Raw genomic sequence first — 72,089 nt, forward strand, 5'->3', positions numbered from 1 at the left:
TTATTATTAATAAAAATATATCAAAAAATATATATATGATAAAATTATTTATTAACTAAAATATATAAAACGATTATTACAATTACACTGTAATTCATAAATGTGATTTTAATACCATATAAAACTTCTGGGTGATTGAAAATCATCGATTTCTTCCTCATTTTGATTTTAAGATGTGAAATGTGAGAAGTAGTTATGAAAAAATATATTTTTCTGATAATTTTGCATATAATTATTAATATTCCAACCATATGTATCTTGCATTATTGGTTGACTATGTGCATAACTACTACTCTTTAATGGTTGAGTTTGAAATGCTACCCATGAATTGCTACTTGATGACATTGCACAAATATCCATTGAATAAGAGTTATGAAAATGACTTTCAACCCTCATAGATCCAAAATTTATAGAAATCGAATCTTCTTTTTATTGTGACATTTCCATTATAGATTTCTCTTTACATATATAGTTTTTTCCAACAGCACCGAATTGTTGATCTGCATCTTTACTCTCATGATCTTCATCTTGTGTTGCATGTGTGTAATATTGTTTACCAGTAAATGGGCTTAATCCAACTTTTCGACTTGGTGATTTTCTTTGGCCACTACCTTTTTTAAATATCAATAATATTTATGAATTTAAAAAAAAAATTAAAAAATTCCATGGATATTTTCAAAATTTCAGTGGAAATTTCATGGAAATTTCGGAAATTTCCATGCAAATTATAGATTTTTAACTAAATTTTTAAGAATTTGATGTAGATATTTTATGGAAATTTCTATAGAAATTTTGGTGAAATTTCTGAAATTTCAATAGATATTATGGAAGTTCTTTCCATTTCCATTTTGAACCTAAATTTTATATCGATCTTTTCAAAAAATGGAAATTTTATGGAAATTTCGATGAAATATCGGATATTTTAAACCTTGGATGTAGATTGTAGCATTAATGACCTAACTATGTAAATTTCTTCGTGTTCTTATTCTTTTTTAGTTATTGTTCATCTTTAGTTTATGCTTTTTTCTTGGTTTGATCCTTGGATTATTGGTGGTGCTGGTGTTGCCTTTATTTTGCTCCATATTATTTTCTTGAGACTTATATTGAAATTTTTAGTTTGCCCAATATCTATTGGTGTTTCTTCATCAATATAGGTAAGGAAAAAAAAAAAAAAAACCAACCATATTACTACTAAACAACATTTAAAAATTTGGTTTAATAGATTTTCATGTTAATACTTTCATGTCCACATGATAAAATCCTATTTTGACACTGTGACATTGGATGGGTGATCATTAATTATGTATTGCGGCTAATTTCCTTGATTGTGTATCATCTCATATTTCATGTATGAATTTTGAAGTGGCAGTGTAATGATTTGTGGACCCGATTGACGCGTACTAAAACATTAATTCAGTGGAAAATCAATGAAATGAGGAAATTAATGTGATGCATAGTCGTGATTGGGAAAAAACCTTTCCGACCGAAAGAGAAGAGTACAATTATTTCCCTCTTCTTTTTCCCTGAAAACTGCAGACATTGATTATACTTTTCATAATTCATTCTTATCAACACTTATCATTTGCATGTTTCCCACATGCATTGCATAGTTTCACAATTATTCTTGTTTAGTTAAATCATTACATGTTGTTTCTCATTCTTCAGATAATATGATTCGATTCAACATCAATATTACTATTCAACATTATTCAATGTCAAAATTGCTGTATAATCGATCTTCTTCTTTCCCCTCTTGAATGTGTCTTATTCATTGATTGCTTCTTGGATCAGCACTTCTTTGATGTATATGTATAGATTACTCATTCTCTTATAAGAATTTCTCATGTAGTTAAATTAGAGATGATTATCTTGAAAATATTTATCTATGGAATGCATTGATACACTTGTTATCCTAAATAAAATCATGAAAACAACCCTAAGGATTTGTCACCTAACCATCCATCATTTAATAAAGTTCAAGAAATTCCCTCGTTTCTTACACACACACACACACACACACACACACACATATATATAGATATATGAAGTCGCTTATCAAGTTTACCTCATTATATTATTTTAAAGTTTTTTGATCATAGCAGTTGAATTTGCTAGAGGAGTTTGTTTAATTAGGCTAAACCTATTTTTAAAAAATTAAATTAAAAGATAGATGTTTTAGTATATAGCTTTAATTTATTAGAAACATAAAGTATTAAAAGTTATTATTTATCCAATTAAAATTTTAATATTAAATCATTAATTAACATAGTCTTTTATGTATTTGATATGTTATCATGTTTTTATCATATATTAAAAATATATTTCTAATAAAACATTATTTTTTTAGTATACATATATATATATATATTTATTACTTTAATAGGTATTTTAAGATAAAATTATCATGTCGTTATGATAACAAGCTAACTTTATATAACTTTCAGAACAATAACAAAGGTTTTATTTTCGTATACAATGGATGGATATATAATCTATGTACAGGGAATAAGAACAAGACGAAGATAGAGCTAGCATGCTATGTCCTTTGAAAGAATTAAATAGGTCATGATGAAACGATATCTCATGTCAGCTTCAATATATTTTGCATGTGCATGAAATATTGAAATATTTCAACTGAAATTTAGGGGAGAAAAAGGTATGAGGAAAAAGAGCACGCAGCAACTGGCACGGCCAAGAGAGTTTGATAAGTTTGAAGCTTTAACTCTGTTAACAATGATATAATAATTGATGAAATTACATAACAACATATCATTTATATTAATTAGAGGCATTGATAATCTTATGCATAATCAACGTTGGATGTTGTATGGAGTAAACGAGGACTTGGTCAAAACTTTCTTGGGTTTGATAGGTACAGATTTTGCTGTTCGGCAGAGGTAATTCTTCTGCTGCTTTCCTTTTCATTTCTGCAACATTAATAAATTAAATATCATAGCAGCTAATCAATTTTGAATTACTGAGGACACTGTTCTTCTTTTTTTCATTTTTATTATTATTATTTTTGGGCTGAAGTACCGAGGGTAGTTGAAAAACATACGAACATCCTCATGCATATTGCAAATTCACATAAATGATATTCAGTGGACTGTATAGTTTATTTTTATCATTAACTATTGAAGGAAAAGATCAAGAACCTATATATTCCAATTATAATTTAACGTATTTTTATAATTTTTTTAATACTAAAAAATAAATGAGAGAAAATAAATTTTTTAATGAAAATCAATTAAGTTTTTACATATTGTGTAAATAAGATTAATTTTTTTTTAAAATTAAAAATTTTATATATTTTCTTTTTTACCCATTTACTTTTATACTATATTAATATCTTTTGTCATCTACATTTTGGCATTTAATTCAGACGCAAAAGAGAGAAATTAGTGAAGTACGACTTTGACGACCTTCGTGCATCCATATGAATGTACCAATATTGTTCGCATGCGCGTGCTTTATAATTAAGAAAATACTATACAAGGTTGTGAATGCCAGATTATCCTTTTTGGTTAAATTTTAAGAGTAAACGAATCGTGTCCAATAAAAAATTATGAAAATTATTAAGTAATTATGAAATTGTAATATAGCAGCTTTTGTGGCCTATGAGCCCGTAGAGATTAATTATTATTATTATTTGTTGGAAACTTAAAAAGTATAATTTTTTTATTAATTTATCATGAATAGAATTTTGCTAATTTTGTATTAAAAACTTGCAATATACAAAATATAAAATCTTCCTGAATAGATGTTTGTTAATACTTGCATGTTTTATGGTAATATAAACTATATATATTTTTTATATAATTTTAAAAAATAATAAAAATAACAAAACACCTTTAGCAAGGCTTGAGGCTTGACCTCCCAGACTTGCCAAGCTTTTATTTTTTCTCATATCTTAAGCAACATTTGGTTAGGCTACTTGAATGGAGTATTGGCATTACTGTTGTTTTCTAAAATACAATTCAAAACTCTAGCATTAATATTCTCGTTAAGGGGCAAAAAATTAAATGTCATTTGGATTTTTTTTTTTTTTTTTAATCTCTTCCGTATAATAAGCAAATAATCTATTCGTAATTGAATGGAGGATACGTTTTTCACTTATAATATCAATTTTTGGAAGGGAAAAAAATGAAGTCGAGTACACGAGATCATAGAAGTTTTTGCCCAAAAATGGAGATGAAGCCACCATATAAGGCATTTCATATTAAACATTATAAAGACGACACTATCAAAAGACACCTTATCATGACACCGTGTGATAGGATAATCTGGGATAGACAGTAAATCATGGTCATTACATATTCTAACATAATTCCACATTCCAAAAGCAGAGGAGTAAATCATGCTAGTTGAGAGTGTTCAGCCGAATGTCGCAATGAGGAAAGCCTTATAAATGCTCATGAACTTGGCCACAAATGCTGCAAAAGAAAAATTCAATCCCATAAGTATCAGAGGGCCAGACACCATCGCAGAAAGACAGTTTATATAATTGGTTTCTCTTTTAATTTTACACAAAAATTAACAAAATTACCAGAAACAAAAAATCTTGGATGATTATGAATAAAAATGTATACTACTGAAGCATGCAGCCAATGCCATGTATTTAATAATCTTTCAAAATGCTTATACTGCTAGAAGTGAGAGGTTAAAGTTTAATTTGTATTACTGAAAGAATGCTGATGATGGCAAGCAACAAATACTAGAACATTATATCACACGACTTATTATAAGCATAGCAACTGCACCAATGAGCCAACGGATAATACTAAACTTAAAGTATATGCCAGTAATCATTTTAAGGGATTGCATCTGATCGAGGGGAAAGACTTTGGTACAAAGGTTGCACCATGTGAACCATAAAATAAACCACCAATCACCAGACAATTATTTTTAATGATATCATCACTTTTAGAAGCATACGCGACCTAAAAAATTATTATTATTATAGGTTCAGTAATAAAGCATGCTTTAGGACAATTCAACATCCTATCGTAGTTATCAGAAATATCATAATACCTTCTAGGTGAAATATTGCTTTTTGTCCAAGACGCAACCTGTCTTCCCATAAAATTCAAAAAAAAAAAAAAAAAAAAAAAAAAAAAAAAATACCAAAAAAAAAAAAAGCGCTGACAACCGAAAAATCATCACAAAAAGCTGAGATATAGGCTCCATGTCTACTGAACAATCAACCAAACCTACCTTGTGATTTTTATTTTTTTTATTATTTTTTTGATTTTTGATTTTTTACAAAAGAAACAGTTGCTAATGCCATCACCTTCCTCAGGATAGATTTGAGTTATTCACCAACATAATAGCCCCTTTATTAACAATTTCTTTGTTTTACTTAAAATCAAAAGTTCTTTGTGTGTGCTTGTGTGAAGGAGTTCGGAATAATATGATTCACACGGATAAATTCCATTGATCATTGTGGAGGTATTTTATACAAGAATGTAAAGCATTGATAAGTCTCCTAACTATGTGATAACAAACTGATAATGATTTTCTCTAAGATACATCTCTATCTGTTACAGGATTATAAGTGTCATTAACCGACTTTAGTTGCTGTTGGTTATTCCCCCCTCAAGTGAAACGATGTAGGTGTGGATTGAGCTTGGACTGTAGATGCAGAAATCGAGCAGTAGGAAGCACCTTAGTTAAGATGTCAGCTAGTTGCTGTGAGTTAGGAACATAACGAATACATAGTTGCTTCTGGATAACACAATCCCGTACAAAATGAATGTCAATCTCAATGTGGTTAGTTCTTTGATGTTGGAGGGAATTGGAAGCTAAATAATCAGCTCCATTGTTGTCACACCATAAAACTGGTATGCCTGGTATTTGAACATTCAAATCTTCTAACAAATGTTGTAACCATAAGCTCAGCTGCTCCATTACCAAGTGATCGTAACAAATGTTGTAACCATAAGCTCAGCTGCTCCATTACCAAGTGATCGATACTCAGACTCGGTGCTTGATTGCGCCACAACATTTTGTTTTTTTAAAGACCAAGAAACAAGGTTGTGGTCAAGAAAAATGCAGTAGCTCCCTGTGAAATGACGATCATCGACATTAGAAGCACACTCGGCATCTATAAACCCATATAATGTGGGTTGATTAGAGACATGCAGTTGTAACCCCAATGTTTTAGTCCTTTGCAAGTATCGAAGCACTTTTTTACAAGCTGCCCAGTGTACATCAGTGGGCTGATGCATGAATTGGCTTAGTTTATTAACAATGAAACTAATTTCTGGTCGAGTGATAGTGAGATATTGAAGCATCCCAATAGTGCTACGATAGAGGTGGACATTTTTAAATAGGCCACCAACAGACTTACTTAAATGAGTGCCAAAACTTGCTAGAGTTGGACTTGTGTTGCAGGTAGACATGTCGGCTGTATGAAGAGGATCTTTCATGTCCTTTGTTTGTGATAAGTGGTGTAGTCAAACTCATTTAAAATAACATTTGGTGTGGTGTAGTCAAACTCATACAATTGTAACATTTGGTGTGGTGTAGTCAAACTCATACAATTGTAACCTTTATGGGTTGAATTGTACCCCATAAAAACACATGGTTCTTAATGGTAGGAGAATTTATTTGTTTGTATGGTCTAATGAAACGAAAACACTCACATCTAAAAACTTTTAAAAAATTAAAATCAAATTTTTTTTTTTTTTTAATAATTTTTGCAAAGGTGAAAGTTTAAAATTTTTGTTGGTAATTTATTTATTAAAAATGTAGCTGTAGGATAGGCATGCCACCAATGTGAGAATGGCATGGAACTATGAGCTAGTAAAGAAAAAGCTGTTTTTGTGATATGATGATGTTTCCTTTCAATTCAACTGTTTTGATTATGGGTATGAGGACAAGGATGTTGAAAATTAATTCCAAATTGTGCAAAAAAGTTTTTAAAGGTCTAAATCCTCCTCCCCAATCAGAATGGAAAGTTTTTATTGTTGTTTGAAAAATATTTTCAACCATTTTCTTAACTTGTAAAAATAAATTTGTTATGTCAGAGTTTAACCGTGTGGGATAAATCCAAGAAAAATGAGAAAAATCATCTACAAATAAGACATAATATCTTTAACCTTCTGTGGATAAAGTAGGAGCAATACCCCACACATCAGAATGAATTAGATCAAAAGGAGCTTGACTTATGGAAGTAGATAAGGAACTAGGTAATCGATGCATTTTTCCTAATTGACATGATTGACAATAATCATTATTATTTGAAAAAGAAATAGTTTTATATTGAGAAGCAATCTTTTTAACAATAGATAAAGCAGGGTGTTCTAGACGATAATGCCAAAGATTATTATTTGATAAATTTGAAAAGTTATAACTTGGAAAAGAAATATAAAATTTGACCTTATTTCCTAAATGAGCCAGAGATGCCGATTTATGAGAGCCAATTCCAAGTAACATGACTTGATACAATCCATCCTTAAGTACTTCTTGCAAAAGAACCCTCTTCGTAACCTGATCTTTGACAAAAACAAAACGAGAATTAAACTCCACTATCAATTTATTATCAGAGCTCAACCTTGCAATACTGATCAAATTTTTTTTTTTAAAAATTTTTGGAACATATAAATTTTTTTTGAGGATTAAATTATCAGGAACATTAACAAGAGAGGATCTAGTATGTTTAATTTGCGAACCTTTTCCATTGCCAACTACCAGCTTCTCCATCCCTTCATATTCTGACTTGTTCTGAATATTGGAAGGATCAGCAGTGACATGGTTGGTGGCACCACTATCCAACAACCAATCTCCAGTTCCTACAAAATCATTGGAAGCATAATATGCGACATTATTATTGTTCTTATGAGTAATAGGAACAAAATCCTTGTCAAAACTATGCCTATATTCAGCAACGACATGGCCACCTCGACCACATAATTGACAAAAAACATGTCCACAGCCACTTGAATTACCGCATTCTGTTCCATGTCCTCCTTGGCCCCCGCATGTTCCACCACCACGATTTATGGTGTTTTCAATCCATTTGATTTTGTTGCCCTATTTAAATGGTCAGCATCATGTGCTGCGGGCATGAATTCAAGTCCATTTTGTTGAGAAATCTGAATCTCTTGGCTAAGTAACATTGCTTGCACATCTTCAATTTGAATAGGTTCACAATTATAATTTACATTTTCAATCACAGCATCATATTCCATAGGTAGTCCTTGGAAACTATACATTATGAAATCATCATCTGTGACTGTATAACCTGCCAATGATAAGTTCTCTGCAATTTCTTTCATTTTAGATAAATAAGAAGTCAAGGTGAGTGATCCCTTCTTAGTCGTTTGAAGCTGTAATTTTAACTGCATTAATTTTGCTCTGGACTGATTTCTGAAGAGCTTTTCTAATGATTTCTAGAGTTGTAAACAAGTTTTTGGCTTAGTAATTTGAGTATGTACCTCTTTGGAAATTGATGAGAGCATCCAGCCTGGGAGAGCAGAGTCCAGTCGTCTCCATAGTGGATAATCAAGATTAATTGTTGATTGACTACTGCTACCTTCCTTTGTTGTAACCTCCATGGGTGGCTCAATAAAAACACCATTGATAAAGCGTCCAAGGTTACTTCTGATACTGGGAAGTAAGATCTATGTTCTCCATAGAATATAGTTATCAGTTTGTAGTTAAAAAGGAAAATTATAATTTGGTAATGTCACTTCATTCAATGAAGGAAGTTTTTAAGAAGAAACAACAATCTGAGACATGGATAGAATTTTGAGAAGCTCTGATACCATGAAGGAGTTTGGAATAATATGATTCACACGGATGAATTCCATTGATCGTTGTGGAGGTATTTATACAAGAATGTAAAACATTGATGAGTCTTCTAACTATATGATAACAAACTGATTATGATTGTCTCTAAGATACATCTCTATCTGTTATAGGATTACAAGTATCATTAACTAACTTCAGTTGCTGTTGGTTATCACTGTGTTACTACATTGTTAAGTTTGTTTCCCATTTTTTCTAGGTAAGTTACAAAGTTAAGGTGAATTTGCTTGATTTCTAGATCAAAGTAAGCATTTCTATATGATAATGAAATCAAATAATTTCTCCGCACCAATTTAGTGAGGGAAAATGAAAAAATTTCTTGCAATCATGGATCCTGAAAACACTACTAGTTTTTCAAAAAGAGACTATTGTGCAAAACAAGGTAATAAATTGAACTTACAAAATATGCTACCCAGTGGCAAACCTCATGCTTCAATTCTATATCCAATTTCTTCAATAATTCGTAAAGCAGCTTTTGAGCTAACAATAACAATATACTTCAACCGAAGTGAGAAAAAACAATAAAATAATTGTAAAGAACGTGAAAGGAAAATTTTACCTTCAAGATGATTTCTGGAGGCATACAAATTACAAGTAATTCATACAACTTAAGTCGAACCTGATAATGCCTAGTGCATAGAGAAAACTGTTTGATTAGAAATTATGAAGTAAAACATCAAAAGAAAATGTAGATCATCCCAAACTATCAAAGTAAAAAATATAACTAAATATTTGCAAGAGAATAAGAAACTGTCCAAATTTCCCCTGCTGTTTTATATGATTCATCGCTAGAATACAAACTACTGCACATTACGGAAAAAAAAAAAAAAAAAAGATAGAGAAGGGAAAACTATAGAACGACAAAGAAAGACAAACAGAATATTTAAATGTTATAGCAAAAAGTTTGGTTCCCAAAATCTCGTACATGGATAGCACATTTATAATAAAATTGATAGTTTCTGTTATATTGTATATGTTTGAAAACTTGGTTTATTTAATAATAATAATAATAATAATAATAAAAGCACCTAGTGGATGCTAAAGTAGCTAGACTCAATTATCCATAGAATGCCATATTATAAAATGCTTAAAAATAGACATCTTTTTATGCTCCGCTCCTTCATTATGTCAAATGCAAATTCAAAGATTATTCCTCCCAATCAATTGGTGGTATTGATTGGTTTCTTGTGAAAAGATACCTATAACCATATGCACAATACATAAAAGTTGCACAGTTGAAAGAGCATAGATATAAAGAACTGCTCGATATCTAAGTAAAAAGAATCGTGACGCAACTACTGATTACTAAGGCAAGAGATGGAGCATTACTGCCGCAAGTCCACATGGAATTTGGAGTCTTTCTTTCTTCCCAATGGACTCCAGTACAATAATAATCTGCCATTTTGAATTCGAAACAAACCCTCTATGAAGCACCATAGTAGTGACAATAACAGTCTCATTGAGAAAATCAACATTGTCAGATTTCACCTTAACTATTAGGAAGCCAGTGAGTTTGCAGGATCACTAATCTAAAAGACAGTTTGCCATGGACCACGATAAAGGAATTCATCAAATATTTATTGTGTTAGACAAGAGATATGTGAACTTATTTTTTGATATTATAAAATTTATATGTACATGCATGCCATAAAAACAAAAAGGCACCAATGATGTATGAATTCCCATTTTATGCAATAAAAGAGAAAATTCCTTCTTGACATCATGATTCATGAAGTTAATTACTCAATACCAATAAATAATGAAAGACATTAGTCATACCTTAAAAAAAAAAAAAATGAAAAGAACATTAGTTGATCAGTAAACCTATAACCTATCAGAATTCAACATCCTCCACAGTGAGGAGATCACAGTTTAATGTTTAAAACAAGCATATTGTCAATTAGAATACATATACTAATATTCTGTTCGCATATTATATAATGCTAGAATGTTGTCTATAATTGCAAAATTTGACTAATCTTGAGTAATAAACTTAGGCTCAAATTATGTCAAAAATATTTTTGAAATTGAAATGAAATCTAATCAAGTTGTCTAAAGAGGGCTATGCACTTTTGGACAACAAGTAATTAATCCTGACAACATATCAAATGAGAAACTTATCCACCTATTCTTCTGTTGGTGCTTTGATTCTGACATTTAGACATCTGACCTAATGGCTTCAGTAACCTTTGAAGAACTGTTACAGCATAATATTAGTAGGCAATAAGCACTATACTTCTCCATTGTTCTCCAAAGAGAATGTTGTGCTTCTCTTGATAGTTTGTCGACCTCATTGAGAACCAAAACTAGCATAAAGAAGAGTCATCAGATTAGATAAAATTTTTTAGGTCCAGGTGTGGAAGTTAAAAGAGATCTTGTGTGTTTATTAATAAACAAAATGACTATTTAAAAAGAAGTAGGGAAGGAGAAAGGAGGAGGAATGAAATAATTCCTGTGATGTAGTAAATTAGCAAACAGAAGTAGAAAATTCCAAACAACCAACTCGTAGATATATGTGAGGGTCGGTGGAGGCAAAATATACTTAAATTTGCAGTTCCTCAGTAGATTCAGAAAATGACCAGCAAAAGACCTCCTTCTATCAAAAAAGGATGAGCCGTTTATATAGAAAAAAACAAAGCTAAACAAATCCATGGGATCATGTTTATTACTTAAACGTAATTTACCAACTAATGGCCACAAAAACAAAATAAGTTGTTTCAATAAAATAGTGTGGATTGATAGAGATTTTTCAAGAGGGCTGTGAAGGAAGCTACTTTAAAATTAATGCAACGGTAGTAAAGTTTTCTTTTTAAGTCTACTGCTCCATCAGTTTTTCCCCTCCCTGAGAGAACTCCTCCTCAAGTTTAGTGCTGATTGTTGGAGCTGAATCTAGTGGATAATATGGGTAGAGGTTTGCAACGTTCAAAGTAGAAGAGATTTTGAGTTTTGGAGGTAAATTAATTATATAAGTATTTTCATCAATCCGCTTGAGCAAGCAAAAATTGATGAGAATCCACCCGTACCCATACAATTGACTACTCATTGGGGTGTTGATCCTTTATAAACGAAGACTGGACCAATCACTAGGCACAAGCTAGGAAATTCATGGACAATTTGGTTAGCTTCATCCAAGGAGTTATTCAATCTCGAAAGGGCATGACAATACCCAAAGATCCAAAGCCTGTCTTGTGTATCTAGGTTATGAAGGCGAAAATAGATCAGCAAGTTGTTTTGGTATATTTTTAGACCTCGGGTAGCAAGGCATGGATTCAACACTTTATGAACTCAATTGATATCACCAAAAGGCTATGAAATCATGTTAAGGCAGAAGCAAAAGTATTTAAATTCCACTTGTGTGCATAACTCATCTTTTTGGCTGAAAATGCTTATTTTGGTATTGGCTTTGACTTCTTTTGTTGATAAAGCAAGTTTGACTTATTCCAATCAAGGGACAATGTATGAAAATCAATATTAAACCTATTTGGCATTGTACATGGCATATGGGAGTTGATTTGGAGCCTAATCTAGCTAATTGGTCAAAGACAACTTGTTTGACAAAGTAGTTAACTAGTTTCCTAATTTGAGCATTTGATTTTTGTTTTAGAAAATAGTCTTTATTTTGGTTTTTACTTATTTATTTGCTGGAAAAATTAGTTTAGGAAAGTTTATATTTTATTATTTTAATTGTAAAATTAATTTATTCCTATTTCAAATAAAGGAATTAATTAATCCAAATTAGATTAGAAAATGATTGAAATTCGGCCAACACCATTGTTTCGTAATCTCTATGGCCGGTTTTAACCTAGTGTTTGTGGATTTTATTTTATAAACTTTAGCCTATCTAAAGGCTTATTTTCTCAATAAATTCAGTACATTATTCATATAGAAAAATATCTGTGAGAAAGAATTCTCTTTGTTTTCTTTGAACACCTAAAACTCTTAATAGAAATCAAGTATTTTAGTTTGACTTATCAATAAGACATACATCATCTATTATGGCATCTTCATCATATACCAAGATTTCTAATTACAAGTTGATTAAGGGTTAAGGTTTCCATTAGAATCTAAACATAATTAAGATCCGAGCTAATATAATATGGGTTTAGGAGGAAGTCATGGGCAAGACTTTGGAGCATATTTTCTAATTTTCGATTCACAACCTTTGTCTGACCATTAGTTTGGGGATTGTAAGCACTGCTGTACTGAAGTTGGGTACCAAATTTGAACCACAAGACTTTCTAAAAATGGCTTACAAACTTGATATTCCGATCAGAATTGATGATGGACTTAAGTACACTATGGACTCGCATAATTTCTTTGAAGAACAGTTTGGCAATGTGGCTTGCATCGACAGTTTTTTTTCAAAGGATGAAATGGGCCATTTTGGAAAACCAATCAACCACCATATATATGGAATCCACTCAGCATTGGGTGACAGGCAGACCAAGTATAAAATCCATTGAAAGATCTTCCCATATATTTGTAAGGATGGGTAAAGGAGAGTAAAGTCCAGTGTTTTGAAGGCTGCCCTTGGTCTGCTAACAAATAACGCATCTTTGAACAAAATGAGTTATATCCATTTAATGTGGGGCCAAAAGAATTAAGAAGCGACTACAATGATAGTTTTATCATGACCAAGATGGGATGGGCTGCCAGTGATGAGAATCTGTCTTTACCCGAACAATTGACTACTTGTTGAGGTGCTGATCCTATACAGTGGAACAATCACTAGAGCACAAGCCAAGAGATTTAAGAAAAATTTGGCTGGATTTATACAAGGAGTTATCAATTCTTAAAAGGGCATGTCAATTCCTGAAAATCCAAAGCTTGTTTTAAGCATCCAAGAGGTTGAGGCCGATATGGACCCGGATCGATGTTTTAGTGCATTTATGGACTTCGGGCAGTAAGGAATGGGTTCAAAACTTCTTGAATAAATTGATATCATTAAGAGGTCATGGAATCAAGTCAAGGAAGAATCAAAAGCAACCAAGGAGGTCATTTGTGCATGGAATAGATTCTTGGCCGAATTTGCTGTATTTGCTGCTGACTTTGCTGTATTTTGTTGATTTAGCATTTTCTCTTTATTCCAATCAAAGGAAACGTATGGGAATCATAATTAATCCTATTTGGCATCCTACATGGCATATGGGAGCTGATTTGGAACCTTTACAAGTTGGAAATTGGTCAAAGATAGCTTAGTGGTCAAACTAGTGAACTAGTTTCCTAATTTGAATTTGACTTTTTGTTTTAGAAAATTAGCTTTTTATTTAGTTTTTATTTATTTATTTTCTAGAAAAATTAATTTAGAAAGTTATTATCTTATTATTTCAGTTGTAAATTAATTAATTCCTTATTCAAAATAAGGGAATCAATTAATCCAAATTAGTTTAGGAAAGCATGAAAAATTTGGCCAAGCTTGTTTCCTAATTCCTTTGGGCCTAATTTTACCTAGCAAGTTAAGGTTTATTGTTTTGTGACTTTAGCCTATTTAAGGACTTATTTTCCATTGAGAAGACATCTTCAATATTATTCAAGAAAATTATTTGTGAGATAGAATTGTCTTTGTTCTCTTTGAATACCTTAAACATCATTAGAGAGCAAGTGTTTTAGTTTGACTTATTAATAGGACATCTATCACCTATTGTGGCATCTTTATTATATACCAAGGTTTCTAGTCATAGGTTCATTAGGGGTTGAGGTGACCATAAGAACTTGAACTTAATTTTTCGATTCCGGACTAATATAATACTGGTTTAGGTGCGAGTAAACCTAGGTTCGTATCAGCCAGGCCTCCAGCATGTAGTTCACCAATTGGATGAATGCATAGAAAAGTATCAAGGGTGCACAATTGGTTCCCTTTGAATAGAAAGCCTGCAATAATATGATAATCTGCAGCATACTCATGTTTTTCACATTTTCTCCAGATGTCACCGAAATCAGGGTTAGAGAGATAGAGTTCTTTGATAGTAACAAACTCCTGAAGAGAAACTTGGAGAGTTGCAAGCAGCATGGGTTTCTTGCTTAGAGTATAAGCTACAGTGTTGAGTTTTCCAGCATGATGTTGAAAGGAGTAGTGGAATTTTTGAAGAAATTGCAGCCAACATGCATGGAGATTATTTAGTTTCTTTTAAGAGTTAAGGTATTTTAGTGGCTGGTGATCACTCCTTAAAATAAAGTTTGGTTGAACCAAATAATGCTCCCAATGGTCGAATGCATGAATCACCGCATGCAACTCTTGTTCATAGGTGCTCTATTTCTATCTAGCCTCACATAATTTTTAATTGAAAAATTCAACTGGTTTTCCTCCTTGCATCAACACAGGTCTTATGCCAAATTTAGAGGCATCGGTTTCCACTTCGAAAACTTTGTCAAAATAAGCAATGCAAGGACCGGTGCTTATGTTAGCTTCTGTTTAAGCAATTTGAAGTTGTTTTCTTGTTCATCTCCGTAATGAAAATTTCCTTTCTTCAAGCAGTTGGTCAATAGAACAGCTATGGTGCTGAAGTTTTTTATAAACCTTTTGTAAAAGGTAACCAACCTATGGAAGCTACAAAGTTCAGAGACATTGGCAGGGGATTTCCAATCCAAGATGGTATTTATCTTTTGTGGATCAATGTGTATACAATTCTTGCTTACAATAAACCCTAAGAATAATAATTGTTCGGTCAAGAACACATGCTTTTTGATGTTGAGATACAATTTGTTATCTCAAAAAGCTTGAAAAACCATTCTGAACTGGGCTGAACGTTACTGTGTATCTATGCTAAAAATTAGAATATCATAGAAGTAAACAACAACAAAAGCAGCTTTGAAACTTGGTTCATTAACTTCATGAAGGTACTTGTCATTTTGTACAAGCCGAATGACATCACTAACCATTCATACAGCCCATCTTTAGTTTTAACTGCCATATTCCACTCATCTTCAGTCTGATTTGAATCTGATGATATCCACTCTTTAGGTTCAGTTTTGAGAAAACTTGAGAACCTTGTAGTTTGTTTAAACATATCTTCAAGTCTCGGTATGGGAAAGCTATATTTGATAGTTATATTGTTAATCACCCTGCTATCCATACATATTCACCATGACTTATCCTTTTTAGGAACAATCAAAGCAGATACAACATATGGGCTTAAGCTCTCCCTAATGAGTTTCTTCTCCAATAAGTCATGAATGATACCCTCCTTTGGACTCACTCTATAATAAAGTAAATTTGGAATTTTACACTCTGAAACTAAGTTAACATTGCACTGAATGTCTCTCATAGAAGGAAGTTTAGCTAGTAGTTCAGTAGGTGTAATATCTAAAAATTCTTGCAAAAAGGACTTCATTGGTTCTAGAAGGGTTAAATTCTCAGGTTTTGGATTGGAAAGAACTAAGGCCATGAGGAAGTTATGTTTGGTAAGCTGTTGGGTAGTTTGAGAAATAGGGTTAGAGTGTTTAGGTGGCTGTTTAAGTTTACCAGGAGTGGCTTTTTGCTTTAGAGTAAAAGGCAACAAGACCAACATCTTTCCCTTCCATTGGAAAGAATAAGTATTATTCTTCTTACTATGTTGAACATCTCTATCAAATTGCCAGGGTTTTCCTAAAGTAAATTGCGTGCATCCATTTTTACAACATCACATTCTACCTTATCTAGATAGTGGTCACCAATGGAGAATGGCACACGACAAATTTCATCAGCCATTTTTAGGTTATCCTTTAGGACCCAACCTATTTTATAAGGTTTAGGGTGTTTAGAAGCTGGAAGTTGTAGAACCTTAACAAAGGACTTTGAAACCACATTTTCATAGCTTCCACTATTAACAATCAGCTCATAGAAATGTCCATTGATAGTATGCCTAGTTCTAAAAATTGCTTTCCTCTATGTTTGGTTGGGGAGCTTAGCAGACAATAACAACTTCTCAAAGATGTAGACAATAAGGTCTCCAAGGTCTCCCATAAGTTCTTTAATATCCTATTGTTCTTCTTCTTCATAGTTCTCTTCATCAAAATTCCCATATTCTTCCTCCTCTTGAATTTTCAACAATTTTCTTTTTGGAACATTCTTTGGGTTGGTGCTTAACTTGGTTGCATTTGTAGCACTTGATTGGGGCTGGTTTGGCATAGGGGTTGTTTAGTCTAGGTTGGAAGGAAGGCTATTTGGCTAGATATTTGTTATTGTAATCTTAAGTATTTCTAGGATTATTGTTGCGAGAAATTGTTGTGTTTCTGGCATTGTTGTTTGTGATATTTGGAATGTTTGTGTTCATTGGTGAACTGGGTTTATGTTTGTCCTAGTGAGAATCAGTCAAAGGTCTCCATTTATTGGGAGGTTTAGGTTTATTATGCCCTTCCACAATGTTTGGTAAGTTAATTGCATCATTAATAGACCAAACTGATCTTATTTCAAGTTTTTCCTGAATGCCTCCATTCAATCATGAGATGAAATGAATCACCAGTTGCCGTTCTATCTCAGGCAAGTTGTTTATTGAACTTAACCAATAAAACTCTTCAGTATATTCATTTACGATCCTATTTCTTTGTTGGCAATAATGATACCACTAATACAAAACCTGATCATAATCGGTGGGCAAGAACCTAGCCTTCAATAACTGCTTCATTCGATGCCAAGTCTTAATACTCTCTTTCCCCGCTATCCTTCGATTCAATTGTAGTTGATCTCACCGAGTAGCAGCACCACCTCTTTATTTATATATAACTCATTTCATTTTTTTTTGACTCTGAAATATTCAAAAAACCAGAAAACTTTCAATAGAATGTAACGAGTCCAAAATTTTTTCTATATCCATATGGCCATCGACGTAAGGAATATCAGTCTTAATTTTATAGTCAAAAGATTCTTGGTTTTGGTTGTACCTATCATGATTCCCCAAGCGAGGCTCATTGAAAATTGGTTGAAAACGATGCTTGGTTTCCCCGAGCAATGAAGCCTTAATCTCATCGTCTGAATCCCCAATATCAATGGAATATTATGATGGAATAGGGGAGTGAAATGAGGGGTCAGATCCGTTAAAATGGGAGGTTTGAATCTGGGTAAGTGTTATGGAAAAGATGAGAAAGTAGTGCGAGTGAGTTCTGGTGGTAGACGAGCCATGTCTCGTTCTATCAGTCCAGAAATGCCAAGACCAGATGGTACGACAGGGATGTTGAGGCTTGACGATGCGACGTGGTTCGATTGGGATAGATGGAAAAATTGTCAAACTTTTACTCTAGATTTTGAATTGCAGCCCAGATGGCTTTCGTTCCCTATTCATCACCTATAATTCTGCTGCTATCTTCATCTGAATTGGTCATGGTAAGCTTATTAATAACCAACACTCTGATACCAATTTGATGCAGTAAATTAGCAAACAGAAGTAGAAAATTCTAGACAATGAACTCACAGAGAAATTTCCTCAGTCCATTCAGAAAATGAGTAGCAAAAGACCTCTTTCTGTCAGAGAAGGATGAGCCTTTTATACAGAGAAAACAAAGCTAAAATAATCCATGGGATCATGTTTATTACCTAAATACAATTAACCAACTTATGATTGCAAAAACAAAATAAGTTGTTTTAATGAAACGGTATGGATTGGTAGAGACTTTCTAGGAGGGTTGTGAAGGAAGCTAGACATCTTTTAATATTAATGTAACAGTAGCAAAGTTTTGTTTTTGAGTCTTTTACTTGACCATCTTATTAAGGACTAGCAAACAACAATAATAACCATTTGGACAACAAGTACCCAATCGTGAAAACATCCAAATATACAATAGTTATCCCAAATGAAAAACATGTAAATTTTCCTAAATTACCTTTATATCCCTTTTTCCCTTGTATCAATTGGTCTATTCTTGGTCATTTCTTTAATTATCTCTCAAACAATATATCTGTCCTTAAATATTGCATCACTGGGATTCAGTTCCACATGATTGGTACTTGACAATGTTGTTAGCTCTATATCATTGTTTCTATTTCCAGCCTGAAAGAAATCATAGAAATGTCTATTTAGAATGTCCTAACAATAAAGTCATCGGACATGCTTACTCAAAGAGTGTGAAAACCTATATCCATATTTATAATTTGAATAAAGGCAAAACCATAAACTAGTATAGCCCTTTTGATATAAGTGTTATCAAAATTCAGAGTCCCATATTTTGAATAACACATGCATGAATAACTACATAATTTTTACCTTCAAATACATTTTATTAAAAGCTACAACATTGCTATATTTCAATTCAAAAGCATCTTCACAAAAGACTTCAAACATTTTTATAGAATAACATTCCTTCAGATGGGAACTCTTTCCAAGAATGAATATTTCTTTTGCTAGAAACACAATTTTTTTTATTAAAAGCAAATCAAAACACATGGATGACGAGTAGCCCTATCTTTTAGGTGTTCAGCGTGTATGAATAAAACTTAATAACATTTGTCAGGTGACCTTAGAAACCAAACATTCACCAAATTTATCTTTTAGAGAAGATCTTTTTCAAAGAAAAACTCAAAACTCAGAGCTGAGAAAGTGTCTTATTGTCCTAATCTAACAAAAGAGGCATAAAGCTTTCTAAACACAAGATATGCAATGTTCCATTAAAAACTGAAATGCATAATGAAACCAATTCATTATCCTGGCATGTCTTCTCACATTGCTATGAATAATAATTATACATTGACAAATCCTAACTACTTTACAACAAAGCATATTAATAGTAATTGCATTTTTTTACATAATGCTATAGTTATTTTAACAGCAACAAAATGTAAAATTAGATATTTAAAAAAAGGGAGTTTACTTCAACTTTCCAGCTCCTATTTTCCACCTTCACCTACAACCAAAAGGAAGAAACTTATTATAATGTGTACAATTAGTTGTTGATCCTTATCTGTTGGCTATTATCTTCACCACCTTATGGAAATCCTTATCATGATCTATGTAGACTGTTATGTTAATAGAGGTTACTCCATGCACATTTTTGTTGTACACTCTATATATATGTATGTTTGTACTGTTGATGAAATGGAGTAGTTCTCCCAAATCCTCTGTTCTTGTTCATGGTATCAAAGCATTAACATTACTTGAATGAGCACCTAATTATTTTTTTTTCACCTACATCATGTGTACTATTTCAACACCTACATCAAAAGAAACATCTATTACAAACCCACTCACTGTTAGTGTCGAACCTACCATTGCCAATAGAAATCTTGCTGTCATCAACATTGCAACCCAAGCACCACTCAAATTGACCGAATCCACCTACTTTTCCTTGAAAAAGCAATTCGATGTCTTACTAATAGGATACAATCTATATGGTTTTATTGATGACATATTACCTTGCCCATTACCTGTTTTATCGAACTCTGTAAACTCTGTAAATCTTGATTATATTTTCTGGGTTTGTCAGGATTCTCTTCTCGTTAGAGCTATTCTAGCATCTTTATCATCGAAAGTCCATTGTTTTGTCTATGATGTAGAAATCTCCAGAGAAGCATGGCAAAAACTAGCCCTTACCTTTGCCAAACCATCTTGCCTAAGATTAATGTGGCTTTGTGAAAGACTCATCCACTTTCAAGGTTCATGTCCAATTGGTGAATATTTACAAGATGTTAATGCAGCTGCCGATGAACTCTCTTTGATTGACAATCCAGTCAGCAATGATGATCTTACTTTGTATATCATCAATGGTCTATCCAATGATTTTGAAACTATATTGACTGCTTTTCAAACACGAGATACTTCCATTTCATTTGAAGAATTATATGAAAGCTGATGGACCATGATAATTACAGAAAATGAATGGAACATAAATCTGAAGACTTTACCCTGATTGTAAATATGGCCAGTCGATTCTCATTAAAGAATACCACTACATGAACTCAATCATTTCTTAACAGTAGTTCTACTACCTTGACTTCTCGTAAACCTTCTTTCCCCATGGCTGGACCATCAAGTCAAGCTCCTTGTCCATTTCATTCATCAATGCCTTATGAAGGTCGGTGTTAAATTTGTTCTATCCAAGGCCACTTCGCTCATTTTTGTACCTTATTGTGTCAAAAATGGATCTACACCCCTCGACAGCAAACTTCATGTCCTAAAGCACCATCACCTTCACTAGCCTACTACACAGGTTCCATTCTTGGACCTTCTCCCTCAAATCACTCTACCAACTCTTCCTAGCTATCGGATTCAGGTGCCTCTCATCATATCTCCATTGATCTTTAAAATATTTCATTGTTTTTTGAATATGACGGAACCGATGAGATTGCAATAGGTAATGGTCATAAGTTTCCCATCACCTATACCGGTACTACTACACTCTTCTCTCTTTCAAATTCTTTTCTATCAATGGATGTTCTTTGTGTTCCAAAGATGATAAGTAACCTACTATCAGTTTCTAGACTCTATAAGTCAAATAATGTCTATCGAATTTTTACCATCTAGTTTCCTTGTGAAGGATCTTTGGACGTGCATAGTGCTGCTACAGGGACCTCTTAAAGGTGCTACGTATGAGTGGCTGGTTGATGCTTCCAACATCTACACGAATCCCATTGCTTTTTCTGCTATCAAAATGAGTCTTTAAAGTTGGCATCAACAACTTGGACACACGTTTGATACCCTACTGTGTCAAATAATTTTCACATATTCTCTTCCTGTGTCTTCTATGAATAAATTTACTTGTTGATTCCCATAGGTGTAATAAATCACATCGACTATCTTTTGGTTTCTCTTTTCTGTTCAGTTCTCAGCTTTTGCAACTTATTTATTCTGATGTATAAGGACCTACTAATGTTTTATCTTATGATGGTATAAAATATTAAGTTATTTTTGTAGATCATGTTTCAAAATATATCTGGTTCTTTCCACTAGAATCTAAATTTGATGTTGCCTCTACATTTATAACTTTCAAAAGTATGGTTGAAATTTTTTTCCAACTACCTATTATTTCCTTCTACTCTAACAATGGAGGGGAATTCCTTAATTTTAAATCATTCTCCCTTAACAATGGTATTAATCACTTTCTAGCCACCCCACATACTCCACAACAAAACAGATATGCTGAACATCATCATCGGCATAGTCATGGAACTGACTTATCTCTACTCTTCTAGGCTGGATTACCTAAAAAAATTTGGAGTTATGCCTTTTATTCTGCCTTTTCTTTCATTAATCGTTTAATCAATCCAACATTAGGAAATAAATAAACTCCTAAATGCACACATTCAATGCATACAAGAGCTCTTAATCACATCTTCAAATCCAAAGTACTATCTGATTTCTATATCGCTTCAAAAGCAATCTCTTCTTTCGGTTCATGAACCACAATCCATCCAAACTTATCTTCAATCACCTTTTTGATGTTAGGCAATGATGGAAAAATATCAAGCTCTTCTCAATAATAATGCGTGGGAATTGATTTCTTCTTATCCCTCATAAAACATAGTTGGTTGCTAGTGGATCTTCTAAATCAAATGCAATTCCCATGGGTCTGTTTAATGTTACAAAGCACGCCTAGTTGCCAAAGGTTTCCACCAATGACCAGGTATTGATTTCTTTGAAACTTTCAGTCTAGTTGTGAAGTTAGATACCATTCAAGTTGTACTAAGCATTGCTCTCTCTTAGAACTGGTCTATTTAGCAATTGGACATAAATAATGCCTTTCTTCATGGGTCACTCACAAAAGAGGTCTTTATGTTTCAACCATAAAGATTTGTTGATTTGACCAATCCCTCATATGTGTGCATGCTCCGAAAAGCTATTTACGAATTAAAGCAAGCACCACAAGCCTGGTTTCAAACTTTAAAAGCTTTTCTTCTCTCTTATGAATTCAAGAACTCCTATGCAGATTCTTCTCTATTTGTTTATTAGTTTCATAGCTCCATCATGTATCTCCTTGTCTACGTTGATGATATCATATTGATGGGAAACAACTCTAATCTTCTTACCAGGTTTGTCTCCTTTCTGTTAGTGCAATTTCAATTAAAGACTTGGGTGATCTATAATATTTCTTGGGTATTGAGGTCATTACTTCCCCTTCTGGTCTGTTTCTCTTTCAAAAAAAATTTATACTCGACATTCTTGACGAAGCTGATATGGTTGTTGCCAATGGGGTTGCAATACTGATGCTTTTGACATCCAGGTTAATGATTTCTGATGGCCAACCACTTAGTTCTACTACTCAATATCGCCAGACCATGGGTTGCTTATAGTCTCTCTCCCTAACTTGTCCAGACATTGCTTTCTCCATCAACAAATTGTTTGAGTTCATGCATAAACCCATTGATGTTCATTGAATAGCAACCAAATGAGTTTTATGTTATCTCCACAGCACTACCCATTATGGTCTCTTCCTCAAACGGAATTCATCCCTTAATCTTCATGCATTTTCTGATGGACACTAGCTGGTCATTTTGATGACCATACCTCTACCACTGATTACATTGTCTTTCTTGGTAGCAACCCCATCTTTTGGTCATCTCACAAACAACGTTCTGTCTCTCATTCTGGTACAGAGGCAGAATATCGTGTTGTTGCACATACTACATCAGAGCTCTGCTGGCTTGTCTCCCTTCTTCAAGAACTTCTGTTAAGTCCTCTGCTGTTCCTACAATTTACTGTGATAATTTAGGCACAACCTATGTTTGTGCCAATCCAAAGCTTCATTCCAAAATGAAACATATTCGAATCGATTTTCATTGTGTAAGTGACAAAATACAAGATGATTCCATACTTGTGTCTCATATTTCAAACAAGGATTAGTTAGCTGATATTCTTACAAAGCCACTGTCCAGACATGTCTTTGGGTCACTACGTAGAAAGATTAGTGTTCTACCAAGGAACACCAATCTTGAGGGAGAATAATAACGTGTACTATTAGTTGTTGGTCCTTATCTGTTGGTTATTATCTTCACCACCTTATAGTAATAGTTATCATGGTTTATGTAGATTGTTATGTTAGTAAAGGTTACTCCATGCATGTTTCTGTTGTACACTTTATATATATGTGTGTTTGTACTGTTAATGAAATGGAGTAGTTCTTAAATGGAGTAGTTCTTCCAAATCCTCTGTTCTTGTTCAAATTATACAAGTATAATAGGTATCATATAGAACAAGACAAAAAAATAAATCAATATATAAAATAATTCAAGAATTCTAGAGATAATTATTCCTCAAAACTCTCGTTACTTGATGCTCACTAAACATATGTACATGTTTCATTTTCTCCATACTATTAAAACCTTTATGAAATTACACCAAGTTTAGTTAAGATTTTCTTATTTAACTAGAATTGTTTTTTTGACTAAACCCAATAATGAGGTAGAAAAAAATGAAGAAAAGGTTAATCCTTTTTGTTTTCTAGTACTTTCTCGGTAGACAAACAAACAGACAAAAGTTATATAACTAAAAAAAAAAAATCCATCTTCGTTGCCCCTTTTGTAAGCATATGTTTTGAAAGATGTAAGAAAGGGCAAACCTTCTCAGCATTGGGTTCGATCATCTTGCGAATGATGGCCATGATTAGGGTTTTCTTGCTAGACCTAGATGGGCCATAGAAGAGCAAATGCAGATAGTCCTGCTCAGTCACCTATACCAATTGAAACCCAAAAGTCACAAATACAAGAAACTAAAAGTTAAGGTAAAATTGGAAACAGAAAATAGAAGAGAGAAAAAGTAGAGGGTACACGTTTCTTGAGCTTTTGGGCAACATCTTGATGGACTATGATGTGGTTCTGGGTTAGTCCTTGTCCACCCTCATCATTTTTTACTTCTTAAGAGAAATTCGACACCCTGTGATACTTGGACTCTTCGCTTTTGAAGAGGTGCGGAATCCATTTCGGATCCTTCAGGTGAAAAATAAATATTGCATATTCTACTTCAGCCTATAAGAGGGATGCAAATGTAGAGAAGCATCCATGGATATGAGAAGAAAAGTCGAAGAAAGCATAGAGAACAAATGGAGATGAGAAGAAAAGTTGAAGAAAGCATAGAGAATAAAGGGAAACAATAGAGAACTATTGCTAAGTGTGCATGGAAAGAGGAGAAGAGAGGCTGTAGACAAGCATCGGCTGGGAAAAGAAGCAACTTAAACAAATTTTTTTTTTTCCTTTTTAGTTTTTGCCAATGTACAGGGGAAAAGTCGAAAACATATATTATTTGGAGCATAGTTAAAATAGTTAAACTCCTGCATAATTTCTGTGAAATTTTTATTTTTGAAACATGTTAAAAGGAAGTTTAATTTCAAATGGAAATTGAAATAATTTTTAAATATTTATCAAAATTTTTGATTTTTTTAATATTTTTTTTGAAAATTTTATTAATAATATTCACATCAATTTATTTATAATTTGATTAAAAAATTCATAATTTTCATAGAAAGTTTCATAAATTTTTATAGAATTTTAAAAATACCTATTTTTTTGGTTAAATTTGTTTTATTAAATTTTTTTATAAATATCATTGATATTTAGTAAAACTTTTTGCTAAATTAATATTATTGATACATATATATATATATATATGTATATATATATATATATATATATATGTATTACCTTCTAATTGTTTTCCAATGATTAGACAAATAAAAAAAAAATCTACATTTAACAAACAATATCCAAAATTATATTAGACAAGTCTACTTATCATATTTTTAGAGAAAATAGTATTACAAGTTATAAATTTATCTACATATTATTGTTTTTTTACAATAATAAATTTAATATTTGTATAATTATTAAAAAATAAATAAAAATTAGTACGTAGACAAAAGTTGAAAGATATGTAGAAATTATATTTTTCGTAAACTAAGGTTTAATATTTCGGTATCGATAATATTTGATACCTGCAAACTTAACTCTTAAATATTCATATCGATAGTATATTAATAATTATATATAAAATTATCCAAGAGATACATATGTTAATAATTATTTCTTATGTTTCCCATTTTAAAATGAGAATGAGAAAAATACAAATAATTCTCAACTATCCGAGAGTTCTTTATGGTATTGAAATGAAATTTATAAAACATAATTTAATTGAAATAATTATTCTATATATCTTAACTAATAAATAATTTTATTACATATGTGTTTTTTTGTTTTGTTTTTTTATTATTAATAATATATTTTTAACTATTACAACTTATTAAAAATCGATTGATTAAGAGAAATATAATATCCATTCAATATTTTTGTAATTTTAATAGTCAGTTTGATAATTAATTAATTAAATAAACTAATCCTAAAGTTTCAATAAAAAAATTATTTTTTAATAAATATCTATCAATTTTTATTAATATTCAATAATTTTTTATATTTTCGTATCAATTTTTATATTTTGAACCGTCAATATCTTCATCGATACCAAAATTTTGAACTTTAATCTTGAATATCTACTTCTATATTATCATTAAAAAGATAATTGATATACTTTTAAAATTATTGATGATGTAAAAATAAATTGTTCAAAACAAACTAATTTTATCTCCCAAAAAAAAAAAAAAAAAACTATAATGCTGAGGATAAAAAGCACCAGCATCAGCATTGATGCTGATTTTCCGACGGTTGGATGCAAGAGCATTACTATCCAACAGTTGGGAGATAAAAAGATATGAGTTGGTTGCTTCTCTCTCTTCTAATGCTTATTATTTTTTCTTTTTACTTTGATATTTATTTTAATAAAGAACTAGAATCATTATTTTTTGGATTAACATCATATAAACTTTCGTAGATTTGTTTTTATGATAAATTATATCCAAAGATTTTAAACAATTTAGAAATACCTTCTATGTAGTTGACTTCTATCCAAAACTATTTTCTTTTTATGTGATAAAGGTAAAATGATATTAATACTCTTATAATTCAAAAATAACTTTTAATTAGTAATATAGTTTATATCATATATCTCTTTTTAAAAAAGTTGTTATTATTATTATTATTATTTTATAAGTTATCTTTATAATAAAAATATTATATGTCCTAAATACCATTTCAGATTATAATCTATATAATATATAAAAGAAAAACAGTATGCGCCATATGTCAGCGTATGCTTCTTTCAAATTCTCTCCAAAAGTATATTTTATTATTTATTATTTATTATTTATTATATCACCTTTTATGGATACAACCAAATATATATAAAATAAATTTTTGACATAATTATCTATAACTATCAAACAATTGATAAAATTATATATGGTAATAATCTTGAAATAAATTTAAAATAAATAAAATATTTAATTTTATCTTATTTACAAAATACATATTTTTACTCTTTTTTAATTATATATATTTTTATTATTATCATTAATACTATTATAATATAATATAATATTATATTATTTATAAAGAGGTCATTATTATAATAGTAATTTTTGAATTTAAATCTTTAGATCATTATATAGATTGATTTGTTATCATTCTATAAAAAATTATAGTTATCGTATTATATATTTAACCACCGTTTAATGAAACTTACATTATAATAATAGTTAGTTATCGTGTTATCATTCTAAAAGTTAGTTGTAATTTATAATAATAATAATAAATAAATAAATAAATAAATAACTTACATTATGACTATTTAATATATGAAAATTAATTATTTATAAGGAATTAAAAAAATATTTGAATTTGAATTTGAATTGAATTTTATAAATGGAAAACATTTGAATTTAAATTAAAGTATATAAATACATTTGAATTTGAATTTAAATTTCACAGATGGAAAAAATTAGATAGAAAAATTCCATAGATGGAAAAAATAAAAATGTAAATATTTTTGAATTTAAATTTTATAATTGAATAATATTATATATAGAGATCAAATTTACAATTTGTTAAAGGCTAACCATCGAATGCTATAAGGTACATGTTAACCTGCTTTATTAACTATGATTTTCATGTTTTTAATCGTCTTTATTTAAAAGATATATTTATATTTTTTTGGTTGTTTTTCCCTAAGTACATCAAGAATGTGCTGCTAACTTCCAAACGATGTATGATTGATGAGTATGAAAAGAATAATATGATAGAAGGTCTGTAGAGTTCAATAGCGAGCTCGAGGTATTATATATCAAAGTGTGTCAGGATCTACGATGAGGTTCTCTAGGACATCTATCTCGCTTTCTCTCTCTCTCTCTCTCTTGCATATTTATTTGATTTATTATTAATATTATTTTTTATTACTAACATTTTAAAAAGTTTCTCTTAATTTTTTTTTTGTATTGAACTCACTATTATTTCACCAGCTTATTGTGGTGGAAAAAAAAAAATAGTTAGTTGGCTCTTTTGGTTGGAAACTTTGCTCTCAAACACTCAACTACATTATATGGTCTAAATGTCTGAATGTATTGCAATAGTAATATTATTCTTTTGAATCAAACTAAATCAATACATATAACACTCATAAATAATTAAAATATCCAAAAAAAAAAGGGGGGATAATTATCCATATTTTTTTTCCCCAAAAAAATAAGCCAATATTTTTTTCGGCCTATCCTTTCTGATCTATGTATTTTCTATTTATAATATTCAATCAAATTTTATACCATCTAAAACATTATTTCGTGCTCGAAAAAAATTATCTTTTTTTTTTTTTAAATTCCATATATAAAAGACAAAATCAATAGTGAAACTTTTCACTCAACTAATCTTTATTTGATTTATTTTCTATTAAATATTAAGTTTCTTATGCATCATGTCTATAATAAATTCATATTGCATAAAAATATGCCAGTACATTTTAGCAGACACTTTTTAATTATTTTTATATTTTATAATTTTTTTTTTCAAAACAAGAATCTATATATTTTTATTATTAAAGATATTTTATACAAAATATATCTAATACATATTTATATATGGATATACAATAAATGTAATTTTATTGTAAAATAATAAGACTAATATATGATAATTAATAATAAAATTAATCTTCTTATCATAAATTTAAAGTGAATAATATATTTTTCTATATTTTTTAAAAATTGCTCAAAATGTACTTATATATATATATATATATATATATATATATATATATATATATATAAAGATATGTGTAATGTGTCAGCATACTCTTCTTTCAAATTCCCTCAAAAATCATTTTTTTATTATTTTGATTTGATTTGATTTATTTATTTAATATCTTATCTTTTATGGTTGTACCCAATTATATATAAAATTAATTTTTGTTTTAAAATTAATTTTAAATAAACAAAATATTTTATTTACTGAATAAGTCAAATACATAAAATGTATTTTTTTAATTAAACATATTTTAAATATTTTGACATATACAAATATAGTTATATGGAAATTAATAAAGATATCTTTTCATTTGGATATGAAAAATATAATATCATAAATAATAGTTGTTAAACATAGCAAAATAATATTTATATCTGAAACAAATTATTAATTCATTTGAATTTGAATTTGCTTTTTATATATGGAAAAAATTAAATAACCAGTTTATAATTTTGAATTTCATAAATAATTTATCTTATAATGTAAAAATATGTTTAAAGTATAAATAATAATAATAATAAAATAAATAAATAAACAAAAAATTAAATAATTAAATTACATTATGAGTATTAATATATGGATATTAATTATTTGTGAAGAATAAAAAAATATATTTGAATTTGAATTTAAATTTGAAGTTTATAAATGGAAAATATTTGATTTTAAATTAAATTATATAAATGCATTTGAATTTGAATTTGAATTTAAATTGCATAGATGGAAAAAAAAAATTGGATAAGAAAATTTCATAGATGGAAAAAAATAGATAGATAAATATTTTTGAATTTGAATTCTATAATTGAATAGTATTATATATATATATATATATAAATTAAATTTATAGTTATTAACAAAATTTTATAGTATAGATTAAAACAAAAAAACATCTAAATATACTTATTAATAATTAAACTTTTAAATAGATTTTCTAAAATAATTAATTATTATGGGTTATTTTTAAAATTTATTTATTATATTACATATGCCCGTGCACGTATAAGGATAATGCTAGTAAAAATATTATACTTATTCAATTAGACTATTTTATCATCTTATTCAAGTTGGTGCCCTTGGTTCGTTTTATACTTGGGCCCGTCGTGGTGTGAAAAGATATATTGAATCTAAGCTTGATCGAGCCTTTTGCTCTCAGTTCTACTTGGATTCTTGGTCAACTATTTTTAGTCTTGCTCTCACTCGTCATTAATCAGACCACAATCCTTTATTCATGAGCTTTTATTCCTCTTCCGTTTCGGCACCTAAGCCTTTCAAATTTCAGTCTATATGGTGTTTTCATGATTCTTTTATGCGCTTAGTTTCTTATGTTTTGAATTTAAAGGTGAATGGTAATCCTTTTCAGCAAGTGTTGCAAACGTTAAAATTGTTGAAGGCTTCTTTCTGCAATTGGAACAAGCATTGGGGAGGTAAATATTAAAATTACAGAAGCTATGCTTCAAGTACAGTTAGGTCAAGATGACATTACTTAGCTTAGGTTGAATAAGGATAGATTTTGTGAGGAATTAAATGCTCATTCAGATCTGGATTTGCTTTGAAAAGGTACGAAATGATGCTCAAAGTTCAAAGTCGAATCAAATGGCTTAAGATGGGGATCCTAAGATATTTGTAAGGCTATTCGCTATTGTTTTTCAACACGGGTTTCATTCCTTCCAGTATGAATTCCAATTTTTCAATCCTCATTCCTAAAGTTGATAGTGCTGCTACTCTGAATAAGTACAAAACAATTATTTTGGGGGATTTTTTCTTTGAAATTATCTTTAAAATAATCTCTGATCGTCTTGCTTCTGTTGTTAGCCGTGTGGTTTCTTTGTATCAGTTTGGTTTTATCTGAGGTAGTCAAATTTGAGATTGCATTGCTGCTGCTTCTGACTGTGTCAAAATTTTGGGTCTGATGGTTTTTGGAGGTAATATGGCTTTAAAGATAGATATCAAAAAAGCCTTTGATACCCTTAACTGGGATTTTATTCTGATAGTGTAAAGCATTTTAGATTTTCTAATAAATTTAGATAGTGGATTTCAATGATATTGCATTCTGCTCGTATTTCTGTTTTGCTAAACGGATCCCTAGTTGGTTATTTTTCTTGTTCTCAAAGAGTGAGGCAAGGTGATCCTTTATCTCATCTTCTTTTCGGCTTGGTTGAGGATTTTATTATCACATATCTTTCCCAGTTGGTGGAGTCTAATTTTATCATTTCAATGCTATCTTATTAGGGTAAGAATGCACATTCTCATCTCGTGTATGTAGATGAAATTTTATTGTTTTTGCAAAGATAATTCTCGAAATCTGAACCGTACTATGAAAGCTTTTAATTTTTATGGATAACTTTTAGGCTAAGTGGTTAATAGGGATGAGCCTTTTATTTATTTTGGAGATGTTATATCTTTTGTTAGAAGGCAAAACTTGCTTTGGGTTTTTGGAATGAGGCAAGGGTCTCTTCCTTTTTCTTACTTTGATGTCCCTCTTTTTAAGGTATTCCTAAGATTTCTCATCTTAGGCCTATTGCTTATAAAATCCTTAATAGTTTTGAAGCTTGGAAGCGAAAATTACTTTCTTTTGAGGACGTTAATATTTAGTTAATTTTGTTATAATTTCTCATTTTGTTCACTCCTTCATGATTTATCATTCGCCTTTAGATCTTTTGAAGCAATTGAACTATGCTATTCGTAATTTTTAGTGGACTGATTCAATTTCTTCTCAGAAGGGAATTATGGTCTCATGGGATGTTTGCGATTGTTCTTTGTAGTTGGGAGGTTTTGGGATAAAAAAAAACTTGATGATTTTTTTAAGGCTTTCCTTGGTAAATTAGCTTAGAAAGTTTTAACTAATCACTTTTTTGTTTTTGATTTTCTAAGATCTTATTATAAAGGTGAACGCCATTATGTTTCATCCTTTATTTGGCCTTCTATACGTGAGCTTCAAAGGGAGGTTTATAACAATTGTCGTTGGTTGATTGGTAATGATTCTCAAGTTAGTTTTTTATTTGATAACTGGCTTGGAAAACCTCTTTTCTATTTAATGCACCTACATCATCAGGTTTGGGATTCAAATATTTAGGTTTCTAGTTTTCTTTCTTTTGATGGGGTACGGGTTTTGCTTAAGGCTTTCAGAGTTGCTTTTCTGGCTATCTTGAATTTGGTTGAAAAGATTTGTGTTAGTTTTGATGCAAGTGTTCGTTTAGTTTGGACCTTATCGACTTATGGTGAGGTTTTAGCCAAAGGGTTTATCATAATCTTTTAGGTAATGTTCCTCTTAGTGATTGGGTTTCTTTTTTACGGAAATCTTATATTTAAACAGGGAAATCTTTGTTTGTTGGTACTTGTTTAATAATAGAGCTCCCATGAATGAGATTTTTTGTAGAAGGGCTTTTAGTATGGCTTCTCGTTGTTGTCTTTGCAATCGAAATGTCGAAACAATCAATCATCTTTTTGTTGCTTATCTATATGCATCGACTCTTTGGCACTTCGTTAGTCTTTAATTTGATGTGGTAATTTATAACATCAAGTCTCCATTGGTAAACTTATCACTCTCTCTGCTGATATTGTCTTCAATTTAACCACCGCACTTAGTATGAAATCTTTCATTTAGAATTTCCTAGAAGATCACTCATCCTTGGATTATAATCACCTAAGTACGCTTAACTTCGAAATTTTTCAAAACTCTAAAGTCAACTGTTCTGAAAAGGCTTTGATATTATGAGAGTGACGATTATTACATATGAATCATCCTCTATCCCACACCCAGAAGATATGAGATTGGATACTACGTAGCTTGCCAATACCTCTTAAACCCGTCCATACTTGTTATCACAAGTCATCCCTTTAAAGGCCTAGCATCTTTGTTGGTATACTTATGGCTGGGTATAGGTTATGATACAATTTGTATCACCTCGATTTCACTAGGAGGCTTGTCACTCCCTGTTGTTATTGTTTCCAATTTCGCCACTACATTTGGTAGTAGGTTTTTTGTTTAGAGCTTCCCAAGAGATTATCCATTCTTAAACTACTTTGGTCTGAGCATGTTTAACTTTGGAATTTTTTTGAATCCTGAAGCCAATAACGTGGAAAAAGCTTCAACATTATGAGAGTAACTATCATTATATTTGAATCATCACCTATCCCATATCCAGATAACGTGGAATTGAATATCAAGTAGTCTGTCGATGTCTTTTACACCCGCGTAAACTTGTCGCCATATAATTGATCAATCTTCTCTTCCTCTTGCTTTATATTATTTGGCCAAGCAAGTTCAGTTTAGCTCTCATGTTTCTTCTCTTTATATTATGCGGCAGTTGTTGCTACTTTTTCTTTAGTGTTGTTTGTGTTGAATCAACATATTTATGAAAATAAATTCATTCTAGTTTCAAGTGCTATGGCTTTGGTTGGGCAAGCAATTAAAGAGGCTAAATTCTCTTCATTTGGGTTCAATGTACAATTTGATTGATGAGCTTTTGATTCTGAAGAGGTTAGATGTTACAATGGTTCCAAAGTGTGCTCCTAAGACTATTTCTATTCATTACGATCTTCCTTTACTAGTTTGGATAAAAGTTTACGTAAACAGTGCGGTTAATGGTTATCCTGGTTCAGGGGGGTCGGGGTTGTGTTTTCAAGAATTGTCAAGGTTTTGTTAGGGGGTGTTTTATGATTCCTCTTGGACTCACTACAGCTTTTAAGGCTGAGATTATCACAGATATGCATGTTACTGAATTGGCAGGGATGTTTCACTGGTTTAATGTCTAGTTAAAATGTAATTCTTTTTTTGTAGTTTCTTTGTTTGCTTCTCAGGTTGCTAAGGTTCCTTGGCATCTTTATAATAGATGGCTCAGCTATCTTCATTTTTTTTCTTCTATAAATTTCAAGGTCTCTTATATTTATAGAAAATAAATAGGATTGCTGATCTTTTGTCTAAAGCTACTGTTTCTACGTCTAATGTTCGTTGGCATTTGTCTCTTCCGGATTTTTGTTTGTAGGCTCATCATGAAAATCTCATAGGTGATAGATCTTTTAGATTTTGTTATGGGTTTTGTTTCTTTTTTACTGGTACTCTCTTTCCTCATTCAAATTCTCACTGATGGGGTTTTAATTACACCAGGATGAGAGCTTCTCTTTCTTTTGTCATCTTTTTAGTTTCCCCTTAATTTTGTACAACTTTTGTATTTATTTTCTTTTATTTAATAATATTTTGTTGTGTGGGGGGAGGAATTGCGAGTGCCAACCTAGTTATGTTCTGATTCTTTCTTATCTTAAGTAATCTTGTTTGTAACTATCTGATAGTTTAAGAACATTTAATTAATTTATTTTTGATCTTTTTTAAATGAAGTAAAAAAATTAATCGTTTCATACAAATGAGAATTATTCAATAAATAAATTTAGATTATTTGTAACACCCCAAATTTTCAAAATTTTATTTCTTTTTATCCAATTTTTTTTATGGTGCTTGAATATTTTTAATCCTCTTAAAAAAGTTTCTAAGGAAAAGTGGTGGCGAAATTTTTTAATTTTGTTATTTTTGGGAATTACAAAATTTATGTTTGGGAAAAAGGTACTCTTGTTATTGAATAAATATGGGTGTGTGCAATGTCAAATTGCTTTATTTGAAAGAAATAGATTTTTTCTTAAAATTTTTAAAAGCGTAGATATGCCCTATGCTATGTGTGTGTGTGTATATATATATATATATATATATATATATAAATATAACATGGATGGGGAATTAATTGTTTTACTTAAGGGCATTTTTGACAAGGCAAAAATTATGGAAATGACCCAAGATACAAGGGTATTTTAATATTTGAACTTTTAAAACCATTAAAATTTGCATTATTTCCTCATCTCTTTTATTATTATATTGGCTTACAAAGATATTTTGGACTTTCAATCTTTAAAATATTTTAAAATAACATTTTTACTCTTTTTGCACTTGATCTATAAGGTTGCCACCATCACTTTAGGAACCATTTTTTTTTTTTTTTTTCACCGAGAGCTCCTCCTCTCCATCTCTTACTCTTTTTTTGTTTTTCCTCCTTCATTCCATTCCTTAGTTTTCTTTCTAAAAAATCAAAAACTTTGTGGAAACCTTGGATATCAACATGGTTTGAACTTCTCATTTGCTTGTTTTTCAAATTAAAAATACTTTGTTCGTAACTTCCTTTTTTTTTTTTTTTTTTTTTTTTAACCAAAACCGAGAGCCCTCTAGTGTTTATTATTATTATTATTATGGAATTTAGCTTAGGATTAAAGCATGTTTTAGGTCTTTGATTTTTAAGCTAAGATTTTATGTTGCATGTGTAAGATTTACTTAGTTTTCAAAACAAACTTCTTGGTCCTCCTTGATTTTGCAAACCTGAGGGCAACATTGATTGTCTTCTCATTTTGATCTTTGGATTTTTAACTTGGTTTTAATCATGTTATGGGTATTTAAGTTCTAAACTAAGTTTTGTTCTAAATAGCTTTGCATGCTATTTTAAGATTTGATTTTTGGATTCTTAGAATGGTTTGATTTTTTAATTTTACATGCATGATATGGATTTTAAATTCTTGAAGATTATGGAAGTTAATTTGGATTTTTTTGGATATTTTTGAAGTTGGATTTTGGATTTATTATTATTGTTGGAAGATGATTTTATTGTTGGATGGAATTGCACGTTGAATTTAATGTTGGAAAATTCATTTTGTTGGTGATTAAAGATTTCGGGTTTCATAGCTAAATTGGTGCTTGGATTTTAAGTTTAAGTGTTAATCTTTGGTCTATAAAACTTGGAATTTGTCATGCATGTAAAATCTTGAGGTTGAGAATTATGTTTTTGGATTTAATGGAATTTTGGTGCTAGGATTTGTTGAAGATGGCGAACTGTACTTATAATTTTTTTGATGATTTATTATATTTTAGGTTAAGTTTGACTCTTTAAACTTTTGGATGACTTTTGGAAATTGTTCTTAAAAGTATTTTGAGGTTAAGATTATTATTTTTGAGTAAATTGTGAATTTTTGGGATTTTGGAAATGGATTTGATTTTTGGTGCTAAGTTATCCGAATGGCTTGATGGTATTAAAATGATGTATTTTTGTATGGTTTTAGATTGATAAATTTGTAAAGGAAATTTATTTTTCGTATATATATATATATATCTTGTGGTTAAGTGAAATTTCTAAATTTAGATTTTTTGAAAATATTGAATAAATATATTTTAAAGGTAGGGTTTAATTTTTGAATATTGGAAAATTTTTGTGAACTTAAAATAATTTGAGTTTAAGTATTGATTTTCTAAAATTTCTTGGAAGACTTTTAGGACAACAAAGTTTTTTATTTTTACTTTTATAAGGTTAAGTTGATTTTTCTTTAAATATTAGAAAATTTTTGGAAATGAAGTTTGAGGTTAAAAAATAATTTTCTTTTTATTTGGATGACAATTGCATTTGACAAGCTTATTTTATTTGATCTAGCAATTGGATTTCAATAATTAATTCTTGAGGTGATTTTATTCTTTATTAAAGCATTAATTGGTTTATTATTTGATCCTTGATGATGAGACAAATTATTAGATAATTTATTGGACTTGAGTTTAATAAGAATGTGTTGACAATTGGATTTGACAAGCTTATTTTATTTGGTCTTACAATTGGATTTCAATAATTAATTCTTGAGGTTGAGTTTATTTTGGATTAAAGCATTAATTGGTTTATTATTTGATCCTTGATGATGAGATGAATTATTGGATAATTTATTTATTGGATAATTTATTGGACTTAAGTTTAACAAAAATGTGTTGATAAAGTGGAATTGTTGTCTAAGTTTGTGGGCTTAATTGGTGAATTATGAAACTTGGTTTTATACTGATGGATGATGGTTAGAATTTATTGGTTTGAATTATGGATTGTTGGTTTGGTTTGAATGGTAATTGAGATTATTAAAGGATTAATTTGAATTCTGGAATCAAGTATTAATTAAGTTGTGGTTTTAACGAAGGACAACAAAGTATTTGATCAAGACTAGAACGGAGGATAGTACCTGGACTAGGGTTGTGGGGATTGTACTGTAAGTTGTCATTTTCTAAACCGCAAATTTTTTCGAAATGTACGTGTATGGGGATATGTATTGCATTCATTCATTCATAAGTATGACATTTAGAATTATATGTGTATCCATTGAGTATGAAGCATGGTTTCTGATGTGTAGCTTGTAATTTTTTTATTATTGTCATTATTATTTTTGAGAATGATATTCTAATTTCTATCCTTTTAGATTAGAAATTAGATAAGCTATCTTTAATTTAGATTCTTCTAGTGCCCCAGATCAAGATGGCTTTTTTGGAATATTTTTTCAGCATTGTTAGGATTTTAGCCAAAGATGTTAATGATGTTGTTTGCTTTTACTTTTTAATGGGATCTATGCCTTTAGGTTTGAATTCTAATTTTTTGCTCGCTCTTGCAAAGGTTTCTGATGCTGCTTGTTTAGATAAATTTGGGCCTATTGTTCATAGCAATATTTTGTTTAAAATAATTACTAAGATTATTGCTGATAGATTTGCTTCCATTGCAAGTAGAATTGTTTCTCTGAACCATTTTGGTTTCAGTAAAAGTAGAAATATTAGTGACTATATTGCCGCTGCTTCTATCTGAGTCAACCTTTTGCATAAAAAATGTTCTAGAAATAATGTTTCTTTTAAGATTCATATCAATAAGGCACTTGATACCCTAAGTTGGCCTTTTCTTTTATCAAATTTGACTAATTTTAGTTTTTCACATAAATTTGAATCCATCTCATTCATTCAACAATATAAGCATGAAATTACAACTGGTACACATATGCTAAGCATGTGAGCTTACAAAATGAGTAAAGCATTTAAAATTTAAAAAATTCAATCGTTAACACATAACTTTTCATAAACAAATGAGGTAAAAACCAGTTGCAACATGTCTATTCCAAATAGAGCAAAATGTGGTACGTGGTTTGAACTAAATTCCTATTGTCCAACTAGTAGGGTAGCAACCAAACTAGCTTTACCTGCTTAGTTCCCTTTTATAACACAAATAGTGGACCGATGTTATTAGAAATTATAAATCTGGCACCATAGGTCTTCCAAGGATAATGTTCCTATTTTTTTGTGCATAGTTCTGCCTATGCTTTTGCATACATAACTTAGGCTCGAAACAACATTAAAATATACCTTGCATCAGTTATAAAATAAACAAGAAAACATAAATTCATAAAAGGAAAGTAAGTGATACTAAGGTGTGGGTGCTAGCTAGGTAATACATGCACCATCAAGTGGCAAAATTGCCACACTTCAACACTCCTCCTTGGCAATTTTGTATGAGATTGAGAAATCCTTTCAACATTTCAAATCTCTTCTTTCCAATGGCTTGGTGAAGGTATCCACCAAGTTCTCATCGGAACTCACACACTTTAACTTCACTTCACCACTTGCTTCAAATTCCCTTACAGAATGATATTTGATTGGTTTGTACTTGGTCCTTCCATGTTAGACTGGATTTTGTGCACTTACTATTGCTGAAGTATTGGCACACAATATTACTATGGCATCCTCTTACTTCAAACTTAAGTCCTCCAATAATTTTCTAAGACAAACACCTTGATTAGCACAACTTAAGCAAGCAATATACTTTACTTTCACGGTACTTTGTTTAACTATTTGTTGCTTCTTAAAATTCCATGAGAAATGACCATTTCCAAAAATATAAATGTAGCTCGATGTGCTCTTACTATCATCCAAAAAACTAACGCAATCAACATGACTATAACTAGGTAAAGCTTTATTAATGACATCCATATTTGTACCATACACCAAAATCACTAGTACCCTTCAAATACCTTATGATTCTTTTTTCACAAATAAAATGATTTTGTGAAGGATTATGCACTATGCATAATTCTTAACAAAATAGCCACATTAAACATAATATTCGGTTTAATAGAGCATACATACAAAAGGCTACCAATCAAACTTTTATAGGTGGAAGAATTTGCTTTTGGAGAATCATCATCCTTTACTAACTTGGTGCCTTTATTCATAGGTGTGGCAATACTATTGCACTTCTCCATCTCAAACTTCTTGAGCAACTCCTTCACATAGCTTTCTTGAGATATGAAGATGCCTTTAAATGATTGGACAGCTTCAATTCTAAGAAAATACTTCATCTTTCCAAGGCTAGACATCTCTTTTACTTGTATCGAACGTATAATTGCTAGCTATAATATTTTTACTTTAATCTCTAATCAAGAATGTGTAATGAGACGTCTTCAATTGTTTCATAGAACCAATTGGAGATGTAGATCAAATGGGAAGAGTGGGAAAGAAACAAATAAGGGTATGTGGTAAATAGTGATCTATTTTGATTTTATATTTTTACTTTTTATTTAATAAAATGAAGGGCACCAAAAGAAAGAATAGATTTTATTATTACTACATGTTAGTAACAGCCCTTTGATACTTTAAAGGATGTCCCGCATATTTTGCTTGTGCTTAATGTTTTCCACTTATATTAGAAATCTTATAATTATAAGAATGTGTTATAATGGGATTTATTGGATTGTTTTATCAACAGTGGGGTTAAAACCCACCTCATTGACTTTGTGCTAATGATTTATTATTATTATTATTAGTTAACAATAATTCTTTTATATTCATAGAGATAAAGGACATAATTCACATGGATATAGTAAGTCTCGCTTAGGCTACTGTAATGGTAGTCTTTGCATTTTCTCTTCGCTTATATTATGGGGCAGAAGTGTACTAACTATATCATTTCTTTTCCTGCAAAGCCCTTTTCTATTTTAATTTCACTTTTTAAATTGAAATTCCCATTTGAAATGGAAATAAAAAACATCTTTATTTTGAAACGATATTTGATTCTAATGGAGTAATGGATTCTATGAATAATATCTGAACATCTCAATCAAATAAATATTTCAATTATTCCCATGTTTGTACTTCGAAAGGAAAACAAATGGTAGAGAATTGATTCCAACCGTACTCTTCATAACTTTTCTATTTTGATGAACCAACTCTCACCAAAGTTATATATGGGCAATGGGAAAAAACAAAACCTTTTTTTAATTTTTTTTTTCCTTTTACTGTTCAAAGAGAAAAGAAATCTATTATTACATGGATACTCATTTTTTGTGGGAAAAAACATAGTAGTTGTCCAGTGAGATACTACAACTAGATATAATAAAATATTATCTTGGCTGAGTCACATGTTGTGCACTTACTACTTGTTTTGTTATTTGGTTTATTAATTTATCAATTTTATTTATGCTGTACTTGCTTTATTTAACTTATTTTATATCATGGTTAAAACTTTAAAAATCGGTGAGGTTTATTAATATTTTTCGAAATTCAAAGAAGTTCCCATGGAACCCCCTGGAATATTTGTCAACTGCTCAATCAATTACTTCTTTGTCGGAATGCTAACAAATTTATTATTTTATTTTATTTTATCCATACTCCTTTTTCTTTCATTGTTTTTTTTCTTTCTTTCAATGTATATTGTGATTCATATTAAAAATAATCCAAAATACTGGAATTAGAATCATAGGAATAAGACTTTTATTTTAATTACTTTCGATTATTAACTGGAATCAACACAAATTAAATAGAACTAAATGAAGAAATAGAATTGAGACACGACACTATGTAATTTATATATAGAATTGATATCTATATATATGAAGATAATAATGTAGCTTGACATATATGAAGTTAACATGTATTTTCAGACAGTAAAATTTATATAGTACAATTACAATACTAGATAGTATGTTATAAAGAAATATATGAATATTTTTTTTACCATATTATCGTCTCTCTTAGAATACTATTGATTCTATTTCGTTCATTTCATTCATTTAATACATGAAATTGGAATATTTTTCATTTTATTTCCTTGCTTTAATCATTGATAAGAATTAAAAAGTCAAGTTTAACTTAAATTAATCGCTCTGCCTTACTGTTTTCACATATATTATAAACATAAAAGTGGTAGGAACTAGAATGATCAGTGCAATAGCAATAAATGCAAGAATATTTACTTCCATAATTTCATCATTTCATTTTTCTTTAATAGATAATAACTCGGGATTTAATCCCATAGATATGATAAATTTTTCGTTTGTAAATTCAATGGGATGAATTACGTCTTGATGTAATCAAATCATATCAATATCATGAATAACAATATATGGGCTATCAAATCAATTCTATAATCTAGAATTGAATAGTATAACATAGGAAAATCTTTTATCCATACTGACTTCGAAGGTTGATTCTTGATCTAATCAAAAATTCCTTTAAATTATTTAAATTTCAAATTTAAACTTTGATTTATCATTCTTTGCCATTCTTTATTTTTATAACTTACCGCCTTCTTATATAATCATCTGATGAAGTATCATCTAACTGCCTCTACACTTACCTTACCATTGATTTTAACCAAACCCAAACAAATAATCAAATCAAAATGAAAAAAAAGAGGGATTCAATTGGGAATGAAATTCTGCTATTTGTACTCTTTTTCATAGAAAAATTGAGAGAAAAATTGATGTGTTTTTTATTAGCTTTGGATCTGTCGGGATTGACGGGCCTCGAACTTGCAGCTTTTGCCTTGATTGGGCGGTGCTCTGATCAATTGAACTATAATCACAGGGAAATAACATAATAAAATAAAGTGTAGAGTATATCAATTCTAAATTCCATTCCTTTCGATTTAGATTTTCAATTAGAATTATCATGTTGGAACAAAGAAGCGAGTGATATATTGATACCCATATGCACTTTAACTAAAGTGGTGTGGATTACTAATAATCTTTTCGTTATTGCCAAATTAATTGGATAATCAATTTTTCAATGGAAAACTTAGTTTTTCTTTATTTTACTCTTGTCTTTAGCTTTTACACTTACCGATCCTTATATGAATTTAGATGTCAGGACCCGTCCAGAATTCCTTCCCCGGAACCCTAGACAGCCCTGATCCCAGGGAAACCCTACCGGACCCTCCAAAGGAAAATCCGACAGAGCCTCCCCTTAGGGATTTACTTACCACAAATTACCTGCACTGAAAACACACTTCTAAAAACATCCCCTTATTCCTCCCACAAACTACAAACTGATTCCACAAATTCCAGCACTTCTCAAAGCAACAACAGTCCAGTGCATAAATAAAACAGAAGTATTCCAATAGTATACAGAGCTTTTAGAAGTGCTAAACAACAGAAATACAACAAGGCTGAAAAGAAATAATACACTGAGATGAAAGAGTACAAAGAAACTTCTCGAAACACAACAGCAGCGGAAAACTTGGTTCGCTCCGGAAGAACGTCTACCACCACTTGCACCTAAGGGAACGGAATTTAAGAGTGTGAGATGCTAATCATCTCCGTGAGTAACCCGAACTACTGAACACCTTTTGATAATAATAATAAAATAATAACAATTAAGGAGTGGAACAAATACCAACAATTAATAATAAATAATAATAACCTTTGGAAAATAATGATTTCCCTCAAAACTCTCACCAATCGCTCCGTTTGAAATGTTCCCTTTTTAAAACCTTTTCGCAAAACCCAATGTGCATACCTCCCAAAAACCAAGGGATTAAATAATTTAACAACAACAATTAAATAAATACATACCCCAAATATATAATAAAAATATAATAAATTATAATAAATAAATTTTGAACACCTTTGGGGTTTAAACCATTATTTGCAATTACACCGACAATTACACATGACGCACCACACCATATACCGGTGATGCCCTCCGATACCCAGCGTCCCGAGCACCGACTGGCGGGAGGTTAAAGAGAGAAACCTGCAGTGGTCACTTCGGCGTCCCGACAGTACCGACTGCTAAAAACCATCACCCGGCCAAGGAGGGGGGCGGCTGTGCGCAACAATAACCTTGCCTGCCCACGGTCCAATGGCAACTCACGGGTGAAGTAATAACCGCACGCTAAACCATATAATAACCGCGTGCTAAACCACGTGTCCATACACCATACACCAGAACACCAATACTGTATGAGTGCGTCTAAAAATAAACATAAACAACCAACCGTACCGTTTTTCCAAAAAACCACCGTGGGAAGTATACCAAAATTTCACAAAACACCATCCCACATATTTTTATTTAATAACCCGATACGAAACATTGATAACCAACAAACCACAATTTTCTCGAAATACGAAATGCAACCATAAAAATACCGCGGGCATAATTTATAAAATTTAACCAAATATTTTCATAAAATATTTAACCTAATTATGCCCGAGAAATCACATTTGAAACCACGTGAAATTAATACCGAAACATACCTTGCTCATGCATAACAAATAATTTAAATTAAACCGCATTAAAATCATAATTAAACCACACCACATGAGCATAATTAAATACCAATTAAATTTAATTAATTGCCCAAAATAATTTTTGAAGGTGGGTCACTCACCTGGAGAGCGCAAATCAACTAAGATCCTCCTCGGGATCCACTCCACTACTCGCGCGTGCACCTAAACAACCACAGTGCACAAACCAAAAATATTAATATTTTATTCGGGTAATTCCCAAATGGATACCCGGGGAGCGAACACCAAGCGACATCTAAGGGTTACGAGTTATATACCGAATCGAAGCTCGCGTGATGAGGATCACGGATTCGGTCTTATTTTCCGGTGATCGAACCCGACGGGGTCGGAATCTCGCCGGAAAGCTTTTCGAGTTTCGGCTCCGCAATTCTCCCAAACCGTCGTGAATTGGTGGAAACGGAAGCCGGATTCGGATTCAGGAGGTCGAACACTGCGGACTGGAGCTGGCCGGAATTTCGGGTACTCGCCGGAACAGTAATTTCCGGCGGGCCGCCACGTCACCGGCAACCGTCACCGGAACAGTATTTTCCGGCGGTGGCCGTTGGCTGTGAAATTTTGCAGATTTGTAGATCGTGAGGAGAGCAATCCAACGGGACCGACGGTGAGCAAAACGGAGGTTGGACGGCGGAGAAATCACCGTTTGAAGATTTTCGACCCCTCGCCGGAAAACGCTCCGATCCCGGCGCGTCGGTGGTCCGATGGCCGTGATTTTTGGTGGGTAGGCCGGACTTGAGGAGAGGATCAAGGCTTTCAGGCGCGTGTGGCCGGAAAATGGCCGGAACAGTGCCGATTCGCGGTGGCCGGCGGTGGAGGGGAAAAATCGCTGCCAAACTTCGGACGTCCGATCCGGGCGCGTCCGGCGGCCGTTCGCCGTGAAATTTGGAGGTTTTGCCGGAAATGAGGTGGGCAAGCTTTCTGTCCGGCGCGTGTACAGTAACTCGGCCGGAACAGTGGAAAACTCCGGTGGCCGGCGGTGGCTCTCTCTCTCTCTTTCTCTCTCCTCTCTCTCTTTCTCTCTCTTCTCTCTCTCTCTCTCTTCCCCGAGAATTTTAACAAATAAAAACCCTTGTGTGACACTGTTCATGCCACGTGGACCAATCAGAAACTGACACGTGGCGTTTCACTGTTCACCGACCCAAAAACATTAAAATAATACGGTATCCGGTAAACTTCAAACGTCCATAACTTTTTAACCGGATGTCCGTTTTGAGCGTGCTGCTAGTCTGTGAATTCGTATCGACGAGCACTTCACAACCATGCACAAGTCAAAGCTCAATTCCCCATAAACAAAAAGTCAACCTCAGCACTCCTTGGACAGTTTGGACCGCAACTTGTTTCGTCCATAACTTCCAAACCGTAGCTCCGTTTTCGACGTGCTACCAGTCTACGAACTCGTGGCATCGTGCACTTCGCCACGGTACCCTAGTCAACTCCAAATTCTCACCGAGTCAAAAAGTCAACTTTTTGACCCCTTTGGTCAACGGTCAACAGTCAACCTCGGTCAACGTGCACGGATTCCGGTGCGATTTGGGACGGGGTGTTACATTAGATCATTAGAAAAATTAGAATTTGTTTAAAAAATACATAAATTAAATAGAGTAACTAGATAGTTGTAGAGATATATCATAAAATATTACTTTTTTCCTAATAAGATCGAGCATTTCGAGAAAACAACAAATGGATTATATCATTTCATGGAGGATCAGTGAATTATTGGGCCGAGTTGGATTTGAACCAGCATAGACATACAGCTAACAAATTTATAGTCTATCTCCATTAACCACTCGGTTACCGACCTAAGAAGAATCAATTTCATACTTATTGATAGTCCATGATCAACTTCCTTTCATAGTACCCTACCCACAAGGGAAGTCAAATCCCCACTACCTTTTTGAAAGAGAGATGTCCTGAACCACTAGATGATGGAGGCATACTTGCTCAACCGCCATCATACTATGCTCGTAGTATTAAAACTTTTTTGAAATTATTAATATACAATATAATATAATGGGAATGGTATAACTCAATACAAAGGATAGCACTTTCACTAAGTAATTAGTCATCAAGAAAGGGGGATTAAACCCCATTCATATGCTTTCATTCATCAATTCACTCATTGTAAGATTAGACAAGTATATACTAATATATTTTTTAATATATATTAAATATATTTAAAAAGAAAAGAAAATATTATAAGTTTGTAAAGTATATAATAGACTAGAATATACTATGTATGTATATAATATAATTAATGTAAATCAAAAGTGTAAATATGTAAATAAAATAAGTAAATAAATGGGCTTATTCATCTTTCTACATGCAATATATATATGACAATTCACTTTTTTATTATGTTTATTATTTATTTTTATCATTCTTTATTTTTTTATTTAGTTTTTCTCTTCATGAAAAGTTTGTTATAATACAATCCAACAAAAGGGATTCTTTGTAAAACTACGGATTCTTGAAAGATATAGAAAGATCCATGACCCCTTTGCCTAATCTTGACTTTACTTCCTATAGACTAAATAATTACTTTATTATCACAAGACAAGTAATAAATTTATAACAAGTAATAAATTTTTGAATTCATTAAATGAATTAATTTATTAATTATTAAATTAAGGATAAGAATATATGGCTCTCCATAATTTTATTTTTGATTTAATTTTTCAATTATAAGGAAAGAAAGCATGGAGCTTAAATAACTCACTCAGAACGTCTTCTAAAGGATCACATGGTACGATTGGATTGAATAACCCTTATGGATCAAATATTAATATTACATGCCACCATAAATATTTTGTAATTGCAAAATTAAGTCTCATAAATCTGTAGATTTGTAACCTATGTAAGCACCATATGACCATTAATTTAGGTCATTCTTGTAACATATACATATAAAAAGACCTATAAATAAAGACCACAAGACATGCAATGTTATATATAATAATATGGAACTCCCCCCTCCCTCCAGAAGAAAAATTTCATTACTCTGTTGTGTTCTATATTTCATCTTATGTTCGTTATATATCTTAGTTTTATAACATAGCAGTATTTATCCTAATAAGGAGTTCTCCCACATCAAATATGCATCCATCAAACTCTATATTGGACATAGTAGAAACAAGAAAACCACCATGTGACAATCTTCTATTAAAGTATCCCAATTTGATGATAAACCTTTATAAAACCATATCAATGTTCTCAATATAACTGTTGGTGGAGGTGGAAATCTATGCTACATGTGCAAATACTATAGTAAAAAAGAGATGGGTTCATATTCAAAGCTAGAAGCTCATGTACTCTGACTTCAAACTATGGGGTTGAATGTTACAAGGCTATAATAGATGACTTACTCGAAATGACCAAAAAAGTGTTGCGTAAGCTAAAAGGAAGAAACTTCAAAATGAGTTCAATTAAAAACAAAAAGTAGAATATGTTAATTTATCTACTAGTTCAGATTTGTTATAACATAAGAAGAGAAAAAGAACAATGACTGGATCTTTAGAGAAATCTTTTAATACCATACAATGAGATATTGTTGGCAAGGAAGCTACTATGATATTCTATGCTAGTGCAATTCCTTTCAATTTTACAAAGTCTCATTGTTTTAGGCAATACTTAAGGACACTAACAAAAAACAATTTGGCAAGTTATACTCCTTATTTTAACAAATTAAGAACAACTTTGCTTGCATAAAACAAAGAATATATTGGTAGGAGACTTTAAATAATAAGAGATTCATGGAGGAAGAAGGAAGTGTCAATCGTTTCAGATGGATGGTCGGATGGGTAAAGAGAGCCTCTTATCAACATGATGGATGCATCTTTTAATGGAGCAATGTTTATTAAATCGATTGATACTAGTAGCAATATAAAAAATGGTGATTATGTGGCTTCTTTGTTTCTACAAGTGAACAAGGAGAATAGAGATACTAATGTTGTTCAAATGACTATTGACAATGCAAGCAATTACAAAGCAGTAGGATTACACATTAAAACCAGGTACCTTTACATATTTTTGACTTCCTATGTAATACATAGCTTGAATTTGGTTTTAACAATTATATGTAATCCATAAAAAAAAAAAATCTCAATGTATTCATTGCAAACGGATTGCTAATTAACTGTCTGATGTGCAAATAATTCATTATTTTGTTGTTAATCATGGCATTATTATTATCTATATACAACAAGTATAAGTTAATTTTGTTAGGAGTGGTTGATACAAGGTTTCCATCAATTATTATGATGAGTAGACATATATTAGAAGTAAAGACCATGTTAGAAAACAATGATGATAGATTTTAACTGGAGGGTTTAAAGGGATGCAAATGTTGAAAATAAAACACAGGTAAAACAATTCATTGTAAAATGATGGGTGGTGGGACAATTTAGATTTTTTTTTTTTTTTTGTCTTTTATTGGGTTCTATTGGAACTATATTTTTATTTATTTTTGTTTCAAATTGATTAGGACTCTTTTACCCAGGAAAATCATACAATTACCTAGTGGAGAGTTAGCTGCACCTTTAAATGATATTAAATACCATTGTTGCTTTAGCTTTACTCACGTCGGTAGCATATTTCTATATGGGCCTTATAAAAAAGGGATTAGATTTTTTCATTAAATACATCCAACCAACCACAATCCTTTTGCCCATTAACATCTTAGAAGATTTCACAAAAACTCTTACCACTTAGTTTTCAACTTTTCGAAAATATATTAGTCGATGAATTAGAATTTATTTATTTATTTTTTGGATTTCTTTATTACCTTTAGTGGTTCCTATACCTGTCATGTTCCTTGGATTATTTATGAGTGGCATTCAAGCTTTTACTTTTCTAACCTTAGCTATAGCTTACATAGGCAAATCCATAGAAGGTCATCATTGATTAGTTTTCGATATAATATATATATATATATATTTTACCTTAGCCTGACAGCATGTCTACGTGTGTCAAATTAATCCACCTAGACTTAGGGAAGAAAAATATACAAATAAGATCAAAATAAAAATAAAGTATATATGATCTAGAGTAATAGTAAAAATATTACAAAATTAAGTTAAGGAATTGTTAAAAAAAAAAATAAGGAAAGAGATCTTTTAGATCTTTTTCCTCAAATTCTTGTTTGGTTGATTTATACCACAACTCAATGAATACTCCCTTTATATTGATATTGTTTAAAGAGATTCATTGTTCCTGACCCTACTTTATCTTAATTGTTATTTGAATAAGTAATTGGTCTGAATGGGATAGCATTTCTTGTCTGCAAGTCCATGGAGTTTTGAAAAATCCAAACATCTCAAAGATAGATAGAAAGGTAGAAATTTATAGAGCGAACCACGCTCCTTCGTATTTGTCAAGAGTTCATTGATGTGAAAGGGTTGGGGAAAGCTTAAACCTAATTCCTACAGTGATGAATATAAGTGAAATTGAATTTCTGGGGGAGTTATACATTTATGTATTGATAAAACCATGCATTATTTCTTGAAACTCAATCTTTCTCCCGAATGAACCATATAGCCAAGAGAAACCATGAACCGCAATAGAAGAGATTGCCCCATCCATGAGTAAATATTTCGTGGTAGCTTCGTTAGACAATACATCTTTCTTGGTATATCTAGATAATAGGTAGGAGCACAAACTGAAACATTCTGGAGCTACAAAGATAGTTATTAAATCGTTAACACGGCATAAAAACATTCCTTCTAGAGTAGTGTAAATATGAATAATAGAAACTCTGTTATAGCCATTTATGTACACTCAATGTGCTCTACGGATAGAGGAATACATAAAGTTGAACATAGTAAAATAAGAAATTGAAAGATTTTGTTGAAATTGTTCTTTTAAAAATTTCATGAAAAGTTAATCATAGGTTCTTCTCCCCATCAGAATAATAGGGCCATTATGCCCATTATTAAACTTATTGAAGAGATGGAATATAACAAAGGTATATCTTTTTTATTAGAGGTTGAATCAATCATCAGAAGAAAAATTAAGTAAAAAATTAGGATACATTTTGGAATAAAAAAACTTCCATTGAAGAGAAGCAAATGAAAAGCTTTCATAAAAATTCTCGTAGAATCAAGAATGAAGTTTTCATTCTGTACATTCCAGATCATGAATTAGTAACTACATCCAATCTCCAAAAAATCCCAATTGTTTCGAACTTTCTCTTTTTGGAATGGAATGGAATCCTCATTAATAGGATCAAACTTATTCCATGGAATTTACATGAGATTCTTTTTTCTTATTCTTAAACAAATCACCGAGAGGGCTTAATTGATCCATGGTTTATGTTTCATCTTTTGTTTCCTTTCCATTTGTTTCTAGAAATATATCGATTCATTCTGATTCTTTATTTTTCTAATGATTCTTTTCTGTCTGAGATGTATGGATCCTTGGGTCTATATAGATTGTTAGGTCTAAAATATTGATGATTTTATGCCATATTTATAGCTTAATATTTGTTAGTTTGTGTTAATTTGTTATGGAAAGATACTTAATTATGTATTTTTCTTAATCTAGGTGAAAGAGGAAGAATTTTAAGAAAACAACCATAAAAATGGATTCCTTGGGTCGAATTATGGTGGGAAGCAAGATTTGAGCTCGAACGGATTAAGCATTAAAAAGATTCTAAAAAGATACCTTGAAGATTCCATAAAGATTCTATCGGGAATTTCATGATGGAAGTGGATGTCATATGAATCATCACAATCTGAAGATTTCAAATGTCTCGTTATTTTCGGATTTCGAGGTGCGAGCAAAGAGTTATCATCATTTAAAGTTTGGAATTTATAAAAAGGAATATTCTAGTTAAATCTCCACCATTGATCAAAAGAGGGAATCAAGGCAATTTGAGGGACAAGATAAAAACAAGTGGCAATAATTGGTTAATTTATCATTAATGAGGCACATGTCATGTCACATGCTTCATTAAGGGTAAATTAGACTAATTAACTATTTTTTTAGGAGGAATTAGATAAAAGGAAAGTAGTAGAGAGCAAGTAATATACAGTTTCCTTTTTACACATGAAATTCGTCCAACCCTTTTCATGGCCTAAAAAAATATCTTCCAAGACTCCCACATTGAATATAAAGAGGGAAAAAGATTCTCAAGGCCCTATATATATAGCCCCCACCACATTGAAGGAACATATACAAGTTTAGAGAGTTATTTAAGAGCTTTTAGGAGGCTTAAATAGAAACAAATCAAATTTTGGGAATTTCTAAGATTCTCTTAAGGGTTCTAGGGTTTTAAAGTTTTAGAGTTTTAGAAGATCAATTGGAGAGCTTGGAGGAGGCAGAGAGACGTGGGCTTGCTTGGAGAAGAAGGCTACGACTTTGAGAGCTCTTGGAGGAGAATTTCTTTAATAGTTTTTATTCTCTTTTCCTTTCTCTTTAATTGTGAATCTTATTATTTTTAATAATTATGGATGTTGAAATTATTTTTACCATGAACTAAATTTTCATAGCTAGGGCTATGATGTAGCCCTAACTATGAAGGTTTAATTATTTTAATATATGTTGAGTTCTATTTAATTAGTAATATGTTTTGTTAATAAATCATTGGTATACTTAATGCTTTCATAGGCCAGAAGGGATGAATGATTTTAATAATATTTGAGCTTGGAAAAGGATAATATTATGGATCTCCAATGATTTACATGAATGCATAATTGATTGGAAAATAGTTATGTCTCATGCCATATTATTTACTTAATCTATGCTTGATGAATTTGCATGATTTAATTTATAGGTCGGAAGGAATAAATTAGGTTATGTGAATATTATTAATTGTGAGTGGAAACTACTTTTGATTAATTTTGTGATTAAGTATGGTTAACAAATTACTAGTTAATTAAATTCACATATTTAAGTAATTAAATTGGAATAGTTAGTGGTGAAATCAAATGCCCTAGTATTCATAATTATTCAATTCTCTCTCTTACTTGAAATTGATCTAATTTTAATTGATTGCTTTTGTTTAATTTAGTTTATTTAGTTTTCAATCGCCATCTTAAATTTTAGTTCAAATATTATCAAAACCTAATTATCTTTGGTACTTAATACTTAATCCCTTGGGTACGACAACCCTATTTTTCCACTTTATTATTTGAAAACGATTCGTGCACTTGCGAGTTGATTTTACACATCACAGATCCTATGTATGGATTAACGAAAATGTGCAAAAGCTCTATTTGCCTCTGCCATCCACTAATTTGGAATTTAATTTGAAAACTATATTTCGACACAGACGTTTTCGGGATGCCCCTAATAACCAACGAGTGGCAAGTGCTTTTTCTTGTGTGGATCCTATTTTAATGGGCACTTGATGGGTCGATATGCCTACATGTCTTTCTTTTATTGCTATATCGGGAGTTCTTCCATGTATTGCTTGACGTAAAATAGAAAGTGGATTTGTTTATATCTTTTGTTGAATCTTTTTTATGGCTAGACAGATAATTTGATAAGCCATTGATTTTTTTTTTCGTGTTTTAAAATACGGTTAACCAATATTTTAACTAATCGGTTACAATAAATTGGACTGGATTTTGCAGTTTTTTCTTCTGCAATACCTCGACGGGACATAAGTGTGAAAGGGTTCAAGAATTAGTTTTCTTTTTATAAGGGCTAAAATAATTTATTTGGCTTTTTGATCCCATATTGTAGGGTAGATCTCGAAAGATATGTAAGATCTCCTTCTAAGCCATACATACGACTTTCATCGAATATGGATTTCTATAGAATTCTATATGTGTATATTGGATTGAGTACGGAATTCTATTTACTCACTTTAAATTGAGTATCTGTTCCCATCCTTTTCTTGCTAGAATTGGAAATCCTGTATTTTACATATCCATACAATTGAGTCCTTTGGTTTCCATAATAGTATAAAAAGAAGTGCCTCAAATCATTACTATTTGATTCGAACCTGTTCTAAAAAACTTAAGGTATTTTGAATTGTTTGTTGATACAAACAAAGACAAGGAAAACCTCATCTATATTTATTTATGCTATAAAACACTCAGATACTCAAATTAAAACTTTTGTATAAAACAACCTTGATATGCATCAACAGCTTTAATTTCATAGATAAGTATTTTGTTATTTTTATATGTAAATATTTTGCTATTTTAAAGAGAAAAAAAAGCAATAAAAAACATAAGCATTAAAAATTAAAAAAAAAAAAACACCATAACTACGTATAATTTTTAATTAAAAGAACAAATTCAATTATAAATTTAATATAATTATTAATCATTTTATATATATTATTAACATAAATTTGAATTCAATTTTAGCATAAAAAAATTACAACATAACTACATACAAATTATTTTTCTAAAAAGAAAATATAAATATATATATATATATATCATATCCATTTTGGTAATTATAAAATCTCTTAGCAATTCAACTCTAAAGCTACCAAACATTTATTCATAACGTTTGCAAGTTTCAACATTTTTGCCTATATAATTTACCAACACTAAACTATTTTTTATTTTTTTTCTCAACACAGACTATTACTAATTTTTTTTAAAAGCCATCGCAATATCAAACTAGTCATAAAATGCACTTTCATCACAACACGACAGCTTTTTTTATTTTTTGTTATTTCATTTTGCTTAACATTTTTTTATTCATTGGTACATATTTCTAAAAGAACTTAGAAAGGGAATATTACTTCTAAACCCCCTAAAGTGTGTATTAATTACAATTTAACTACTTGAATTTTAAAATTACAACTAGCGTTCCTAAAGAGGTATAGATAATATTATTTCAGTAGGTGAAAATGAAACAATAAAAGAAAAAATGATAACTTTTTTAAACCTAAAAGTAGAATGATGATATTTTTAAAATTAAAATGAATAAATTATATTTAAAGCAAACATTAAAAAAAGTAAATGAAATTAACCCATTTAGAAATGGAGGTGTAGGTTTGTTTAAAAAGACTCTACCTCCATCTTTACCCGAGTTAAAATTTGATGGCAACCATGCTTTGCCCAAAAAAAAGTTATCAAATATAGCTATTTGAAAAGCTACTATTTCTATATCATGAACAAACCTTTCAAAATCACAACCTACCACCTTGGCTTTCTGCTTTCAATTCTGTCAGCCATGTCCGACAGCATCACCATGGTGCAAAGGGGCCTTGACCTCAGTTAGATTACTGGATCTTCGCCTTCTTGGTAATGCCAAACAATCTCCCATTTCAAAGTGGGAAGCGACGTTTTCTTTAGATGGAAGTGGAAAAAAATTTAGCTTGCTAATTTGGCATTTTATTTCTTAACACATAATACTTAGTGGCTATTTATACCACCTTAAATTAGAACTTGGTATACAATGCATCTTGAATAGTTTTTCTATATTTAATAACAGGACTAAATCGCTAAAACTGAATTAATCAAATATACATATATGTATATAAATGTTTTTCATATGGTTTCACCCAAAAAAAAAAAAAAAATGTTTGTTATATAGCTTGTACATAACCATAAGCTACAAGAATAAAAATTAAAGTCATAAAATGTGATTGGTTCAATTGGCATGCCCTCACACATACACCTATAAGGTCGTGAATTCAAGATACCAGAAAGACGAGGAGGAGGGGGCAGGGAGAGAAGGATTGTTGTAAATGATCAAAGTCAATCACCTATTAGGCAATAACAATGGGTGGTAAATTTACCAAAAAAATAATACTAATAACCATGGATGGTAATCCATTAAATTTATAAATTTTTAAGTTCATGAGAATTAACATTGAAGTTAGAGTATCTCCAATGAACTTTTTATTCAATTTATTCATTCTAAATTTCAGAGCCAATTTTCATTTTTAAATCTCTATTAAGCTATTTATATATTATATATTAAATAGAAAATTGATTTAATTTTATATATTAAAATAGAAAATAAATTGAACTCTTTAAAAGTGCAACACCAAACTCATTATCGCTTTATATTAATTAGAACAATTAAAAAAGATAATATTCTTATATTTACTATGCACCGCTCTTATTTACATTTTCTATGCAAACTAAAAACAAATTTAAAAAATGTTGTTTAGGTGATTTTATAAGCTCTACCCTTTATTTTTAATAATTTTTTAAATTACTCTTTATCATACAAACTATGCTCCTCAAAATAAAGAGCATTGTTTGATGCTCTTTTTATAATATATGGTAACAGCGGCATCTAAATATTTCATAACGAAAACTTAAATTTAACTAAATCTGAATTTTTCTTTTAAAAAAACATCACCGTTTATATAGGTTTTTGGGTGATATAAGTTGAAATTTGAACCTAAGCCAAATGGGTAAGAATGATAATAAATAATAAATAAATAAAAAGATATTATATTAAGTGTGACATTCTCATATTTTCAATTTGGGCCTCCTTTTATTGGCTTATACGAGACTTATCTTTAGCTGGCCCCCAGCGAAAAATTGCCTACCCTTTTCGTTTTAAAGTGAGAAACCAATAAGCCGAAAGAGCAGTTCTATTGACATTGATAACACTAAAATTGGATCAAGTAACCTTGAAAAGGAATACTTTCAGAAACCGCATTTACTATGTTGCACGTAAACCAAAATTCTCGAACAATCCGATCTCCAAATGGAGACGATATTTCACGCACCAGCCATATTGACCACCTGAAATCTTTATATTGCAGACAAATATATATATATATATATTCACAAAAATACGACCAACATTGCGAAGGGCATTCATTACAAAACACGACAAACAAGAAACGTCATATTAGCTTCAAGTTTTTTGTTCTTGCACATTCATCTAGATGCCAGAGACCAGAAATTGAGTAGGAACGATGGTAATGAAGTGAACCAAGTAATGAAAGCCATGGCTGTAGCAGTTTCAAATTGTGCACAATGGTTGTGGCCACAGCTACCAAGATCATTGTCAATTAAAACAGTGATGCCAGCGGAAGCACAGGCTGCAGCAAATGTAAGAGTGGATGTCATCTACAGAGAAAAAAAAGAAGGCAAATTGTAATTCATAAAACATGACATGAACAAACTTACTCAGAATCAAACAAATGAAATCACAAGAAGAAAAGGAAACATAAGTTGCATGACAAAAGAAATATCTTTAAAGGTGTGACTGAGGATTTTTTGGAATTTCAAAATCATCTACCCCTATCATACATTCAACTGCATGAGAGATTGACACCACGGAGAAATTTTTATATTATTGAACTTGATTGTAAACTTTCATGATAGAACGCTCAACGCTCAACACTTCCAATTTTTTTAAATCCATCACTTCTCATAGTTAATAACATAACCATCTCAAAATCTGATAAAAATACATAAGATCAATACAGGACCATGTTAACCAACATGACAACTGCAGGAGATACTGCAATCTAGATTACAAAAGAAGCTGCTATATAATTAAAGCGTATAGGAAGGTATCTACCAAAAAAAAAAGGCATATAGGAAGGTCAAATTACCATTTTTTATCTTAGTTAAATAAGAACAGCAGAGACTTAGTTATAGGGCTCCATTTTATATGATCAGCAATTAGCTAAAAATTTATACCAGTTCTATTTCAGTTTGAACTCTGCTTTATCTTGCATTATGGTAGAAATAGATTTAAATACTGACTACAAATTTCTGCAAAGAAAACTTACATTACAAGTAAAGAAGCTTAGCTTTAGCTATTAAACAATTTTTAAAATAAGAATTTAAAAAAAATTAATAATGAATACTTAAACTACAACCAACCACCCTACTATCAACGGATCAAGTAAAAGTAAAAGTTAAAAAAGCAATCCAAATTGCTCAAACCATATGAAATTCTTTGAAGAGACATCCATAAAAATGTCAGTAACACCATCTATGTTGCAGGTAATCAATTTTGAAAAACTGTTGACACTACCAAGTACCAACAGTGTTAGTTTACCCAATATCAATTGGATAGGAAATCAGGTAATCAAGGGTGGTATTGACATGTATTAAAACTAATACAATGTTTGCTAAAATTATCAGATAAAATAACCTTACCCCATCACCAATGGTGAATAGGCTGACAACTTGATGATTCTGCAAAGAGCGCCCCACTAAAAGGGCGTAAATGTCAACAATAGCTAATGAAATGCTCCAGAAACACTGCAAACCAGCAGCTGCTACTAGGTAGCTGATATAGAAAATAACAAAAAAACTTGCATAAGAAGCATATCTATAGATTGACATGACAAACTTACCCAAACTAAAAAATTGGTCCAGTAAAAGAGAATATACACTGTAAGAAACTTACAGATAGATTTTCAACAGGAGTATAACATACAAAGATAAGACTTGTGTGCTCAAATCAAAATCCTCATACTTGACATTCACTAGGGTACAAGCATCAAGTACAGGAGTCCATATGTCAAATCTTCCTATGTAAAACCTTTGGAAAGATGAAAATGTCTAATGTATATATATCCTTTACCATGCCCAAGGTCAAAATGAGTATGGACATAAACAATGCATACTCACTATTGGTAGGTCACTCATCCTGACAACAATTACAGGAGACAAACAAATGGATTACACGAGTATCTATTGTAACAACTAAAATAAATTAAACTTCTCCTTTTCCTTCCAGTTGTGACTTTCACAAGATCTTTCCAAATGGCAGAGTTAGAGGAACAAGTTAGCACCCACACTCCTCACATAAAATGCAACAACATGGACATTCCTATGCCTCCAAATTTCATGTCCCATGAATAATTTATTTGATGATCTTCAAGAGTTGATGGGAATATAAGGAGAGAAAGCAGAAGTAATACCATCCTACAAGAACTAAGAAATAGGGGAATAACATGTCACAACCATAACATCTACACAATTAAATTTCCATATACATATATATCAAATACATGAGAACAAGCAGTTGACAAAACAACTAATACCATTTATTTGTTGATGTGAACAATTTAAGTGATGTTTGTTGTCTCTCAAAAGTTAAGATATGCTAGTGCACTTGTCTTCTAGGATTACAATATATACATTTTAAGCAAATAATCACTTTTGGAAGGAAAAAGAAGTATCAAATAATTGATAAGCTAATAACTATTTAGTTTCTTAACAAAAGGTAAAGCAACTTTATAACCCAGCACTCTTTTTAGCAAAAAGAAAATAAACTCTCTTCCCTTTTCTTTCCTCATTAACATATACGAAGCCATGAAGGCAGGTTCGTTAAGCATCCAAATAAGTGCTACACAAGTATCCTGTCCCTTTTCTGTCTTAAGCAACAAACTTGTTATACAAGAAGCACCCAACTAATCACACACAGAGGAACTTATTTTACCCAATCACAGCAATCCTACATAGTTTTCACATTATCAAGGTTACAATATAAGAGTCTAACTACATTGTATTGTTGTTCGTCTTCTTTACAGTGTTAAACAAACCTCAAACTAAGCACGTTCCTTCACCGACTACTTGAGTTATTAAAATGCTTGCAGCCAAGAGTAAAACAATTAAACAAACAATTGGGGAAAAAAAAAAAAAAATTGCCAAAGTAAGTGTCACACAAACGCAGTGACAAGGGAGTTTCGTGCCTTACTAATTACAAACTGATTCTACCGAATTAAAGCAGTCCTACATATTTTGTACATTACGATCAATTATGCATTTAGATGATCTTAGCTGCTTTCAGTTTCAATTTTACAATGTAAGAATCTAACTAACTAATTTCATTGTTGTTCATCTTCTTCACTACTATCAGACAAACCCCACATTGAGCATCAAAATGTTTGCAGCCAAGAGTAAAACAATCAAACAAATAATGAAAGAATTAAAAAATAAAATAAAATAAATAAGGGGGTGCTAAGGTAGTGTTACCAAAAGGCAGTGACAGAAGGGAAATCGCTAGTTGTAGCCATGACAATCAAAGCAGCAGCTGCAAACAAAAACTGGCTAATACGAAGGACGAGTCCACCAAGTGTGCCGGGCATGCCTTGCATATCCTTCATCCTCGCCCGCGGTGCATTCCCTCCTTCTGTTGTCGGCGCATCTTCCACTGGGTGAACCGACGCATGGCTCACATTCATTTCCTAATTTTTTTTTTTTTCTCTCCCAAAACACCTACAAAACTTCCCACTTCAATTCATTACCCTGTTTTTCTATCCAACTCTTCCCCAAATCTTCTACTCCACCCTTTTTTCTCTTCCTGAGACGAAGAACCACACCAATTTTTGCAGCAATTCAACAAAGAAATGACGGGAAACAAGCATCAAAAACACACAAAAAAAAAAAAAAATCCGAAAAAAATTTTCCTCTACCTCTTTTTTCTGGGAAACCAAACGGACCCGAACTTGACGAAAGCAAAACCGAATCAACGAATTGATCGGGACCGAGACCCGAAAGGAGTTGTACAAGGTGGTGAGCACCAAGATCTGAGCTCAGTGATAGAAGAGAAATTCGCCGAACCCAAAATCTAAAAAGCGGTAGATTTCTGGCGGTGAGAATCTGGGTTCGCGGTGGTTGGTTGGGAATTTTGTACTTGTTTTTTGATCCGACAAAGTTGTGAAAGCGTAAAGGGGTTTGGGTTTTCAAGACACATAGAGTTTCCGAAAGAGTTGTCAACCTAGACTTAGACATGTTCGGGATGTTTTTGTTAGTTGTGGATTTGTAGAATTTGACGGCACGCGCTTTGTGATTGGCTCTAAGCTCTGCTGTGTACGAAGAATAATATTTACCACTTGTGTCGACGGTATTTAAAAAACAAAAAAATAAAAAATAAAATTAATTGTAATTTAATATCCTTTTAATTTTGGAATATTCCAATTTAAATCTTAATTTTAAAATCTACTTTATAATAATTCTCTATTTTAAATTTAGCAGATATTGAACACATTATAAATTTAATATTTAATATTATTTTTAAACCCTGATCTAATTACAAAGTACTACGATGACCGTTACAAAGTGAATTTGATATTTTATAAGTTAATTAAGTAATTGGAGCATCCTTTAAAAAAAAAAAAATTTGTTAATTGATATTATAAAATTTGGTAATAATTGGATTAATATGCACTAAACCAAAAATATCAGGCTCAATAAAACATAAGACCTAAATTACAATATTCTAACACTAGATGGTTATCCAATAAATCTAAAATTTTATTGTTTACAATCTAATTAAGCCTCATTTGAAAGCATTTTGACATAAATTTTTATTTTTATTTTTCCTTTCTAATTATTATAGTATATGCAAATTCACCATGTAAATTATTTTAGGATGGCAATTTCTTGCGTCCAATCGAATTCTCATGAGGATCCATAATAGGGTAAGGACACCATTTAAACGAGTGCGGCGCAAAAATCTTACACTGGAGTAAGAATAGAGAGTATGTGTCATACATTTTATATATTGTTATATTTAATTTTTTATTTAAATATTCAAATTACATGGTTTCAAATATATATATATATATATAATACATATATTTTCAGCAAAAAAAATATAATACATATATATATATATATATATATATATATATTAGTTAGGAAATTGGTTTTATATAGCAAATTGATATAAAATATGCATAAATATTTTTTTTTTGGATGGGAAAGCAAGTTTCATCCTTGCCTTATTTCCTAACTGGGAGATCCCTACTCCATGCATTTCAAAAGACATAGGAAAACGGGATGAGGATGGGGCATATTTTAAAGCTTTTCTCTCGCAATAGAATAGTTATTACTATCTTTTCTCAGCATCCTTACATGCTTTAACAGCAAACCATGAAATTTTGAAGATGAACATTTCATAAGAGGTAGATTGTAACGAATGTCCAAAAAAACCTTTTGAATTCGAATTTTTGAATAATTTGTTCAAATTGGACTTTTATATGAGACCAAACCTAACTTTTATTTACATATGAAATTTAGTTATAACTCTTAAACCATTGCAAAGAGCTCGTCAATACGAGTTCATAAGCGATGATATGCCTAATCTAAGTTTCATTTAAGATGTTATAATTCTAAAAAGTTCAACCACCAGTATTATATCAGTATCCAAACTAGTTTCAGATTTTTATCTGTTAGTCATCTAAAGGCCTATATATACCTCGAGAGTTATGCCATGGAATTACACAACTCATAAGATGCCCAAAATGCCCTTGAAAATCCAGCTAACACATGAACACCCATTTCCTCTGTTGGCCACTAAAACCACCACCATTCACCACAGGTTCTGCATGAAATTGACACTTAAATCCTTGAAATCTTGCTATGCACACCTGACTATAAGCTTTCCCATGGATTTTCCTTCCAACTCACAAAATTTCAAACCGAAAAACTCAAGGTAGGCCCAAAATTGGAAGGAAATCCGATGACCACTAAAATCTACACATTCATTGTGCAACTGGAGTTTCCACATCTTCTTTGACACCGGTGAGTGTCACCTTCCACACAACCCTTTGACCCATTCCAAGATTGAACTTTTCCTCAATATTTTAGCCAAACTACCATTGGACGCTCTAAGATCAGTCATTTTTTCGACAGAGGTGTTGTTTTCCATTCATAAAAAAATTTGTCAAATTTTGACTGTTTTAGACTGTGGCATACCTTTTCTCCCCACTTTTGAACCCTAAAGTTTAAACATATCCCCCATTTGCTTCAATTCCTCATTGTTTAGGAGATCTAACTAGCTCAAGTTTGGCCAAAACTTTAGATGCACTTTTTGGCCATTAGCAACACTTTTGAACCAAGGTGAGCTTACCAATTACCCATTAGACAAGCTTTGATTTGGTACATAATTTGTCAATTTTGATTACCATTTGAATATATTTTCATTTTTGGCTTAATTAGCTTAATACTAAATAAAATTAAACTGTGTTTAAATTATCCATGACCAAATTGAAGTTAATACTGCATAATTAGATATTAATAAGACTCAAATGAAGAATTAATTTCGTAAAATTGATCGTAAGATGAAAAAGCTCAATTTTATACACTGGATCCGAAGGGATTACAGTATAATTAAATCCTTTGGTGCCTAATTTTGGAAGTTTTAAAGTTATAAAATTGATCTTGGGGCATTTGGTAATACCAATATATTTGATTTAATTTTTGAAAGTCTAAAAAATATTTTTATTATATTGTAGGTACCGAGATAGAGATTGAAGGTGATTAAATTGTGGATTAGGAGTGAGCTAAATTATGGATTAGGAGTGAGCTATATCTCTATGAGTGGACTTAATTTCCTATATATTTTTGGGGGATATTAAATTAATGATACATGGTTTTTACAGTTTTATGAAATTTTATATAAATTTTGGCTATATAATTAACTCTGTTTATATATATGAATACATATAAAAGTTATTCTATCATGTAAATTTTGGTAAGTTTTTAAATATTTTCAAATTCTAATATGCTCATGGTGTTTTGATAATTGGATTGATTATTATTATATAACTTTTTATGATAATATTTTTAATATCAAAGAAATACTTATAATTTAATTATTTTATTTAGCTTATTTATGTATGATTTGCACATGATATATCAAATAGTTACATTGAATTTTTTTCTATTATGGGATGTATGTAAGATGTGGACATGTGATACTGTATGCCAAGTAGTACTATGATTCTAGTCACAAATATGGATATGGATATATATTTATACATATATGTATATATATATATATATATATATATATATATATATATATATATATATATATATTATTTTGCCCCCATTATTATCACGTGATGTAGAACTTGATTGAGAAACCTGAGCTCTGCCACAACTTAGAATGCTAAGGCCATATAACAGCTTCCCCTTCTCTGATTGACTTTGCAATATCTTAAGACGCTAAGGATCATTTGACAGGATTTGATATCAGATATAATACACAGGTTCTAGTATCATATGGATTATAGTTATAAAACTATTATTATTGCTTATTATTTATTTTTTGAAAATATAATTTATTTATTTAACCACAAAAGTTTATGACTGGTCTCATATTTATTATAATTACTTTTGTATGAAATATGAGATTTGTTATATTGTTTTTAGATAAATTCATGGGTTTTGTGAAAGATGCTTTCTAAAAGAAGAGAATTTTCAAAATAGTGAAAATGAGGTTTTGATAAAAAAGTTTTGAAAATAAATGATTATATTTATATTATTATTACATTCTATTCACTGAACTCGTCTCATAGTTTTGTTTTTAAACTATTTTCCCTTATGCCTCAATTGATAGATTATGTATATCACATTCAAGCATCTTCGTTATTCGTATATTATTCTGCTATTGATGTATTATTCTTTCCCTTTTACTCTGATAATAATATATATTATTTCTTTTGTTGATTCTAATATATAAATTATATTGAATACTTTCCAATATTTGTATTTGTTTATTTGAACTTCTTAGATTGCTCTAATGAATTAACCTAATATATATGACTCTTATACCATCTTCCTCTCTCTCTCTCTCTCTCTCTCTCTCTCTCTCTCTCTCGCGGATATTGGGTTCGAGATCCTTTATCTTTTATATTGATAATTTTGGGGAAATTCTATTAAAAATATTTATAATATTTCATTTGTACTGTTGGTCAATAGTAAAGTTAGTGAGGATCTGATTTTTTTGGAAAAAGTTAAAATTTTTCTTATGTTTGGATACTTATTTGGATATGGGAAAGTATGGCCCTATGGAGCTATCATTTTGAGATTCCATGGGAAACTAGTTTTAGAATTTCTTAGAAATACAAATTTGTTCTTAACTTATTATACAAAACTAATTTAATTAATTATGAATCCTAACTTTCTCATTACTCACCAAACATAATAGAAGAAAAATTAATTCCCAGCAAACTAATTTTTAAAGAGCTTACATGTGGAAACTTGTTTGCTAAAGTTTCGTGATCGTAGACTTGGACTTATATTTATAGATTTGGTGATTGGTGTAAATACCCCTTAAAATTAATTGCTTTTGCACTTTGGTTCTTGAATTTTTTATTTTTTATTTTTTATTTTTTGGTATTTAGCCCCTTAACTTGAATATGTGTTGCACCGTAAAGACCTTAACTATTTTCCGTCAATTCTTTCATTGACAACTCATGTGCAAGGTATGTCCAAGGACATTAGTGGTCATTTCACTGTTTAAACTTAATGGGAGGGATTAAAATGCAAACTTTATATATTTTACAGGGCAAGCCAAAATTTCAAAAGACAATGTAACTAAAATTGTTGGTTAGAAAAATATATATATAAAATATTGACTATTGGTACTAATAAAGACTACAAAAGTATTTTGTAAAAATAAAAATAAATAAATAAATAAATAAATGTTTACAAATAAATATATATTCATAGAGAATAGGAGAAAATTTTGAATCAATAATAAATATATAAATATAAATATAAATAATTATTCAACAATAATTTGTATAATAACCCAAATAAATAATTTAAAAACATAAAAATATATTTTACTAAAAGATAAAAAAATTGTTATTGTGAGGGATAATATAATACTTAAATAGTAGAAATTCTACATCGTAAGGAACTTAAATTTATAACTTTTTTCCTTAATAAATTAGATTTATAAAGCAATCATTGACTAATAAAGTACTAATCTATATATATATATATATATATATATATGATAAAAAATAGAAAGAAATTTATCTAACTTCTATTAATATTAGACACATAGCTAGGGTTATATTAGGCAAAATAAAACATATGAAGATTAAAATTTTTGAAGGCTATAAATACACATTAAATAATGTTGGAGAAAGTTCTTTTAATAATCGGAAGCATTTGGATAAAGCTTTTGCTAATACTATGGAGTTAGTTTTATTTCCTTTTGCCATGATGGAGCATCTTTCAAATAGTGTATTTGACCATCAAGTTTTATTATTGAATCTTGAAGCACATGTTGAAAAAAAGAATAGATTAAGACCTCAATCTCATTTTGAAGAGGTTTGGATGACAGATAATGAATTTGAGGAAGTGATTACATCTACATGGTCTATGAATGATTATAGGCTTTATAATTGGTCTAGGATTACTTCAAAATTGAAGAGTTATGCGGATAGACTATGAAATTGGAATAAATTTTCTTTCATAAAAATTCAAGCTGATTTAAATAATTTTTCTCAAGGGAATCTGATCAATTGCAACTTCGATCTCCTAATCGTGAAAATCGACAAGACATAATGCATGTGGAGCATAAAATCAATTTGTTACTTGAATGAGAAAAGACAACGTGGAATCAATGTTAAAAGCTCAATTGGATATGGAGTGGATATAAAAATACAAGGTATTCATCATCATGCTAATGCAAGACGTCAGAGGAATATTATTAGAGGGATTAATGATACTTCATGCACTTATGTGACAAATTATGAGGAGGTTTCAAAAGTGTTTGTTGAATATTTTTCATCTCTATTTAATTCCTTCTTTTGTCAAATTGATGATGATTTGTTCTTTGATGGTTCATGGTTGTGTTTCTAAGGTTATGAATCGAGATTTATGTAAGCCTTTCATCGTTGAAAAAATTATAAAGAGTCTATTTCATATGCACTCTACTAAAGCTCCAGGTGTAAATGGTATGCCTAGATAATTTTTTCAAAAGTATTGGCATATTGTAAGACCAAATGTCATTAAGGCATGCTTGGATTTTTCAAATAATGGAGTTTATTTGTGCTTAATTACTCATACTTTGATGGTTCTTATTCTTAAAGTAAAAGAATCTATGCAGGTTTTAGAGTATTGTCGAATTGTTTATGCACTATGGGGTATAAAATTGTTGCTAAGACATTGGTAAATAGACTTAAAATTGTCTATTCAATCAATTTCTTCTGAACAAAGTGAATTTGTCTCAGAGAGACAAATTGTTAATAATATTATGGTTGTTTTTGAAACAATGCATGCTATTGGGAATAAGAAAATTAGGAATGAGTTCTATGGTCTTGAAGATGGATATAAGCAATGCTTATGGTAGAGTTGAATGGAGTTTTATTTAGAGAATGATGGGGTTATGAGTTTTGATAAATATTGGATTAATTTAACTATGAAATGTATTTTTCACTCCATTTTGATAGATGGAATGACAAATAAAATAATTTATCATAGTCGAGGGTTAAGACAAAAAGATCCTCTTTCACCATATTTATTCTTATTATATGCTGAGGGTTTATCTTGTCCTTTTAGAAAAGCAGCTTCAGTAAGAAACCTTAAAGGAATTTGGGTTGCAAGGGTGTCACATATGTGTCACATTTATTATTTACCGGTGATATATATATATATATATACATTGCAAATACAAACGATAAGGATTGTGTACAATTTTGAATTTGCTGCAACTTTATGAGGAAGCTTCGGGTCAACAAGTTAATTATAAGAAAACAGTTGTTACCTTTACACTATGTTTCAATTTAGGGAATATGGTGGAATAGAAAGGAAAACATTCAAATCTATTATTTAGATAATTAAAATGGGGTGCATGGGATGTTAGAGCAAATAATAATAATAATAAATAGTATAAATCCACAAATCGTACACATAATAAATTCCACTAAAAATTAATAAATTAATGGTAGAACTACTAATCTCCAAAAGCAACGATTGATAATCTTTATATGTGACATGTAAAATTAAAAATACATGATAGTAGAGCTTAAAATGGACACACTGCTCTCTAACCTCTCTTTTACAGGTCAATGGTGATCTCTCTTAACCTTAAGAAAAAATACGGCTTATGTATTTTTCTTACTTTCCCCATCAATAAAGTCTCAACTTTTAAACATTGAAGTCACGTACAAATTGCATGACTTACCCATTATTTTTTAACACACACCAAAATAATAATTTACTAATAAATATAATAATAACAAAAATATAGGTAAGCCAAACGGACTTCTAAAGCAAGCTGGTCCTCCAGTTCAATAAACCAATTAAAATATTACTAAGAGTGTGTGCCCAAGGATCTTATTGCATAGTTAGTAAATAAGTCAGTTTTATTAGTGGCATAAATAAATCCTATAAGTGAGTTATTGATTATGACAAGTTCATACAATATATATATATATATAGATATCTAACATTCTTTCACTTGGACTGCATAATCGTCACATCATATGTATCACCAAATCTCACCTACCACAGAATCTCTCAAAACAAAACACCATTCCATCTAAATATATAGCATGCCGATAAGGTACAACAATATACTAGATTAAGTAGTAAAGATTCTCTTTGTAAATCTCCTAAAAGCTAGATACCATTTCAAGTAAGTACTTTGCATGCCATAAACTCAGTCTGGGTAGTAAAGATTTACCTTACCACGTGCAATCCTAATACACAATACCATTTCATTTAAACACATTGTGTACTGACAGGAGACAACAATATACTCAAACTAGGTAGTAGAAATTCAACATGACACATGTAGATCAACATATATATATACAAACTAAAAGTCTCAAATAAGCCTCTGAATATAAAAAGCAACAATATATGTAATAAATATCTCATAAATAAGTAACAATCTACATACATCAATGTATTTCTAAACAATACAATACTCAAAGAAAAATAAACAATGCTAAACATGGACATTATTACAGATTACATTATAAACTTCTACTAGCCCACAGTAGTTTCAATTGCCCAACATTCCCATGCGGGATACATGCTCCTCTAATATGCCTGCCGGCAAGACCTTGGTTAATGAATCTACTGCTACAGTATTATCACAGTAAAGACATTACTATAGTATTATCATAGTACATCATGATAGGCCTTTTAATAAAGTCAACCACTTCCAAATCACAACTAAAATTCTGAGGCCAAACTGCATGATAAGTCACCTTATAACACGCCATATACTATGCCTTTATAGTCCAAGATGCTGTCACAGATTGCTTGGCACTCTACTAAGATACAGCTCCTCTTACCATGATATATATTCATAAGTAGATTCTTATCATCTACACAGCCTTTATAATCTGCATCACTATAATTAGTTGTATTAAGAGAGTTTATGTGTCGATATGTTAACATATAATCTTTAGTACCCTGAAAATACCTCAAGACCTTCTTAACTACTTGGAAATAAATAAGACTAGGATTACTCCTAAATCTACTAAGCACACTTACTGCAAAAGCTATGTTAGACTGTGTACAAACAAGAGCATACATCGATCTACCAACTGCAGAAAAATAATGGATGTTTTTCATCACCATTCTCTCTATCATTCTTAGGATACTGGTCCTTAAAAATCTTTTCACCTTTTATGGTTGCTACACCTCTAAAAGAATGAGCATGCATATCGAACCTTTTAAGGATCCTATCAATTTAGGCTCTCTAAGACAACTGCAACACATAATTAGTCCTATTTCGAACAATGTTAATACCTAAAATAAAAGAAGCCTCACAATGATCTTTCATAACAAAATGATTGCACAACATCTGCTATGTCTCAATCAATAGGTCAGTGTCATTATACATAAAAGTATGTTATCAACATACAATACTAGAAATATGAAGTTGTTCTCATTGATCTCCATATATGTGCACCTATCAACTATATTCTCTTTAAAGTCATTTTTAGTAACAAATTAATCAAACTTGAGATACCAGTACCTCGAAGCATGTTTAAGACCATAAATAGACTTCTTAAGCTTGCAAACTAAATTATCATTCCCCAATTACTGGAAGCCAACTTCTTGAACCATATACGCATCCTCATATAAATCATATTTAGAAAAGCAGTTCTAACATTTATTTAATGCAACTTTAGGTTGATACGAACCTAGGTTGACTTCCGCCAAAACCCGTATTATATTAGCCCGGAATCAAAAAATTAAGTTCAACTTCTTATGATCACCTTAATCCTTAATCAACCTGTAACTAGAAACCTTGGTATATCGAAGATGCCACAATAAGTTATGGATGTCCTATTGATAAGTCAAACTAAAACACTTGATTTCTATTAAGTGTTTTAGGTGTTCAAAAAGAGCAAAGATAATTATTTTCTCACAAATAAATTTGTGAATAATATCTAAGCTGCTTTCTCATTGAAAAAAAATTCCTTAAATAGGTTAAAGTCACAAAACAATAAACCCTAAAACAACTAGACAAATTCGGCCATAGAGATTAGGAAACCAAGTGTTGGTCAACTTTTGCTTCTTTCCTAAACTAATTTGGATTAACTAATTCCCTTATTTTGAATTAGGAATTAATTAATTTACAATCAAAATAATAAAATTCTAACTTTCCTAAATCTCTTAGCTTGTGCCCTAGTGATTGGCCTGGTCTTCAATTGTATAGGATCAGCACCCCAGCAGGTTATCGGTTGTACGGGTATAAATGAATTCTCATCACAAGTCATAATGAGCCACATTAATTCTAAAAAATCCTTTGTGGCTATAGGAGAGAATGTCTCTGTGTAATCAATTCCTTCATTTTGGCTAAACCTTTTGGTAATGAGTTTAGCCTTATACCTCTCCATTTGACCATTGGAGTCTCTCTTAGTCTTAAATACCCATTTGCACTTAATTGGTTTGCTGCCCTCTGATAACTCAACCAAGTCCTATACATTATTCGATGCTACATATTTCATTTCATCTTCCATTGCATCAAACCATAAACTTGAGTGCGAACTACTTATGGCCTTCTCATAAATGACTGGATCTGACTCATCACTTATGTCAAACTCATGCTCCTGTAGATAAACTTGATATCATTGGGTATAGTAGACCTCCAAGTTCTCTATGACCTTCTCAAAGGCACATCAATATCTGTAGTAACTGGAACATCCTATTCTTCAATAACGAGTTCACCCTTATTGACTATTGGTTTGTCAATGACTGGATCAACAAAATTTTTGTCAAGAACGTAAACATTCAGAATGAAAGCACCTTTTCCTCTAAATTAGAGCTCCCTTAGACCTTTGTTATCAACAAATACAAAATCATCTTTAAAATAAATAATCCTGTCTGACTCAATGATTCTGGTAGTGTAAGATGGACAAAAGAATCTAGAATCCTTCTATCTTATACAATAGCCAACAAAATAACTATTGATAGTTTTAAAATCCAACTTCTTAATTTGGAGACTATAAACTTAGACCTCAACTTTACAATGCTATACTAAAAAATAGTGCAAGTTAGGCTTTCTTCCTAGCCACAAATTTAAAAGGATTTTTAGGAACATATTTACTCTGTACTTGATTCAAAATATAAATTGATGTCCTCGAAACCTCTCCCCTTAAATAATATGACAAAATAGAATTTGCCACCATGCATGGCACCATGTCCAACAAAGTACAATTTCTACTCTCAACTATGTCATTCTACTGAGGAGTATCAGTCATTGTATACTACACATCAGTGCAACACTCACACAAATAAATTATGAATGCCCTGGATTCTGACTAGTTTCATCATATCTATCATAAAATTCACCACCTCTGTCAGATTTTATAGCCTTTACCTTCTTATTTTTTTGAAACTCCATCTTTATCTTGAACTTGTTAAAGGTAACCAAGGAATCCATCTTCTCACGAATAAGCTTAACATGTCTATGATGAGAGAAGTCATCCATGAAGATAATAAAATGCCTATAACCACCCAAAGCATTTGTTGTGAAAGGTCCACATATATCAGAGTGGATTAACTCCAAAACATCTCCACACCCAGCAATCTTATCTTTCTTACCTTGGGAAGTGACCTTCCCCTTCATATATTCAATACAAATTGACAAGTCAGAGAAGTCAAAATTAGGAAATATTCCATATTTAACCAACTTTTCCATTTTGTACCTGGAAATATGTCCCAAATATATATGCCACAAAATAGAGGAATTATCATTAATTCTTGGGCATTTAGAAACAACAACATAATTAATAGAAGAATTCAGCCTATTATCAAATAAATCAAGTTGATATAAATTGCCATGTAAAGTCCCAAACCAATAAGTTTATCATCTTTATAAAATTCAACTTTGTTATTACCAAACAAAAAACTATAACATTGACAATTCAAAAGAGAAATAGATAACAAATTCCTTCTTATTGAGGATATATAAGAAACTTCTTACAACTCTAAAACATATCTTCTGGCAAGCTTCAACTTGATTATTCTTATGATATCCACATTTACTCTTGAACTATCTCCATGTAAACATGCTACTCAAGATTGATTGGCCTCTTTCGACTTATCATCCCCTACAATGACTAGTAACATGAATTGTTGCTTCAGTATCTAACCACCAAGTATTCATAGGCACATCAATAGAATTGGTCTCAATCATCAAGAGATTACCTTTCTTCTCTTACTTTCCTTTTATTCTTTAACGGTTAGCCTTTCTGCGTCCAATCTTGTTGCAGCTGTTGCACTTCCAACTAAAATACTCTTTCTTCTCACCTAAAGGATAAGCACCATCCTTGTGTCCTTTGGACTTCACACAGAAAATTTCGTCTTGTTGGACTTGAACCATTATCCTTTCTTTGGAAAAACTTCTTAGCATGTCCCCTTAATGCGATACCATAGCATCGGATCTTGACCTATTTAACTTGATATCATCCTTTTCCTTGACAAGAATGGCAGTAAACTCCTCCAAGTTGCATCTTTTTTTCTTGATATTAAGACTTGACATAATACTATCAAATTGAGATGCTCCTCATTATAGAATAAGTCAAGAACTCCTCTCCAATTCCATTTTAAGGTCCTTGAGCTTGTTATAAAATGAGAAAAGTAACATAATGTGCTCCTTCCCTCACTCTTTTAACCCCATCATACTTGATATTGTTCAAAAGATCCAACTAATGATATGTCTCATTCATGTCAAACTTAATAAATTTATTGTTGATTTCCTTAAGAAGCTTCTTGGCACATCCACCTTTAAAATACTAGCATATATGGATTCATCCATAAAGCTCTCTATCATCATCATGCAGCACTTATTAAAATGCTTCCAATCCTTATACAGTTCCTTGACCCACAGTATTACTTTCATCGATTAGTATCTTCGATGGATTTATCTTCAAAGCCATATCCAACTTTATAAATATTATATTCAAAACTAAAGTTTTCTTCCATTTCTGCTAATTCATTCCATCCAACTTTATTATGGTAGTTATTGGCAGAATATTTCGGGGTGCTGTTAGCTGCGAAAATAGTAAACATAACAAAGCATTTAAAACATAAAATAATGCAATTACTATTTTCCAGTCACTCAATATAAGATACAGAACATAAATATCGCTAAGATCTTTGTAGCACTAAAGATACCCATACATCGACCAGAGATGATCAACTAAATCATCACAATCTAATGCATTAAATTGAGTCACCGATAGGGCAACTCAGAACTTACGATTTATGGCATTCAATCAACTTCCACTGCCATTTCAAGAATCCTACAAAGCTATTAAAACTATTGACAGGGCATTCAATCAACGTTATACATACTAATCACCCGTATAAGCTCAGGTTAACAAGTGGGACAAAACTAAATATATTCGCAATTTCATGAAATAGCTAAATACCAAAACATCCTATCCACTATGCCAATATTATATTCACACTCATAAATCGGAAAAAAATTAGATTCTACAACCTAATTTTGAACTATAAAGGATATGCCACAGTTTCACTGCTTTTAGGTCTTCTCCTTTTACTCTTGACAAATTCCTTGTAGGGTTAGCTTGTCTTTCCATTAGTGTGCATAATGTTGACAAAATAAGTTCCAAGACAGGTGAATACCTAAAATTATACACTACTATATCAACTAAGCACAAAGCATCTTTAGCGAAAGCCAAAGATATTTAATCTTGACAATAGGCATTTTAAACAAAAATAAATTTAGGAAT

At 30.9% G+C, this 72,089-nt stretch overlaps 1 protein-coding gene and 1 pseudogene across 1 annotated transcript; both read right to left on the minus strand.

Moving 5' to 3' along the window:
* Positions 1 to 4,374: 4,374 nt before the first annotated feature.
* On the minus strand, positions 4,375 to 25,254 carry LOC107411371 (replication factor C subunit 3-like; annotated as a pseudogene).
* Positions 25,255 to 54,880: 29,626 nt separating this feature from the next.
* On the minus strand, positions 54,881 to 58,835 carry LOC107411358 (CASP-like protein 5A2). The gene is made up of 4 exons (XM_016018931.4): positions 58,530 to 58,835; positions 58,090 to 58,417; positions 56,263 to 56,395; positions 54,881 to 55,218 (listed from the first exon to the last, which is right to left on the minus strand). The coding sequence occupies exons 2-4, from the start codon at positions 58,296 to 58,298 to the stop codon at positions 55,027 to 55,029; spliced, it is 534 nt and encodes a 177-aa protein (XP_015874417.1). The 5' UTR covers positions 58,299 to 58,417; positions 58,530 to 58,835; the 3' UTR covers positions 54,881 to 55,026.
* Positions 58,836 to 72,089: the final 13,254 nt, after the last annotated feature.

The sequence above is a fragment of the Ziziphus jujuba genome, chromosome 10, assembly GCF_031755915.1.
Source record: "Ziziphus jujuba cultivar Dongzao chromosome 10, ASM3175591v1".
Taxonomy (NCBI): Eukaryota; Viridiplantae; Streptophyta; class Magnoliopsida; order Rosales; family Rhamnaceae; genus Ziziphus; species Ziziphus jujuba.

Bases quoted from the DNA above. Each gene is read 5' to 3' on its own strand.
- LOC107411358 (XM_016018931.4), bottom strand. From the start codon at position 58,298: ATGAATGTGAGCCATGCGTCGGTTCACCCAGTGGAAGATGCGCCGACA. The intron at 56,396-58,089 runs GTAACACTACCT...TTTCTATATCAG, and splicing joins CCTTCTGTCACTGCCTTTTG to CTACCTAGTAGCAGCTGCTG. The intron at 55,219-56,262 runs GTAAGGTTATTT...TTTTCTCTGTAG, and splicing joins TATTCACCATTGGTGATGGG to ATGACATCCACTCTTACATT.